This window comes from Zootoca vivipara, chromosome 12 (genome assembly GCF_965207765.1).
Source record: "Zootoca vivipara chromosome 12, rZooViv2.hap1.1, whole genome shotgun sequence".
Classification (NCBI taxonomy): Eukaryota; Metazoa; Chordata; class Lepidosauria; order Squamata; family Lacertidae; genus Zootoca; species Zootoca vivipara.
Genome location: NC_142595.1, coordinates 18677902 through 18749990, shown reverse-complemented (window position 1 = coordinate 18749990; position 72089 = coordinate 18677902). Strand labels below are relative to the sequence as shown.

Genomic DNA, 72089 nt, shown 5'->3' with positions numbered 1-72089 from the left:
TTAAGACTTTTATTTTGCCTGATATTTACAGTTTGATTCAGTATCAAGAATACATGTCTGATCAGTCTGACGAAGATTCTCCCAATGCCTGCTGCCTGCTCCTCCCCCAGCATAATAAGCGTGGGATTCCTGCCCTCCTCCCTTTGCGCTTGCGCGTTTGGAATGTCTCAAGTCAGGCATGAACTTAAAAGGGCGAGGCATCTCCCCGCTGGACCACTTCCCCGGATCCCTCCCCCCGATATCCTCTCTCACGTTGCAGTAAGGGCTCTAGGATGCTGCCTGAGCCATGGTGCCTCTCTTCTGCGATAGTCAGGGAATGTTCACTGCTAGAACAGTCCCTGACAATACCCTCCAACATTTCTCCATTTAAAATACAGATGTCCTCTTCAATGACAACAAGAACAACATCAATACCCTACCCATCTGACGGTTGCCTCGGCCACTCTGAGTGGCTTCCAACATATATAAAAACATTAAACAAGGGCTGCCTTCAGATGTCTTCTAAAGGTTATATAGTTACTTATCTCCTTGGCTCAGGGGAGTCACATAACTCCATACCCTCCAACATTTCTGAAATGAAAATAGGGACGTCTTAGGAAAAACGGGACATTCTGGAATCAAATCAGATCAAATCAGAAACCGGGGCAGCTTCTGCAAATCCGGGACTATCCGTGGAAAACAGAGACACTAAATTATTTCTAAATGTGCATCTATACATAATAATAAGGAAATCTATGTCCTCTTTTGTACTCTTTGTTTTTTTAATTATGCATTTCCTCTTTTTTGGTGATGAGTAAATTACTACCCTGAGCCACATGTTCCAGAGAAAGTCCTTCAGCCCGATAAACATTGCGGATGCAGTGCATGGGAAAGAGCATGGAAGCTCCACTCTTTGACCAGTTGAAGCGCCCACCCCCAAGAATCCTTGCAGAGCTGGCTCAGCCATTAGACAGACTGATGCGGCTGCTTCAGGCAGCAGGAAACTGCAAGGCAGCAGCCCGGCCAGCGTGGAAGCAGCACCCATCTCAGCTGAAATCATGTCTGACACCACGTGGGATCCTGCGGAATGTGCGAGATCTCACGTGATTTCTCCAAGATCTCGGCCAAAATTGGCACCAAAATTGGCAGTGTTCCTTCTCTACCAGCAGCGGAGGCGGCAAACAGTGGCGGCAGGCATGGCGGCAGCAGGCCTGTTTCACCTCAAGTGGTGAAAGGGAATGCATCGTGCCCAAATCCTTGGAACTGTCATTTACTATCTGAGAGGGTGGGATGCGGGTGGCGCTGTGGGTTAAACCACAGAGCCTAGGGCTTGCCGATCAGAAGGCCGGCGGTTCGAATCCCCACAATGGGGTGAGCTCCCGTTGCTCAGTCCTAGCTCCTGCCCACCTAGCAGTTTGAAAGCACGTCAAAGTGCAAGTAGATAATAAATAGGTTCCACTCCGACAGGAAGGTAAACGGTGTTTCCGTGCGCTGCTCTGGTTCGCCAGAAGTGGCTTAGTCATGCTGGCCATATGACCTGGAAGCTGTACGCCGGCTCCCTCGGCCAATAATGCGAGATGAGCGCCGCAACCCCAGGGTCGTCCACGACTGGACCTAATGGTCAGGGGCCCCTTTACCTTTACTATCTGAGGGAATATTACAGTCAAGTGAAATCAGAGGCAATACTGGAAATATAAGCAAAGTGATGAAAATGATAATGGAATGGAATGTAGGATATATATTATAGCAATACGTACTGCTGTATTGGCCTGAATATAAGCCACGCTTTTTTTCCAGATTCCGAATGTGAAAAGTTAAAATGTGGCTTATATTTGGAGCCGAGTGCCGGCACCAGCTTGGGGAGCAGGGTGCTGAGTTCCGACGCCGGCAGGGCCCCCCCCCCATTCAGGGCTGTAGTACCGGGAGGCAGGCCGCATCCGCAAATATGCCTTGAAGTTTAAAGGTGCCGCTTATTTGCGGGTGTTGCTTATAGTCGGGCCACTACGGTACATTAAAGGCAGTAGGTAAAGGATTTGAACAGAAACATTATGGAGGTAAGGATAGGAAATCAAAACATTAAGCGAATACAGCCGTACCTTGGTTTTCGAAGAGCTTAATTCTCAAACGTTTTGGCTCCCGAATGCCGCAAACCCGGAAGTGGGTGTTCCGGTTTGCGAACTATTTTTGGAAGCTGAGTGTCCGATGGGGCTTCCACGGCTTCCAATTGGCTGTGGGAGCTTCCTGCAGCCAATCAGAAGCCACACTTTGGTTTTTGAACATTTTGGAAGGCGAACGGATTCCATTCGACTTCCAAGGTACGACTGTATTGTATTGAAACTGAATTGAATTTGCTAAATTGTATGAAAATCAATTTTTAAAAAAATTGGGAGGGGAGGAACGGTCATTTACCCCTCACAGAACTACACTTCCCAGCATGCTTAATGAACTGTAACTCCGTTTCGATTTTTGTGCATGGGAGGGGTAGAAATGTGCTTTAACTGTTCTTTAAAGGTATGCTGTGCCTGTAGCACATGTCAAGTCCTGTTCTAGATTCCAGAACAAGCTAGTATCTTCTCTCTCTCTCTCTCTCTCTCTCTCTCTCTCTCTCTCTCTCTCTCTCTCTCTTATCCTCCAGCCATAAGGACTAGAAACATGACATAGAGGATTCCATGTTCTGTTTTATTTATTTAAATGAATACACCTCCTTTTTCTATCATAGTATCCCAAACGGCTGAAAAGAATCAGAAAGGCCAACTAGTCACACACACACACACACACACACACACACACACACACACACACACAACCTTGCTCAAAATACAGAGCCATTTATCCTGCCCTACAGATCTTTCCCATCCTTTGACTAGCAGATATTCCTAAGCAGGGACGATGTACCAGAACCAGAAATGGAAGGAGGAAGGAGTTCCAAACCAAAGAAACATGGATAAATAAGACAATGGACTATGCAGAACTGGCAAAATTAAGAGGATATAATGACAAATGTTTTATGGAAGAATGGATGCCTTTTGGGGGGGGGGACTATTTAAAGAAATATTCTCATACAATGAACTCGCGAGCAGGAGCTGAGCTATGAACCACTAAAATTATTAGATTATACCGGTAACGTTGTTCAGCAGAAGGGGGAGAAACAACTACTCCATGGGGAAAGGGGTGGGAAGTCGACAAAATAAGAGAGTTAGCCAAATAGGGTTTTGACTGTAAAAAACGCTGAAACTTATTAAAATATAATGGGGGGGGGAGGTGTACGATAACCAGGCAGTACACATTCTAGAAAATTGCTTAGCATTCACGGTGGGTCAAGGCAACCTGGGATTCTTGAGGATTCTTGAGGTGTCGCATTCTGCCCCAGGGACCATCTTCCAACCCTGCAGATACTTGAAACATACTTTTACATAGCCCAGATCTAAGAGCGCTATCTGTCTCTGACGGAGCACAAGGAGGGAGGGAGTTGGAACCATCTACGTGCTGTTTCTATTTTCAGCAGAATGGGGGGCAAAACGTGATTTGTCTGCTTCTGCTACCTCCCCCCGCCCTCTTTCTCTTGCCAGGGACTCCACTTTGCCTCTTAGCAAAGTGGGGGGTGGGGTGGGGTGGGGAACGACTCTCTGCTATTTCCCTTGTCAATCACTTGCCCTCCCCCAGAACCTGGGCAACAAAGCAATTTTCTGTCATTAGCAAAGAAAAGCCGTCACAAGTGGGGACTGAGAACATTGTCAGATGTGGGTTCACCTTTTCCTGTCAACTCTTTGAAAACACTGACAGATTCTTCCCCTCAAACAGTCTGCTTTGACATATCCAAAAGGTGCCAGCAATGGGGGCCCTGAGCAAGTCTGGCTAGGGAATCAGGTCTTCTTAGTCTGGAAGTCTTCCAAAATCCCAAATGGGTGAGGCTGCGCTCAGGGCAAAAGAAGGGGGGGAAACACCCAGTACATGCACAGAGGCACTCTTGAATTAGGCTCAATGTGTCCAGGCTCCACAATGGCATTCAGAGGTCCTATGGGCTAGGGGTCCACTTCATCATAGCATCGTGCAAAAGAACGTGCAAGGAGCAGATAATAGCACACTCATAATGTGGGGTTTGTTTTCAAGAGTTAGTAATCCTTGGCCCAATAAGGAGCATGAAGGGACAGAGGGAGAAATTGGGTTCACTTCACCTTTAAAGCCAAATTTATCAAACTTTCACCTTCCAAAAACAGTAAAAGGTAAAGGTAAAGGGACCCCTGACCATTAGGTCCAGTCGTGACCGACTCTGGGGTTGCGCACTCATCTCGCATTATTGGCCGAGGGAGCCGGCGTACAGCTTTCAGGTCATGTGGCCAGCATGGCAAAGCCGCTTCTGACAAACCAGAGCAGCACATGGAAACGCCGTTTACCTTCCCGCTATAGCGGTTCTTATTTATCTACTTGCATTTTGATGTGCTTTCGAACTGCTAGGTTGGCAGGAGCTGGGACCAAGCAACGGGAGCTCACCCCGTCACAGGGATTCGAACCGCCGACCTTCTGATCAGCAAGCCCTAGGCTCAGTGCCAAAAACAGTACAAGAACCAAAATGCAACACACCTCCAAAATTCGCACGTATCCGAATTTTGCGATACGGTTCTCTAACCAACCACTGTTTACAAATACCCACATATTAGTGGGAAATGTGTCTAAGAATGAAGATATTAGTGAAAGTAGAATCCCATAATTGTAGAGCTGGGTGGGACCACGAGGGTCATTTAGTCCAACTCCCTGCAATGCAGAAATCTTTGGCTCACTGTGGGGCTCGAATCCATGACCCTGAGATGAACAGTCTCGGACTCTTCTGACTGAGCTATGCCAGACCAAAATGTATTCTGTGAGGAAGAATTGCTTGCCTTCTTCAGCCCACAGGCCAGAAGTTCTCCTCCCCAGCTTTATACGAGGCAAGAATTGTGCGACGAGAAGGGCAGGGGGCAGCAGGTGCAAAGTCATAAAATTGTAGACTTGGAAGGGACCGTGAGAGTCATCTGCAATGTGGGAATATTTTGCCCAACGTGGGGGTTGAACCCACGACCATGAGATTAAGAGTCTCATGTTGTCATGGACGATGAGGAGTGGTGGGAGGCTTTAGCTGGAGAACCCCCTTTGGAAGCCTCAGAATAGGAAGGCTCAGAGCAAGAGTAGTCATAGTGGGACACTGAAGACAGTTCAGAGAATGGGGGTGGGAGCAGAATGGTTGGGTGCTGAACAAGCAACAGGCTTGAGTGAGAGAGAGGAAGGAGAGGCAGAAAGCACTGCGGACTCAGGACAGGCAGCTGAGGAGGAGGTGGGGGCTAAGGCTGCACCAGATCCTACTGTATTCAGCTCCCCCCCCCTTGTCTGCAATTGGGGCACTGCCCCACCAACTTCAGTCTGCCTCCAGCCACCCTGTCTCCCTGCCTTCTTACTTAGAATACACCCGGGGTGACAGTGGCTGCTAGCATCCTCCCTCCCTTCCCCTCTGGGAGGGCGGTATACTACTACTACTACTACTAGTAGTAATAGTACTACTACTACTAATTATAATAATAATGATGCATGGCCATCCTTCAAAATTCTTACTTTTGTAATGCAGTTTTCCAGCCAAGTGATGTGTACCAAAATGCATATACTAGGGCAGAAAAGTGTGGGTCAAGACACGTATCTTTGTGACAATATGCATTACATATGGGGAAATCGCTTTGCAAAAATGGGTATGTTGGGCAAAACTGTGTATTTTAGGAGAAATTCACACTAAAATGCCAGGAAATTTTCACAAAGACTTTTTTTAAAAAAAAATCACAAATTGATGTGGAAATGGGGAGAACTGAACTCCAGAGTGGAAAAAACAATAAATGGAGAGAAGGGGAATTGGGACAGATTTAGGACAGGTTCATGTTTTCTTAGGATACCCCCGTTAGAGACGACTCTCCATCTCACTGCCTCCAAGATGGCACGTTGCATCTTTCACTGGGGCACAACTGGGGATCTTGCCTCTAAGCTCCTTCCAATCTTGGAAAGGGCTGTTTCAAAGCCTGCCAGAGAATTGTGCTGCTGTTTCAGGTGCCTCCTGTTTAGACCCGCAAATTATAACCAGAAAATTGTGCTTGGGCTGAGACAGCAACAACGTTTGGTATCCAAAAGCGGGCCTCAAGCCTACAAGTTGGCTGATGTTACCCCCATATACCTCTCTGCTCAACCTGCAACAACACTCTCCATGGTTCTTCATGGTGGCTGTTTAAGCAGTAGCAAATTCCATAGGGGAGGTAGCCATATTAGACTACAGTGGAACCTCGGTTTATGAACACCTCGGTTTATGAATTTTCGGTTTACGAATGCCGCGGACCCATCTGGAACGGATTAATTCACTTTCCATTACTTTCAATGGGAAAGTTCGCTTCAGTTTATGAATGCTTCAGTTTATGAACAGACTTCCAGAACCAATTACACCCATGCTTCGGGTTAAGTACGCTTCAGGTTGAGTATTCCGCAGACCCATCTGGAATGGATTAATCCACTTTCCATTACTTTCAATGGGAAAGTTTGCTTCAGTTTATGAACACTTCAGTTTAAGTACTCCGTGGACCATCTGGAACGGATTAATTCACTTTACATTACTTTCAATGGGAAAGTTCACTTCAGTTTATGAACGCTTCAGTTTATGAACAGACTTCCGGAACCAATTGTCTTCATAAACCGAGGTACTACTGTACTGTAGCAAATGCAACAGGGAGCCTGGACTCTGGGGGCACATTTTGGCGGCAATTTGTTCTACTCCTTAATTTGGTGAAAATAGAATAATTTCTATCTCGTCATGGAAACTCCAGTGTCCGGCCAATGTTGATTCAGGTTTCTTGGGGGGAAGCTGCAAAAATTGAATTCAGCGAGTCAGTAAGAAACACAAAGCATTTCAACATATGCTGGGGGTGGGGGAAGAGTCAAGAGGAAGATCAGTGGAAGCCGGTGCAGAATAGCAGCTGAGCTGCAAATCAAGTCCTGAGTTCGAATCTCTCCCCTACACCAATTCTCACAGTGGCCTTAGGCCAGCCCCCCCCCTCTCTCTCCCTCCATCCTGCCATCTGCAAAATGGGGATGAGAGCAAGACCGACTTCTCTAAGTGGATTGTTGTAATTAGACAATGTGTGTGAAGCACTTTGAATGCTTGAAAGCACTGTGCAGATGTTAAGCTATATTACACCTGCGATTAAATTCAGAACCTGAATCTGCCAGTGCTTCTCTGCTGGTGCTGACTGGTGGTGGATCTGGAAGCTGTAGCATCGGGATGGAGAACCTGTTCCTGGACTACAACTCCTATCATTCCTGACCTGGCCAGGGCTGGTGGTGGTTGTAGTCCAGGAACAGTTTCTCCATCTGACAACATCTGGAGGGCTCCTCCCCTCTGAAGTAGTTGGGTGCAAAGTTCCTCCAACACAACACAGTCCATGCTAACATTGGTTCCTCTCCTTTCTTCCTTGACCCCCTCCAATTAACGGTCACCGTGGCCAAATAGTAGTTAAAAGAGGCCATGTGAGCCACTCTTCTATCATGTAACAGACACAAAGGCTGGAGTTAATTAGTGGAATAATTGATTAAATGTGGCACATTTCTTGTTGACACATCCACACCTTCTCAAAAGGGTTCCAGATGCAGGCTGCAATTACATCTCCACCCACCCACCCAAATCAGCTTAACACGTCAGGCCGAGGGGAGAATAACAAGGGGTCTGCAGAGGAGGGGGGGGCATCTGGCGGAAAATTGTGCTTCCCAATTACTGCCAGGCACTCTGGAAACAACACTGAAGAGAGGGACGAGAAAAGAAAGAAAGAAATACAAAGCCAGAAGAGGAATCATGTCACGTTTAAATTGTAACTCCAGGAATATAGGAAGCTGTCGTACCAAATGAGGCCATGAAACCAGCTAGCTCAATATTGGCTACACCAGGGGTGCAGAACTGGGGACCCTCCAGTCCAGACCAGCATGGTCTGCTAATGTGGAGTTACAGAGAACCAGGCGAGGTTACAGAGAGCCAGGCAGAGGGCCTTCTCGGTAGTGGCTCCCGCCCTGTGGAACACCACCACCCCCCGCACCCCATTTAGATGCCAAGGGGGAAAAAACAACTATCTGACTTTTAGAAGAACCTGAAAGCAGCCCTGTTTAGGAAAATTTTTAATGTTTGATCTTTCATCGTGTTTTTAATGTTCTGCTGGGAGCCGCCCAGAGTGGCTAGGGAAACCCAGCCACATGGGCAGGGTATAGATAATAATAACAATTTATTATTATTATTATTATTATTATTATTATTATTATTATTATTATTGCTAGATGTGAAATATATTGGCATTATTTCCAGCTCTCCTACCCCACTACTGAGATCCCCCACTCATAGCCACTTCACTCTGTGGGGGACCAGAACTTAGTGTACCACAAGCCTTTTACCTCCTGCCTTCGAGCGCACTGCAGGGACATTATCCTGTCACCAGGGATGAAGGAAGATTCGGTCGCCAACCCATTTAGCACATGCAAGGAGAGGACCCCGATTTCTCCTTCCGCCTCGGGCAGCCAGATTTCTTGAGTGGGTACCAGAACTCCTGGGTCTTTGCCCAACACTTTAACCTCTACACTGTGAGAGTTCCATGGAAGATCTGGGTCAAAGAGAGAGAGACCAAGAGACCACTTGGGCAGCCTCCTGCTTTGATACCTCTGCAAAGTGGGGAAGGTTAAATCAGCATGGGCGGCAGAAAGTTCCCTGTTTGCAAACACACCCTCCTCCTCCTTCTCCTCCTCCTCCTCCTCCTCCTCCTCTTGCCCCCTAGGTTTTCCTCTTTGGCGGATTTATTATTCATGGTTGCGCTGCTGCCGCTCGCAGAGCAAGACTTCAGCCGTGTGTGGGAGGCCAGACGCCAGGCTGTCTGTAAAGACTTCTCTTGTCTTGTTATTAACTTCTCCTTGGGCTTCCATTAAACCGGAGCTTCTGTGCTTGGCTCCAGGCCTTTGCCGTTGTTATTGTGGCTTTTCGTTCTCTCTCTTCTTCTTCTTCGTTCCTTCTTCCTTGCTGTCTTTCCTCCATCCTTTCTGTTTTCCCAGCTCCATTGCTAATGCATAATTACAGCTGTCTGGACTTCCATTATCTCCGAAGGTTTGTGCGAGTTTATTGCCTTGAACCTGCTCTTCCTTCTCCTTTGCATCCTGGATTCGTTCCCTCTCCTCCCTGGCAGGAGGAAAGTCCAAACTGAAAAAAATGTAGGGAAAATATGATCTAACGTCCTGCAGCTGCTGGAACATTAAGCATTGTAATCTTTGTACATGGCTCGGAGCGCTAGACAAGAAGGTGGTTAAGAGAGTTTTTTTGGAACAAAATTATTTATTTGCCTGCCTGCCTGCCTGCCTGGCTGGCTCCTCTTTACATCCAGATGACCTGTTTATTGAGCATTCGTCCTGATTTGCTTGCAGGGAGATTAGACAATGTTGGCTCTTTAATGGGCATTTGTTCTGATCGGATTGTAGAGAGATTAGATAATGTGGCATCTCCACAAGTGTTTCCCCATGCTTTGCAATGCATTTATCAATCACTTTCCATAGCACAAGAAGCCCTGATCTTTTGGGGGAATGGTTTGTTTCACAAGACCACTTATCATTGCACAACCTGAATTTGCTGGCATGTGCCTCAAACCCACCCCCAAACAGCAACAGAGTATAGTCATACCTCGGTTTACGAATGCCGCGGTTTGCGACCGATTGGTTTGCGACCGCCGTGGACCCGGAAGTGTTTACATCTGGGTTCCGCGGGGCATGGATGCGCAGAAGCGATCTGCGCAGCGCATGCATGTGCAGAAGCGCTCTATCGGCGCTTTGCTTATGTGCAGAGGAGCCGCTCCGTTTACAACGTACTCGGGGAGTGACCGGCTCCCCGGAACGAATTGCGGTCATAAACCGAGGTATGACTATACCCTTCGTCTTCCCTTCCTTTCCTTCACCCTTAGTGGTGCAGCAGCAAAGCTGCTAGCACAGTTGCAAAGCTAAGCAGGGTCTGGTATGATTTCAGATTGGATGGGAAACCACATGTTGAGATTGCTGTGTTGCAGGGGGTTGGACTGGACAACACTTGGAATCCCTTCCAACTCTATGATGTCATTTCCTTTCTTCTTCTACTTCTTTTACAGTTTTCTACTCACCTGCAGCACGGGGTGTGGACATTTTTCACCCCTAACCGTTTTGCACCCAGAGCAACTGCCCCTGTGGCCCCCCCACCCCCCACACTACACCACTGGTCATCACTCAGTATTAAGAGAAATGCGCACTTTACATGCTCAGAAGCTTTTCTATCTTTTTTTTTTACTATTTTGTGTGCTCCTATATAAATAATAATACCATATTGCCCAGATATAAGCCACACTTTCCCCCCAAATTCCGACGGTGTGTGGCTTAAATTCGCGACCTTAAAATTATTGGCTTTTACGATATCGCTGCTGAAACAGACATACGGTAAAATGGAACGGGTGTGAGTGCCTGCGGAATTTTAAGGGAGCGGCTTATATTCAGGTATTTCTTTCCTCTCCCCCCCCCCGCATGAATTTTAAAGGTGCGGCTTATTTTCGGGCCAATACGGTAACAACAATACATACTATCACCTGGGACCCTGATATTCAGCGCAAGTTCTGCATCTCAGTTCTTGTCTAAGGTTTCTTCTGCAATGCTACATGCCCATATTTCATAGATGAGCTCAGCCCTATGGCCACCACCCCATAAAACCAAGAGGGTATGTTCTCTGCCTCCTGGTCTAGCACGATCAAAAAGGGCCAGTGAAGCAGGATCAGAGGTGTCCGCCTTGCTGAGTGAAATACAATGTTTGCACTGAGCCGTAATGTTTCTTTTGGGAAGCCGTATGAACGCAAGGGGAGAAATCGCAGCCAAGGATGTTAATCTTCACCCCAGCATCTTGGAAATCTTTATTGGGTAGCTTGTCAAGGGCCGAGGGCGGACACCCAAGAAATGGGGGAGAAAACAGAGCTTTAGAAAAAGTGGGACCAGCAAGGAGAACTGATATGAGAGGGCGAAACAACTCTGGCAGAATTTGGTCACTCTTTGCGACCAAATACTGTTTGTATCAGGGTGGAAACGATTGGGGATTAGGTGGAGAGAGGAATGCCTGCTTCTACATTTGTGCGCGTGACAGCATGGCTTCCAAATGACGTTGACTGGAAACACAGTCGGGAGATGGCCTCATTCTGGAAGCGTCACATCCTTCCAGACTTCTTCTGCAAAATGTCCCGCTCACGATGACAGGGTCTCCTCCTCGTAAGCAAACAGAACTGCAGGGGCTGGAATGGGGTGGGCTGGGGTTTGGGCGGCTCAGTCCTCAGCCGGAGCTAGGCAGACTCTTGCCCTTCTCCAGCGTTACAATGACTTTAGCCCCTGGAGTACATGAAAAGGTAAGACGAGCGGAGCATTTCAGAGCATGTGAAGAGTGCCTGTTTCCCATTGCTCAGAAACTGCCGCCAACCTCTTTGGAAATCAAATTTGCAAATTTGATAAATAACTAACAACAATAACTCAAACAGGGTTGGTGTCAGCACTCGGAGGATCTGAGATTCTTGGCCAGCTGTGGACCACCCCACCATTGTCCACTGTTCATGCCTGCATCCAGATCGAGGCATCGGATGCTTCTCAGATCGCTGCTGCTGTCTCCATCACCACCATCTAAGTCTGCCAGGGTCTACTGGCATGAGGAGGTCTCCCATCCTCCCCAGAAGGCACTTTGCCTAGGGCTGTGGTGCTCAAAGGGTGTGGCAGGAGAGGGTGGCAAGTGTGCCAGGAAGATTCAAGGACAAGCAAGGGTGCCCACTCGAATAAAATATGGAGGGGGCAGGTAAGCCCCGGCCCCACAAGACTGATCACAAAACATGGCACACACACACCCATTTTAATGGCAGTGCCCATCAACTTCGGGGGAACCTGTCCTCCTATTAATAATAATAATAATAATAATAATAATAATAATAATTTATACCCTGCCAATCTGGCTAGGTTTCCCCAGCCACTCTGGGTGGCTCCCAATCAATATTAAAATATATATATATAGCATTACACATTTAAAAGCTTCCTTATCTAGGGCTGCCTTCAGGTGTCTTCTAAAGGTTCTATAGTTACTCATCTCCTTGACATCTGATGGGAGGGTGTTCCACAGGACGGGCGCCACTACTGAGAAGGCCCTCTGCCTGGTTCTCTGTAACCTCACTTCTCGCAGGGAAGGAACCGCCAGAAGGCCCTCGGAGCTGGACCTCAGTGTCTGGGCTGAACGATGGGGGTGGAGACGCTCCTTCAGGTATACAAGCCGTTTAGGGCTCATATATTTTATTGGGGGGGGGGACAGGCGAAGGGACCTCGGCCCCAAGGAGCTGGCTCCTATGAGGACAATCAAAGAAACATTTAAACATTTCAGTATAGTATGATAAAGGTAAAGGGACCCCTGACCATTAGGTCCAGTCGTGACCGACTCTGGGGTTGCGCGCTCATCTCGCATTATTGGCTGAGGGAGCCGGCGTATAGCTTCCAGGTCATGTGGCCAGCATGACAAAGCCGCTTTATGATATCAATATCAATAAATTGTATATCCAATATATATATTAAATATATAACCAGAAACAGTACTCACACCTCTCTTCAAGAGCACGTTCTCCGCAACGTATTGTTGTGAACAGGGATTTTCAACTTTGACAAATATGGAAGAGAAAGTCTTCTTCATGTAGATGAGGAGGTGTGAGTTTGTCTCCAATTAGACCTCATATAAATGAGATTACCCGCCCAAAGCAAACTCACACCTCTAATTGAGTTTGTAAGCATACATAAGGTACACATGTACGAGGCTCGTTTATAATTATATTTTGGGAGTGATTCATGCTCTTATGTAGCTGCATTGTTTTATACTTTCTGGATGAACATATTATAAAGTAGTTGTGTTCTGTGCTATAAATCAAGCCCTGCTAAGTGTTGTTTCTTTTTGTTTTTACTATCGATTAAAAAATCGGTGTGGCATGAGCAAGTTTTTATTCTGAATGTGTGTCCCAGAGAAAAAGTATGAGAGCCACTGGAATAGGGTCTCTTCTCTTGGGGATTCCCCCTGCTGGTCCTCCCTAGATGGTTGGATAGCCATCTGTCACGGATGCTTTAGCTGAGATTCCTGCATTGCAGGAGGTTGGACTAGATGAGCCTTAGGGTTCCCTTCCAACTCTACAATTCTGGGATTCTAGGATTCTCATTACAGCCCTCCTCCAGTGGTTTCTGAAATACCTCTCCCATCATCCCTGACTATCAGCCACAATAGCTTGAACTAATGACCATTGCAGGTCAATAACATGGTGTCGGCCTAAGGTTCCCCATCCTTGGACGACAGGGTGGACAGAGGAAGGCAATCATCTTGTATTCAGGTCCTGCACAAAGCTGAAGTCGTCTTATGAGGTCCTTTTCTCCGTGCCACTAGGCTATACTAGGCACAGATGTCACTGGGGGCGAGATGCAAGAGGGTCAATGGAAGTGAGGGAGATACAAAGAGGTTGTAGACAATACAAGGGTGTAAAACAAGTATTGATAGAAGATAAGGATAAATTAATTAAGAAGTAAGAGTTTATAAGGATAAGATATAAAAGATATAGTAACAAGGTAATATTGAAGTAATAATCAGAGTTTATATAAGATTTAGAATTTACTAAGTACGAAATACAAAGAACCGCAGCAGGAGGTGGAAAGAGGAAGTCAATTAGATTAGAAATAAGGGTTATAAGTAAGAATTTTTGTTTTTGTATTTTTTGTATTTTGTATTTTTTTGTATTTTGTATTTTTTGTATTTTGTATTTTTGGTGTGTTTTGTACTTTCGTATGTTCTTGTTGTTTGGAAAAAATCTTTAATAAATACATTTTTATAATAAAAAAAAAGATGCGAGAGGGTCTTCTCGGTGGTGGCCCCCAATACATGAAGCTTCCTGCCACAGAGAATATTCTGCCTCTTCCTTTGCTGGAAAAGCAAGGTTTTCAAGCAATGATGGAATACCAGGAATCTTTTTCTCTACACACCCACCCCTTCCGTCTGTATTATAAACTCTTCTTATTGCAGTTTGGCTCCATGCTAAGTCATTAATTCTTTTCTAGTTATACTGCTGCTCTTGTTCTCTGTTTTGATGTGGTTTTTATAATTTATGATGGATTGCTTTTGTTACTTGCTCCAGGCAGCTCCAGTTGGTAGAGGAAAAGAGGTTGCGATTCTTAGAATGAATAAATAAAATTTAAAAAACTTTATCGCTGAGGACAGGCCCTGGGACTGAGACCTAAATTTAAAGGAACTCTTAAAACGTCCCTTGTCTCAAGATATACAGGAGTTAAATGTGGCGACAACAAAGATTTCGACACCTGCTCAAAGTTCCTGCTACTGTTACTTTGCCATATGTGTTTGAAAGGTGAGGACTACTAGCCCACATTTTTCCTTGCATAGTTGTAAAGAATGATGGTATGCGTTTGCGTGAAAAACACTCCCTCTAATAGCAAGCTCAGCTGGTGAGGGCCGATTGGATTGCAGCCAAACAGGGTCACCAAGTTAGAAATAAGATGTAGATGATACTAGTATGCTAAGTAGAACCACAAGATTTGCAGGGGTTCAAAAGAAAAAGTTCAGAGGGAAAATGTAGGAGCCCCCCCCCTCAAACAATCCCAGCCCCCTGGAGCCAGGTATGCTCAATAGTCCCAAAATGTTGTGTCTGGTATGGGGTGTGTGGGTGTGAAAATGGTGAGGACCGTAATGGAGTGGAACATCTCAAAGGAGACATAGCTGGCTGGCTGGCTGGATTTGCAGGAGGGGTGCAAACTCAAGAACCCATGTGGTTTAACTGTTAGCATGTTGGGCTAGGACTTGCAAGTGCAGGGTTCGAATCTCCATTCAGCCATGAAGTTTACTGGGTTGCCTTGGGCGTGTCACTGTCTCTCAGCCTCACAGGGTTGTTGTTAGGATAAAATCTGGAGCAGAGAACCATGCTCATCACCTGGACTTCTAGTTCCCATGCAGTCTATGCATGATTGTAGAGCAACAATTGATGCTCACGTTACAGTTGACTTCTATGGAAAGAACTGCTGAGTTTCGTGAGCAAAGAGCAGGAAGCCCACATGGACACTGCCCCATGCAGAGCCGTCTTTCCCATTGGTCTTAGTGGTTCGTTGCGCCAGGGCGCTGGCCTCTCAGGGGCGCCCCAGCGAGTGGGAGAGCTGCGCTGCTTTGCCGGCAGCCTCCCCTTTCCCTGCACGCCCGCCAGCTGTGCCCCACCAACTATATGGCTGGCGGGTGTGCAGCTTTCTTCCCAAGCCTCCGCAGGAGGAGAGCGATCTCCACAGAGGCTTAGGACGGAAGCTGCATGCAGCTTTCCTCCTAAGCCTCTGCATCTGCTAAAGACGGCCCTGCTCCCAGTCGTTGTCCTCCTCCTGCTTCCTGGCAAAAGGCGGCGCACAACTTTCCTGGGCTGCCTTCTCAGGCGCCCCGATGCCAGAGAGCATGTCCACCAGCACGTTTTCCTGCTTGATCGCCGCCACCATGCCGGGGATCGGGGCGGTGGGGGAGGCATAAGACATTTTCCACTGCCCCCTCCCTTGTTTTGGAGTTGCCAGGGGGTGGTGCTGGAGGGATCTTTACACCACGGTGCCAGATATGCTTAAGACGGCCCTGGTTCCATGCAATGCTCACATCCTTCACAGCTTCTGTAGGCAGCGTACATCATCATCATCATCATCATCATCATCATCATCATATTGTTTGTTCCCTGCCCATCTGACTGGGTTGCCCCAGCCACTCTGGGTGGCTTCCAGCCTATACAGAAACATAATACTGTAAAACATCAAACATTTTTTTTAAAAAAAACTTCCCAATACAGGGCTGCCTTCAGGTGTCCTCTAAAGGTTATGTAGTTTTTCATCTTCCTTGACATCTGATGGGAGGGGGTTCCACGGGGCGGGTGCCACCACCGAGAAGGCCCTCTGCCTGGTTCCCTGTAACTTTGCTTCTTGCAGGGAGGGAACCACCAGAAGGCCCTCGGAGCTGGACCTCAGTGTCCGGGCTGAACAATGGGGGTGGAGACGCTCCTGCAGGTATACAGGGCCGTGGTTGTTTAGGGTTTTAAAGGTCAGCACCAACACTTTGAGCCAATGTAGGTCTTTCAGGACCGCTGTTATATGACATTGGCGGCTGCTCCCAGTCACCAGTCTACCTGCAGTATTCTGGATTAGTTGCAGTATCAACCAAGGCGAACGTGTACGTTTTCAGACTTCCTCTCCTTCTGCTTCCCATGCAGGAAGACTCCTAATTTTCAAATGCACACCAAAGCCCCACAGATTAATGGCTTGGCTACCGAAAAGGTCTCCCCGTCGACAGGTTGTAATAAGAACAGGTGGTGGCTGGTTCTTCTCCTGGCAAAAGAGACCAGAGCTTGGATTTCCATTGCCAGGCTGGGCAATTATCGCGTCAAACCTCGGAGCCTTCGCCCTGCCTTCCCTTGTTGAAAGTGGCCCCTGAAGAAACTCAACACCCGACAAGATTTAATTGCTCTGCCCAACGGCAGACTGGGGCTGAAGCTTGGCTGTTCTTTCCTTTTCGTGGAAAGCAGGTCTCATTTGCATTGCTACACACACCTCGAGCTGTCAGGCTTCTTCTCAAAGGCAGGGCTGATAACCTATCGCAAAGATCAGACCTACCACTGTGCATGTCTGTACCACAATCTGCTTCAGCTATGCTATAGGTAGGTTCAACTCCCAGTAGTACGGTAGCTCTTGTAACTAAAGTTAAGAGCAGCTGTCCTTTGTCCTTAACCTTAAAAGTAAAGGTAAAGGGGCACCAGACAGTTAAGTCCAATCGCAAACGACTCTGGGGTTGCGGCACTCATCCCGCTTTACAGGCCAAGGGAGCTGGCATTTGTCCGCAGACAGTTTTTCCGGGTCATGTGGCCAGCATGACTAAGCCGCTTCTGGCACAATGGAACACCGATACCAGAGCAGCGCATGGAAACGCCGTTTACCTTCCTGCTGGAACAGTACCTATTTATCTCCTTGCACTTTTGGGTGTGCTTTCGAACTGCTAGGTTGGCAGGAGCTGGGACTGAGCAACGGGAGCTCACCCCGTCGCGGGGATTCAAACCGCCAACGTTTTGATCGGCAAGCCCAAGGCTCAGTGGTTTAGACCACAGCGCCACTATGTATGTCCTTAAGGATCCTTAAATCCCCCCCTTTCCAAGATTTCACGGGATGCCCACCTGCTAAAAGGTCACGCTTGAAGTGTTGGTATTAACATATTCAGCCCCTGTACAGCTCAGCACCAGCTTATTTATTTTATAGAATCATAGGGTTGAGAGGGAGCCTGAGGATCATCTAGTCCAACCCCCTGTAATGCAGGACTATGCAGGGGATCGAACCTGAAACCTTGGCATGCTCTAACCAATTGAGCTATCCAGCTGTCCTGAGACTTTGCAATCTAGCTTTGCTATCACAGTCTTCAAATACCAGAGGTGCTGTCACACAGAAGAGGGCAGATATTTCTTCTCTTGCTGCCCTCAAGGGCTGAACTACACCTAGTAGGCTGGCATTTAACAGGAGGGTAGATTTTTGTTGAACGTAAGGAGTATCTCATTGCAGTATCTCATTTCCCCCAATCTTAAATTCAGCCCTCCACATTTCCAAATCAGTTTGTGATTATTATTTTTAGGTCCTCGTGTAGATTTGTTTTAGTACAAATTCCTCCTGATATACACATTTTTCTATGCAATTGTGCCTAATATACGCATTTTTTTTCCCTGCGAAGCTGCTTTCCTTAATATAATGCACACTTAACCACAGTCCATGTGTATTTTTACATATGACTCGGATGGAGAACAAATACAGCAAATATTCAGAGAAGGGCAAATTTCGGTTCGTGTATTGTTCCAGAAAGTGTGGAATTGGGACGTTTGCCTGTACAGTGGTGCCTCGCTTAACAAATGCCCTGCTTAACGAAATATCCGCTTAACAAAAGGATTTTTCGAGCGGAGGTTACCTCGCTAGACGAAAGTGTTTTACGAAAAATTCGTCTAGCGAATCGCGGTTTCCCATAGGAATGCATTGAAATTCAATTAATGCGTTCCTATGGGGAAAAAAATTCAATGCGTTCCTATGGGATTCGCTAGACGGATTTTTCGCTATAAGAAAAGACCCGTGGAACGAATTAATTTCGTCTAGCGAGGCACCACTGTAAATGCAAACTGAATCAGATCTCAGACTTTCCCCCCATCCTTATCTGGGAGTTGTTTGGTTCACCGTCCCTGGATGCTCTCAAGCAGAAGATGGGTGGCACTTCTTGTGGATGCCATAGCTCTAAACCTGTTGCTTTTAGCAGGAGATTGGACAACACCCCTTCCCAATTCTGCCATTTCCAGGGAACAATAATATGATAATGCGCAGCAGCATCCACATGGGATGTTAACATCGTAAGTCAGAAGCAAAGTGTTGGCAAACAGGCAAGGCTTCCCAAATAATTACAGTGGACTCTCCGGATGCGAATTAAATTCATTCCAGGGATCCATCCGCAACCTGAAAAGTCCGTAGGCAGAGGCGCCGCTTCTGCACACACACGCAGTATGCAGAGCGCTTATGCGCATGCGCGTGTGGCAAAACCCAGAAGCATACACTTCCAGGTTTGCCGTGTTTGTAACCCGAAAGTTACATATCCAGAGCAGTATGTAACTAGAGGGTCCACTGTATCTGAAAATAATAATAAAATAATAATAATAATAATAATAATAATAATAATAATAATAATAATAATTTATTTATACCCCGCCCATCTGGCTGGGTTTCCCCAGCCACTCTGGGCGGCTTCCAATAAAATAATTGATTAAAGATTAAAAGCCTTCCTAAACAGGGCTGCCTTGAGATGCCTTCTAAAGGTCTGGTAATTGTTGTTCTCTTTGACTTCTGGTGGGAGGGCATTCCACAGGGTGGGTGCCACTACCAAGAAGGCCCTCTGCCTGGTTCCCTGCAACTTGGCTTCTCGCAACGAGGGAACCGCCAGAAGGCCCTCAGCACTAGACCTCGGTGTCCGGGCAGAACAATGGGGGTGAGAGACTTCTGGGAAAAGATTTATAATGAATTGAAAAAAGTGTTGAAAAACACTTTTGTTAAGAAACCAGAGGCCTTCTTACTTGGGATAACAGGGGATGACATCCCCAAGAAAGATGTTGTTTTCTTTTTGTATGCCACAACAGCAGCAAGAATACTATTGGCAAAGAATTGGAAGAATAAAGAATTACCAACTGTGGATGAATGGCAGAAGAAGCTGATAGAATATATGGAACTGTCTGAGTTGACGGGGAGACTTCGGGATCGGAGTGAAGAAGCAGTGGAAGAAGATTGGAAGAAATTTAAAACCTATTTGAAAAATAAGCATGTAATAGATTGATTTAATGACAGTGAGGGAGATACAAGGAGGTTGTAGATAACAATAAGGTTTGAAAATATGTATTGTTAGAAGATAAGGATATTTAATTAGGAAGTAAGATATAGATTGATTCTATAAAAGATAAGGAAAATAGATGTAGTTATATGATAATATCTAAGGAATTTAAGATTTTATGTAAGAATTAGAATTTACTAAATATGAAATATCAAGAAACGCAGCAGAAGGTGGGAGAGGAACTCAATAGATTTGAAATAAGGTTTGCAAGTAAGAATTTTTGTTTTTTGTATTTTTTGTATCTTTGTATTTTTTCTATTTTGTGTTTTTGTATTTTCTTTTTGTGTTTTGTATTTTTGTATGTTTTTGTTGTCGAAAAAAACTTTAATAAATATTTTTTTTAAAAAAAAAAGAACAATGGGGGTGGAGACGCTCCTTTAGGTATACTGGACTGAGGCCATTTAGGGCTTTAAAGGTCAGCACTAACACTTTGAATTGTGCTCGGAAACATACTGGGAGCCAATATAGCTAAAAAGCTTATAGATCACTCTGAACCAATTCCAAATTGAGCCAAGGGATGTTCACCTATCACCAGAGGTCCTGATGGGTGGAATCAAAGTTTCCTTTGAAACAATCCTGAACCCAAGAACTTCCTTTAAAAGTTAGGGAACCATCGAGATAGGGCAGTCCGTAGAACATGAGACTCTCAATCTCAAGAGTTGTGGGTTCAAGCCCCGCGTTGGGCACAAGATTCCTGAATTGTTGGGGGGGGGGGTGGACTTCAGATGACCCTTCTGGTCCTTCCCAACTCTATGACTCTATGATATGTGAAGCAACGGTGAAAGAGAGACAGTCAGAGTGTACATCTCTGATTAGGGCCGCAACCAATCCCTACACAATTGAGATTCAGGGTAAAGAGTTCTAAGCAGTCTTGAACAAAGACACCTCTTCATTATATGATTTAGGCTTCCAAGAATTAGAGAGTCTTCAACATATGGATGAACCAGAAAGAAGCATTGCCGCCGCAGAGACTTAAGCGCAATCATAGGAGGCTGATGCTCATTAGGATTAAACAAACAGCAGTAAGTGATCTTTTGGAGTTCACTTAAACAACCAAGACAATTACTGTCTTTTCTTGTCCCACGGTTGATTTTGGCCCCGAGTCAACGATGTGAGTGATAACAGGTATGCTTTGTGCCGTTGTCTTCGCAAGATCTTCATGCTGTCTGTCTTGCACAATGCTGAATTCAGCACTCTACGTCTCAAGCAATCAGTTTCTGAAAATGCAGACAGCCGCCTCTTTTGGATGGGAATGATGAAAACTTCATTGGAGTCTGTGTGATTGACAGCACGGCTCTGCAGAGTGGCTGGAAAATGTATCTCCTGCTTTGGCTGCCTCTTATAGCAGGATGATGCTCCTTGTTGAAACAAATTGTCCTACCCTCCAACATTTCTCTGCTGAAAATAGGGACACCCCATTCCATAACGATAACTTTACTATTTATACCCCATACATCTTACTGGGTTGCCCCAGCCACTCTAGGCAGCTTCCAACATACAGTGGTTCCTTGGTTCTCAAATGCCTTGGTTCCCAAACACCGAAAACCCGGAAGTAAGTGTTCTGGTTTTCGAACATTTTTTTCGGAAGCTGAACATTTGATGCAGCTGTCGGCTATTGCTTCCAGGGTGCCTGCACCAATCAGAAGCCACGGCTTGGTTTTTCCTGAACATTTCGGAAGTCAAACAGACTTCCGGAACTGATTGTTTGAGAACCAAGGTACCACTGTATATAAAAACATAATAAAACTTTAATAAAAAACAAACAACTTCCTTATACAGGATTGCCTTCAGACAGCTCAGGGGTCGGAGAACTCCATACCCTCCAAGATTTCTCCAATGAAAATAGGGAAATCCTAAGGAAAAGTGGGAGATTCCGGGATCAAATCAGAAACTGGGACAACTTCACTAAATCAGGGACGTCCCTTGAAAATAGGGACACTTGGAAGGTCTGAATTTTGGGGACCACGTGAAGTGTTTGAAGGATCTGTGAACCACCCTGAGATCTTATGATGAAGGGTGGTATGTAAATCTAATAAATCAGCACCAGCATTATCAGCATCATCCTGGGAGGTCATCCAGCCTACCCCCTGCTCAATGGAGAATCTGCAGTGTGAGATGCACAACTACAACATCCCTAACAAGTGGCAGTTAACCTCTAGTTAGACACCTCCAGTGAAGGACAGGATACCACCCCCAGAGGCAGTTTGTTCCACCAGCAAACAGTTCTCATTGTTGGGACGTTTCTCCATCAGCTTCCTTGCTATTTCCATCTATTCCTTCTAACCCGGGCTTTCTCAAACTCGGCCCTCCAGATGTTTTGAGGCTACAATTCCCATCATCCCTGACCAGTGGTCCTGCTAGCTAGAGATCATGGGAGTTGTAGGCCAAAAACATCTGGAGGGCCGAGTTTGAGGAAGCCTGTTGCAACCCTTTACTCTACAGAGGAATATTTGCCCCCCCCCAGGTGTTGCTGAACTACAACTTCCATCATCCCTGATCCTTGGCCATGCTTACTTGGGCTGATGGGAGATGTAGTTCAGAAAGGACCAAAGGTTCTTCCCACCTGATCTATTTGCTTCCTTGCCATTCCCACCCATTGATTCTACTCCTTTCCTCTGGAGCAGGCATCCCCAAACTTCGGCCCTCCAGATGTTTTGGACTACAATTCCCATCTTCCCTGACCACTGGTCCTGTTAGCTAGGGATCATGGGAGTTGTAGGCCAAAACATCTGGAGGGCCGCAGTTTGGGGATGCCTGCTCTGGAGCAACAAATTCCTTCTTCCGGTGTTCAGCTATTGAAGTGGGGAAGTACTTTGGATTCCCAAAGAGCACGGAATTCCATTCCACCCACTTCTCCTCCAGGGGCAAGAGCCAGGTTCCTTCCATACTCTGTAATATTAAACCTGCCACACGGCCTGAGCTGTTTGTTGCTTTTTAAAGCAACGGGCTGGACCAAATGGGAGTGGGGGCGGGCGGGCTTTGCCATGGGAACCTAATTCAAGGGGGTGTCAAAAACATGATTAAAGTTAATAACAGGCATATATCCATTCTTTACAGCAAATAAAATTAATTTGTTATTATTAATTTATTACCTGTCCTTTACCCTAAGGTGCTGGGGTTTTAGCATTGAAACACAATTTTTTAAAAAATATATATTAAACAACTTACCATCATAAAAATTAAGTAGGTCATTTACTTGATTTAGGGAAGGCAGCCTTAGCCACACCCATACATGGAATCCTTTAAAAAAAAGAAGAAGAAGTTGCAGTCCTAATTCTGATATGGAATATTTTTAACAGGGCCAAAACTTAGGTACCTTGTAGCCAGGGCAAATAAAACAAAGTGTGCCGCAGAGACAACCCCATCTTTTATGACATACAAAATTAGCAGCAGTTGTTATATAAAACGATCAAAGAGTACATATCATTTGCAGTAACATCACAATTGCAGTTGAATCAGGAGCATGAAAAAAACCCATAGTCGTTCTAATGATTTATTACATCAGTAACTTTGCATGTTATTATTTTTGCTGCAACTGCAAATTTCATCCCCAGAACCACCCATCACCAAAAAGCTCACCTAACTTGTTCAAAGGGACTTAGTTCTGAGAAAAACATGGTTAGGATTGCCCTTTAGGCTTCTATATGGCAAGCCGCTATTTGAGACCAAGGAGCAGGATTGGTGAAACAAACTGGGACCTAGTTACAGGTAGGTAGCCGTGTTGGTCTGAGTCGAAGCAAAATAAAAACATTCCTTCAGTAGCACCTTAAAGACCAACTAAGTTTATATTTTGGTATGAGCTTTCGTGTGCATGCACACTTCTTCAGATACACAGAAGTGTGCATGCACACGAAAGCTCATACCAAAATATAAACTTACTTGGTCTTTAAGGTGCTACTGAAGAAACTGGGACCTGTGTTTTATATCCCCAACGCAGAGTTGCTGATAGCTCAGTGTGGTGCTGATAACACAAAGTTTGCAGGTTCAGTCCCCATATGGGGCAGCTACATATTCATTCCTGTATTACAGGAGGTTGGACTAGATGATCCTCAGGGTCCCTTTCCAACTCTACAATTCTACGCTTCTATGCTTCTATGATTCTATGAGTTCAACTGGTTTAATAGTCCCTCTCAGAGGAACTGTAGTTCTGCAGAGGGTGCCCCCCCAACTGCAGAGGGTGTTCCCCCCCCCAACTACCAGCCTAAAATGATTTAGTTTAGAGGAAACCAAAACTGGTATAAAATTTTAATCTGCCTAGGTCACCCAGAGACAAACAGAACCAGAGCACTTTTTATAATTATTATTATTATTATTATTATTATTATTATTATTATTATTATTGATATTATAATGAAACATGGATAATACACAAGACATAAACCGAATAATGTTCAGCCAGCTGAGGGTTTTAGAATTAGTGTCGTCATTGGAAATTAAAAATAGAATGGGATAAAAGAGTATTTCCCCCCCCCCAGAATCTTCTCAGTTTTGGAAGGGTCATTCTATACATGCTTTAAGGTACCCTTGTCCCCTAATTACTCTTGGTACAAATTATGATTTGACTATCTTCCTCATTTCATCATATATTCTTCAGTATTTTAAGCGGTGGACTGGGTAATTGAACAAGCCTATGACTATTTCCTCGGAAGTATGAGGCTGGGGGTTGGGAATGCCGTTCAGTCACATTTAAAGATGAATGCATCAGATTCGCACTTTCCAAATCAATACTAGAATCAAAATACAGTTATCCTTCAAAATTCATGCTTATATGAATTTTGCATTGCAGTTCTCCTGCTAAATAATGTTTATAAACATCTGTATATTAGGACACGGTGTGCATATCCTACAAAATACTTGAAAACAAATGTGCATATTAAGATTGGAAATATGAGAAATGGAGATAATTGAAACTGACAGGCTTGTGTTGAATTTTTCAGCTTTCAAATTCCGAAAAAGTTGTAACATGACTTGGGAAATCAAAAGATTTTTTTTGTTAAATTAATATAATTTAGTTTTGCTTGGTAAATGAAATGTGTGTAAAACTGCATAGAAACCATTAAAACTGATTGACAAGTACTGTACTTGCAGTTTGATTAGATTACATTATAAATTTAGCATTATCTGACATTTTCAGAAGGCAAAATTAAATCTCTTTGGTTTTCCGAAAGCAGTGCTTCTTCACCAAATGTAGACATACCAGGCTAAATGTTGTCCAGTCACAAAAATAACAGCAGATTGGAATTCATCACAGCCAAAAACATATTTTTAAGACTAAAGAAATTAGCAAAAATTAAGTTTCGCCCCCTAAAATGACAAGCCCTACAGTGACATAGCCTTCCATCCTTACTCCGAAGCATATCCCACTGTGTGTGTGTTGTTACTTACTTTCAAATAAATGTGCAAAGGATTTCAGTCCAACTATGGAACCATTAGTGTTGTGTCTCTACAGAGATATTAATTAAGAGGTATTAAGGCTAATCATGCCTACTTGGATTAATTGCCTATTGCAAGGGGGCCACATTTTCTTTGGGGCAAGCTTCCCAAAGCCAAATGCGAGCAGTGGGCAGGGCCAAAAGTGGGCGGGGCAACAGCTATACATCTTACCTTCTTTGTACAGGAGGCTAGTTTCTATGTCAGGCATCCCCAAGCTGCGGGTGTTTTGGCCTCCAATTCCCATGATCCCTAGCTAACAGGACCAGTGGTTGGGGAAGATGGGAATTGTAGTCCAAAACATCTGGAGGGCCGAAGTTTGGGGATGCCTGTTCTATGTTCACTCACACAGGCAATAACAGAGTTTAAGGACACAGTCCAAAAAATATATAAAAAAATAATAAAGCACTCCTGTGCAAAGGAGAGCCAGTGAAGGGTGTAGCCAAGGAAAAATGCCATGGGCCAAAAAGAAAGGTTTTTTTGGGGGGGGGTTGGAGTGGCACATTCACTCCCAGGCCCCAACACCCCCAACACCCTATTTATTGCCTTATTGTTCAACCATAATAAAAAAATTCCTTCAGTAGCACCTTAAAGACCAACTAAGTTTTTATTTTGGTATGAGCTTTCGTGTGCATGCACACTTCGTCAACCATAAGTCACAAATAGGGCTGGGAGATATATAGATATATCATCCAAAACCGGTTCGAAGTCCGTGTTGTGATATCAGTTTCATAATGTTTGACCTGGCAACATATATCCTGAATCATGAACTTAGGGCTGTGCAATATTTAAAAAGTGAAGGTGACATAGCACGCTGTTGAAAACCAGATACCACTTAGTCCAGGCTTTCTCAAACTCGGCCCTCCAGATGTTTTGAGGCTACAATTCCCATCATCCCTGACCACTGGTCCTGCTAGCTAGGAATCATGGGAGTTGTAGGCCAAAAACATCTGGAGGGCCCAAGTTTGAGGAAGCCTGGCTTACTCCTTGTCACAAACAGAAAACAGTGGGATTTTTTTTAAAGAAAACCTTTCAAGCAGTTCCATACTTGACTCAACATAATATATTAAAAGGATAGAGAAACCATACCCATCAATAGGGCGCCACATCTTTCAATTATATTATGCTTTCTACAGCTCTTTTAACTATTAAATCTTAAGGGAATCCCCCCCTAAGTGTGTTGACAAACTTTTCTATCTGGATGGCTCTTGGTTTCCCCAGAGGGACTTGGAAGGGCGAAGGGGACTTGTCCAAACCTGTCCACACGACGTTTTTCGCCATCTCAGCCCCGGCCCTCATCCTCCCCCGCCGGACCTAATTATTTACTGTGTCGTTTTTCTCTGAAATTTCAGATACTCCCCTGCTGGCTGCCTCCCTCCCTCTCTCCTTCCCTGCCAGCCAGCCACGCCCACTCCCAGGGTTGACAAACATTTCAGCCCTGGACTTCCCTTTCCTCTCTTCCCAAGATGGGTGAGGAAAATAGGACAAGCCCGAACCTGTCGCTGCTGCTGCTGCTGCATCCCTAACTTAGGCTCCCTGTGCTTGTGTGCGTGTGTGTGTCGCGGATGCGGGGGGGAGGAGGGAGAAGGCAGGAGGTAGGCGGGGCATCATCCCAACAACAGCTGCCTTTCAAGCCGGCGCTTAATGAGGGGTGTCCCTAGGGGGCTCCGTGACGTCACTGAGCCTCCCGAGCCAACCGGGAGAGGCGGTGGGCGGGGCTCGGCGGGGAGATGAAAGGCGGCGGAATGGAGGCGCGAGGGCGGAAAGGGAGCTGCCCCCGCCCCCTTAGGCAGCTCTCTGCCCTCGCCGTCTCTTTCGCGGGAAGCTCGCTGGGCGAAAGGGCGCTGCTGCGGGGGACTTTATTGTTTTTGGAAGAGGCGAGGAGTGGAGCTCGCTGCTTCGACGGGGGCGATCGGGGAGCCTCGGCGGCGGCGTTGTCAATATCAGTAGCAATAATAGTCATAATAATAATAATAATAGCAGTGGTGGTGGACGATCTGGGCAAGGAGGAAGGAGTCGCTGCCCCAGGCATGAGGTTGTCCGGGCCCCACGCCGCCGCTGCCACCCCCAGAAGCCACCGATCCTCTGTGGGAACCCGGTAGTCTCCTCCCACCCCACTCCAGCCCAGCTCTTGGGGCCCCCTCTGGATGCGGCTGAGCCTGGGAGCTGCCCGCTCCGTCCGGCTGCCGCGAGCCCCGCCGAGCTTTGGATGATGACGATGAACTCTCTGGCCGAGAGCTTGCTGGGCCCTCCGGACCCGTCCAAGGCGTCCTTCCTGGACTTCGGGCTCGGCCCCCCACCTCCCTCTCCGCCTCTCCATCACCAGCAACAGCAGCAACAGCAATCCGGCTTGGCGCCCCCTTACTCTCTACAAGCGCTGCAGCCGCCGCCGCCGCACGACGGTGGTGGGGGCGGCGCCTTCCCCCCTGGCGCAGCCTCGTACGGCAGACCCCTGGCTTACGCCCCCTACCCCGGGGCAGCAGGCAGCAGCCCCCACCACGCTTTCTACCACCACCACCACCACCACCACGGCGCCTCGTACTCGCCTTACCAGCAGACCTCCAGCGCCCTGGGACACGGGACGAGGCTGGAGGAGACGGGTAAGGCGAGGCCGGCTACCTTGGAGGGGGGGGAGGCGTCTTTAAAGGGTGGGAAGGGGAGAGAAGCCTCCCTCTGGGGCAGCGAAAGCACCCCCGGCGCGGAGTCGTTTTCTGACTTGATCCGGAGTAGCAGGCTAGGCCGTTCACACGGCGGCCGCTCCGGTTTGTCGGCGATCCGGATCAAGGGCTGGGTTGCGGCGCAGTGAAGAGAAAACTTCTTGAGGGGGCTTGCTTGCCTAGTGTAAGGAGGCTTGGCATAAGCGCCGGTCACGGCTAGGGGTTACAAGGCCCCCGTTTTCCGTGGGCAAGCATAAAAAGGCTGAAAAGGACACGTCGTATAGGGGCCACGAATGTGGATCCCTTGACATGACTTCGAGGCGAGGGAGAGCGATGAGTTGGGGGAGCTGCGCTTTTGACTGGGGAGGCAGAGCTTGGGAAAAAGACGATATGTCTCCGGTGGCTTCTAATGCCAAATTTGGCAGTGTTGGTCAATTCGTTCCCCCTTTCCACCAAACCCCCATTTAACACGCATTTAATAAATACACGCATATAAATAAAACGTTGCCCGGCATAGGAACCAACTGCTGGGGGTCGAGGTCCTTTCGGTCCCCCCCCCCAATAAAGTATTTGAAGGTCCGCCGCCCCCCCCCTTAATGGGCATTGCCATTCAAATACTGTGCGTGCACTGTCTTGTGATCGATTATGTGGGGCGGATTTACCTGCCCCCCATTTTTATTCAAGTTGGCACCCCCGTGCCCCGGTATCATCAGCGAGGATGGGGTGGGCTACCTACTGAGAACCTGAGGTGAACTTTAAATCGGATTTAGGATTCATCCCTGCACCGAGACCAATGTGCCAATGGCTTAACACCTGGTCTCTCTGCCCTGTAATCAGTTAACATTAGCAAGTGTGGGGATCTCAAACTAGCATCGATCGTACTCAGAGTAGATCTGCTGTAACTGAGATCCACTGATTTCAATGGGCATGGTTAGGTGCAACCCACTTGCCTACAGTGGCAGAGAAGCAGTTAGGAGCTTCATAAATTCAGTTGTGTTCTTAGGGGCAGACTAAAATGCAAATCAGAAGCCCGCTGGGTGCAGGGACTGCGCAAGGACTGTGGTGCGCAGCTCCTTGCACACCCTTTGCAGTTTGCAGGTCTCTTTCCCATCCACCAAGACTGCATACAGACACTTTCCTTGGAGCAAACCTCTCTTCCTGGCCACCAGCTGCAGAGAGGCTCATGGGAGGGGCTCCTAGAGCATTTGCCCCTGGGGGAACGCACCTGACAGGCACCAAAAACATCACCCAGGAGAAGGTTGACGTGACTAAATCTGTATGGACAACAAGCGTTCCTCTTGGGGCAACAAACTTTGCAGTTATCTGAGCATAACTGGGGTCTTGGAGTCACTGGAAATAAGTTCCTCTGCTCCTGACACCCTTCATAAATAGGATAGTATTTGGTTCCTTGGTTGTTGTTTTGGGGGTATTTAAATCATTACGGTTGTCTTCAAATGCATTTGAAGCTGCCTAATCGCAGGAGGTTTGACGAGATGACCCCCGGCCTTGAGTCCCTTCCAACTCTACAATTCTATTATTCTTATACACTTAAGAGTATTTGGGCAGGAACATCCATGCCTCAGGACTGTTGGAGGTGGGGAGGGAAATTTTGGAGAGATTGATCCCCCCACCCCCAGCGTCCTTCCAGGCCCAAGGTGCTGTTCCCACCTCTCCTTTAACCCATAGGTTGGTGTGGGTAAGCCCTGGTCTTTCTGCCTCAGTCTCCATGTCTGGGAAATGGTCAGAAGGGTCACAAGTGACGCAGAAAAGGTACATAGGCAAGAGAGGATAGGAGAGGTTCAGACGTGTGGTGTGCGGGCTTTTGGCAACCCCTTTAGTCCTCGCCCTCGGACCAAAATGCAGCTGGAGCTCTCCTAACTGCATTTGTTCACAATCACCCTTTGTTAACCCTCTTCTGTTCAGTCCTCTCCTGCTTCCTGCTCTGTTCAGATCGAAAGCGCCTGCAGGCAGGGCCTTGTTGCCTCTTGATTGTATTGCTCTGTAAAACTGCCATGTACTTGGATGGTGCTGTGTAAATAACTTGCCACAGGAGGATGAGGGAGGTTCAGCCGCCCAGCAAGCCTCATCATGGCAGCCCTTAGATTGATGTTCTGGGGCTGAGCCCTGGCTGTTTTCAGTTTGGTCCACCCTTTGCACATGGCCAGAGTGCCTTTTGAGCCAAGACACTTCCTCAGCTCCAAGACAGGATGCTACACACACACACACACACACACACACACACACACAATGTCAGAAATGGGGTACATGATTCTTCTTCCTCACAACAGCCCAAGAAGATAAGTTAAGCTGAGAGGTGGTGATTGGTCCAGCTTTTTGGCTAGGCTTTGAAAAAATCCAGCCACTGTGCCATGCTGACTCACATTTCTGCATCTCCTCCTAGGGACACCTTTACCCACTCCAGTCTAGGGTCCCACCATGCAGGGAGAGATATGTTCCATCGCCAGTACTTTAGGAAAACTTTTCTTTTGTATTTTGGTTTGGGGGGGTATATCTATTCCACTCACAACTCCTTCTTGCCACATTTGATGGGCAATTTTCTTTCTCCCCCCCTCCTTCTGACATACTATCAAGGGATATCATTGGAATGAGTCCCTATCCATTTTGGGTAGCATTTTAAATAATTTTGACAAAACCCATATGCTTTCTCAGACGACGACGAGGCAAACTCTGCAGAAATCTTTAATAGGAAACTGCTTGACTTGGTTTCTTCCAAAGAGTGCATGCAAATATATTAAGATTTCTCTGACATGTTTTGCATTGCAAAGGGGCTCCTTTGTTGCATGCCCAACCAACTTGCCTTTAAATTGAGCTCCCAAACCTAATAAAAAAGAATGTTAGATGGATTCATTCCTGAGACACTGAACGGCAAAGGATGATTTGTAGATGTTTTGTTTGTTTTAGGGCCTGCTGTGTTTTGAAAAATTATTATTGGATTTAAAAGAAGCAATTGATCTCTTTCTTTTCTTTTCCTTTTTCTAAAAAACAAAAAACAAAAAAAACATTTAAAAGTCATCCGGTGGTTCATAAATGGAAACCATATGAATGCTGTAACTGAAAACATTGTCTGTTTAGATTTTTTGTTCTTAATCTGAAATGGAAATGCTAACTTTTATAATTTTATTTTATTTTATTTAAAAAAATGTGTTTTAGACAGAGGACATTCCAAACCCAGTCCTCTTTCCCCACTTCCTATGTTAATGAATTGGGGTGGGGTGGTGCTTCAGAGTGTAGTGATAAAATGATGTCTTATGCATGAGAATATTCTTGAATCAGCTACAGGACTGATTTATTTTTACTTTGGAAAAGGATGCTTTAGAAACAGGATATGCTGAGCCATTTTCAGATAGATAGTCTGGGCTGAAATTAACCCATAAACCCCCCCCCCCATATGAGTTTCTGTTCAACTTTTTTGTGAAACTGGGTCCATAATGCTAAACTTGGGGAAAATCCAAGTTAGACTTAACTCATTTCCTGATGTGTGTGTGTGTGTGTGTGTGTGTGTGTGTGTGCACTTGTAAGAATGGGTGCAATCGAAAAATCCCATCTCCAGTTGCCCTTAGCAGAATGTTGTAATATATCACCATTTTCAATACAGCTCTGGGGCCTGAGTGGTAGAAAACAAGGGCTGCGTTATCCACTGCCCAAGCAAGGAATATGCATTGTTTATATTCAAGGAATATGTATACTGTTAAATTTACAGACAAAGCAATGGTTCCCATCTTAATAGCTGGAGATGGGGAGGAGTTCCCCGCCTTGACCGCCCAAGCAATAACAGTGCGTCTGAGCATGCACAGAGTGCTTCTCCATCATCCCCGAAGAACCTAAGGCTGCCCTCTTGAAACGAGGAATCCAGGCAGCTCTCAGCACCCACCCACCCACCCGCACAGCTTCTTCAAAAGAAGCCCTGAATTATAGCCAATAATTCGTTTCCTCGCAGCCTGTCTTGTTTATATCTTTGAATCCCCAGCCCTCACCCCCCCACACACTCTTTTTAATTGGCACCTGTCAAGATCAGCAAGGGAGATAGAAGATGTCTTTATGGTAATTTGAGGCAGAACTGCAGCACCACGGAAATACATTTGCAAGCGCTGCCCTCTTTGCTTGGCTGAAGAGCAATTTCGATTTATTAGGCCGTCGTAGATCGCACGCACCAACGGCTTAATTAATGAGCGTTGGAACGCGCCGCGGCGCTCGAAGTCGAGGTGGTGATGATTACTACTTGCCACGGTGGCAACCCGCTGCCAAAGCGCTTAATCATGTATTCCAAGATCCTAAAATTAAGAGGTATCTTCCTAGCCGGCGCGGCTAGCGGAGAAAGACCGTTTCTATAGATTCCATCCCACCCCTCGCTCAAACACTCAAAACACCTGGCCCCTGTTTTCTTTTTGTTGCAGCCCCCCTGTTACCCAGAACTCTGCCTCAAGACAGAAAGGATCGCATTATCCGTCGGCGCTTCCCAGCTCGTTGCTGGGCCCGTTTACTCGGAAGTAAGCGCCTCTTGAGTCCAGTGGGACTTGGCCCCAAAGCCCTATGTTGGGTAGGTCGCGCGCCTCCCCACTCCCCTCGCCCATTGAGATCAGTAAGACTTAGGCCGCCTGGTTGCGTCCTGATTGCGCGCGATCCTAAACGTGCTTCCCGGCGAGAAAGCCCTGCGGAAATCCCAGGAACAGATTTATTGACGAAACGCGGTCAGCTAAGAGGTGTCAAACGGTCCTGGCTTCTGATGGCCCCAATTGCTGTTGGTTGGAAGTAGGGGGTTGTGGCGGCTTTCGAATGATACAGAGCTCTTCGTTAGGCAAGAGGGAAATTAGTTCTGGAGTTGGAGGAGGAGAGGTTCCTTTGTCGTGAGTGGCGATTACTCCTAGGTAAATGGGATTAGGGTGGCCGCGTCAGTCTAGCGAAACAACGTGATCGGTTTATTAGAATTGTTTCTACACCGAGTGTAATCACGTTTGCAGAGCAAGACGGATTACAATGCGCGCGCATTTATACAATCCGCCTTGCCCTGCAAATCTGATTGAACAGCAGGTCGAACTTTCCTGTTCTTCTCAGGAGTAAACCCCATGGACTTTAACAGGGTTACGCATAGGTAAAGCGCGTTGCACAGCAGCGGGAATGTTGTCAAATCAATTCTGTTGGGATACTGAGAAATATTAATATCTCACATCGAATACAACTGATCTGTAGAAAGGACTTTATGATCTGAAATCAGAGACAATGTACATACTTTTGTATCCCAAGGAAATCTTTAATAAAAACATTTTTTTAAAAAATGGTATGGAAGCTTGTGCGTCGGAGCGCGCAATTTTCCACAAATCGCTTCCATTTAAACGGGTGCGCTCTTGTAGAAGAGGAACTTTGCAACCCTATGCGCGTCTACTCGGAAGTAAATCCATTGAGTTCAGCGGATTGCGCAGGAATAGGGCTGCAGACCAGTAGCGCAACGCTTGGGGGAATCCAAGTGACCTATACACAGGATCGCCTTGTTTTAAAGCTGCAATCCTGTGTGTATTTAGTTGGATTGAATGCAGCGGGATTTGCTTCCGAGTAGCATGTGGTATGATCCGGGGAAGGCGGGGAAGCCTCGCTTCAAAAAGCAATCCTAGAAGATAATTCTGTTGTCATCGTTATTTTAATGATTCGCCTTTCAGCCCAAAGCTTCCCAAGGCGGCCTACAAACAAATGCGTTAAAACGCCACTCACCAAGAGCTCGTAAAACCAATGAACGTTGACGCCAATTGTTGTTTTTCCAAGGAAGGCTGATTTTTTTTATTACAGGCTTGTGGTATGGGGAAAGAGGCGGCTGCAATATCCCTTTCAAAAACAAATACAATAATAAATGTGGTATTAATACTTTCAATTATATAATAAAATTAATTGAAAGTAGTGCCATAAATTGCGGTATGTCGGAAATGTAAAATACAACACCAGAAACCCACACACGACGTTAGCGCGGAACCCTGGCGAGTCCTGGTTTTCTGGCTTTGAAGAAGAAAATAGGCAACATAGCGGCGCTTTTGATGTTTTTATAGTTAAGCTTCAGCAGGTGAGGGCGTTTTAAATCAGCATTAAAATAGAATCCGTCAGTGCAATGAGTTTTGGGGCATGGAAAGGCAAGACAACCCGAAGTGAATCGTTTTTTAAAAATTATTATTATTAATTATTATAAAAGCATGATGCTACGCCTACTGCGGAAGAGCTTGGCAGAAAATAAACACACCGGTCCCTGGAATAAGTAAAAGGCGAGGCCAGGAGTTCGCTTGGCTTCATCCCATCATCCCTAGAAATGTTCGCGGAGAATAGGGGCACCGCACAGAATAATTTCGGCCTGTGCGTCCCAAGTAATTTATTTAAACCATTTAATAACCTCTCCGTTTTATTTTTCCTTCGGAAAGGAGCCGTGAGGAGCAGAAGGCTTAAAAACAAAACTCTCGTTGCGCGCGCACACAGGGGTTTTCTTCCGAGGAAGCGCGCGCGGGATCGCCCTGTAGATCATTTTAGTGGACCAGCGGCGATCCGAGCTAAAGAGCGCTTTTAAGAAAGGAGAAATCGCTCACTTGTCGTTTTTAAAACCAGCGATCTGGCTTTGTGAGCGCGCGTCTTGGAGTGAACCCGAAACCCACGCCGTTTCCACCCGCTGCGCATTCCCCCCCCCCAAGACCTGCAGTTTAGGCGGTGTTAAATATCAGGCTGCTTCGTTTCTGTTCGGTTTCTTGGGCTCGTCTTGTGGTTTCTCCCGGCTGGCAAAGCAAGCTCTTCCTTAAGGAGAAAAGTGTTCTTATGTGGTTAATTTCAAGGGTTCCATTTAATTCGCGCTCCTATTCCTGAGCGTCCTCTAACCTGGCTAATTAAAATCTCGATTTAAAACCTGACATGGTGAAATGAAGATAATTTCATGCAGTCAAATCGTTGCTGCAGGTTTGCGCTTTCGACGGATCGTTATTTCTATGAATCATCCGAGCGACCGCTCTGGATGTTTTAGTTTCTTGAATGGCGCTTTCGTTTCCAGACGTTCTCCTCGCCCCCCCCCTTTTTAAATTAGAAAATGAATGAACAAGGCCCTGAGATCTCTCTTCAAAACGCATCGGAAGCCCCCTTCAATTTCAAGACGGCTTGACAGAATCCAAGTGTATGGCAATCTCTTAGAATAAATGCTTAATAAATAATAATAATTCATCTCTACGCAGGACTGAGAGAATCTCTATGCTGAAATCACCCTGCCAGCCATTGTATTTAATACTGAGCTAGAGGAGCCAATGGTTCAACTCAGTCATCTCTGCTTAGAGTTGTTGTATATTAATAATAATATACAATAATATATTAACACGACGGGCACCTGTGGTTGCAGGTGTGTTATTCCCACCTAGCAAAAACAAAACAAAGCCCCAACACCTTACATGTTCTCTCAGGCAATAAGTCATCGCCCTGGTTCTGCTAAACTTCAGATATCTGGTTTTATTACAGTATTGGTTTTATTTTGTAAACCGCCTTGGTTTTTGTGCAGTGAAAGGCGGACTCTAAAGCCTTTAAAATCAAGACTTCGGCATCTGTGTTTCAATACTGGCAGACGAGATTTCTTGCTTTAGACGAAGAACCAAGATTTTAAGAAGCGGCTAGTCGGGTGTGACACCCCCCCCCATTTTTAGCAACCCCAGTGTTAGAGACAGCGGGGAAACGGTCAACTTCGCCAGGGTGGGGAGGCACCTGCGTTGTAGGCTCCAGCGGGAAGTTCTCCTGCGCAAGAGCGCGAGGTTGATTTGCAGGAGAACCACCGGCGGATTTGTGCCCCGAAACGTCACCTTGACGGTCTCTTAAAATATCAGTTGTGTGCGTGCAAGGTCGGTCGCTTTTGATTCCTCTACTCAAAGGAGTCCGTAACTGGCTTTTACCATTCGCGATCAGAGAAACTTCTGATCATAAACGTTGTGGGAATGGGAAACGTCAGGATTTAAGGTAATTTTTCCATTATATAGCATAATAATATAATAATAATAATAATAACAATAATAATAATAATTAATAATAATAATAAATTTATATATTAAAAAGTATATTATATTCACGCACACATTCAGATTCCCCCCTCCCCCGTTTAACTTTCTGAGGGCCTCGATCCTCCTTTACACACGGAGCCAATCCACGTCCCCCACCCAGCAGATCCTTCAGCATAACAGAACACAGCCATCCAAGCAAAATCTGGCAATTGATAAACTAAACTAAAATAATCGGTTGGATCCAGACCGAACTGGTCCCCTTAAAATAGTCTCGATAATTTAAATCGCTCAAGTCACGGCTAAATTCCAACTGATTTCGATGGCAACTCCTCAAACCCCAGCCATTGTATACTCTGAAGCAAGCCCCATTTGACTCCATGGGACTTACTCCCAGGTAAAGGCGTGCTTAAATATAGGATTGCAGCCTTGGTCTGAATCCAGATTTTCGCGTGCTCTAATTGATGCAGAAATATTAAGGCTTTTCTTAGATTGAATGGATGGGCGGTGTTCCATTTTCTTTTTCTTCGTGTTTATATTTATTAAACTTTTTTAAAAAAAGTAGACACAGGGTCAGGCGCCTTGATTTTTCTTTTCAACTTAAATTATTCCTTAAGGGCTCGGTACTTTTATCTTTCTGACTAGCTGACATCTCGTACTTCGTGGATTGCGTGTAGGCGGTCATTATTTAGGTCTCTCCTCGTCTATCAAAGACAAGCGGCATCTCCAACCGGTTTATAAAACCACAAGAATTGTGTATTATTATTTTTTAGGAGGGGAAAGAGAGCTTACTTTTCACTTTGGCGGCGTTTGCTCAGGAGAACTCCTCCGCTGGTTTGCACTGCTCGATTTCCAGCAGATTAGAAGCGCGCTCCTACGCGTGTTTACGCGCAAATAACTCCCATTAAGTTCAACGGGAGTGAGAGCGCAGTTTGCGCTCCCTGCGCGCTCTTACTCGCGAGTAAATCACATAGAAAACAAATGGGGCTTCTTTCTCAGTAGACAAGCCCTGTGATTTCAGAGTAGATCGGTTTGTCATTTCCTTTTGGAGGCAGTTTCCGGTAGAAATGGAGCGGACAGGAGCAGTCTACTCAGAAGCAAGCCCCATTGAGTTCAAGGGGATTTGCTCCCACGTAAGCACGTAGTGGGTTGCAGAATAAGCTGGCAAAAAAAGAAAGAGAGAAGCAAATTATATTTAATAAAGGCTGAACCCAATATTCGCCAGTTAAACTGCAGCCTGCAGTTAAATTAGTGAAATTCGGAGTCCCCACCTCCGCAAATTGTGTTGAGGTTATTACAGTATTACTATTATTATTAATCCATTTGAATCCAGGTATTTTGGTTTAACCAAGCAAGGCAGATCGCGTTTATTTGATAACATTAACTGGTTGTGTTGGTATCAACAGAAAAGAAAAAAAACTGAACAGAGAATCTTCTTGGTGAAACTGTGTGCGTGTGTTTTAACTGAGATCAACAAAGCACAGTCCTAAAAAAAAATTCTTATAAATTTCCTTAGGGGAAGAAGAGGGGTGGGGAGAACCACGTGGGCGGGCCCAGGTAACCAAACACCCTGCACTCTCCATACTATTATTGGCCCTGGAACAAATAACTTTCTTCACCTGCAAAGCTCCCGCTCCCGAAGTGACTGCGGGTTGTTTACTTTGAGATCTGTTGCGACTGTTGCGATTGACAGCCAGAACCGCCGCTTGTTTACCGGGAACGAAGGTCTCCCAGGCTTGACAATCCCGAGAAATCACTGCATCCTTTACTCAGGATTAAATCTGACCGCCTACGATGGGGTTTACTCCTGCGTAAGGGGCCAGGTGGGGCTGTGGTCTAAACTACAGAGCAGGTTGGCAGTTAGAATCCCCTCGACTGAGTGAGCTCCCGTTGCTCGGTCCCTGCTCCTGCCATCCTAGCAGTTCGAAAGCACCTCAAAGTGCAAGTAGATAAATAGGTACCGCTCTGGCGGGAAGGTAAACGGCGTTTCCGTGTGCTGCTCTGGTTTGCCAGAAGCGGCTTTGTCATGCTGGCCACATGACCTGGAAGCTGCACACCGGCTCCCTCGGGCAATAAAGCGAGATGAGCGCCACAACCCCAGAGTCATCTGCGACTGGACCTAAGGGTCAGGGGTCCCTTTACCTTTAAGTGTGGATAGGGTTGTAAGCATTTCATCGTGATTCTATCCAGTTCAAGAAGTCTAGAGGAACTTGCTCTCGAGGAAAACCTTACTTGGAGGTTTTCAAGCAGAGCTTGGATGGCCGTCTGTTGTGGATGCTTTAGTTGAGATTACTGCATTGCAGGGGGTTGGACTAGATGGCCCTTGGGACCCTTCCAACTCTATGATTCTATGAAACCCCCTTCTAATCTAGCTTTCTGGTCTCAGAGCTGGCCAACCATGTGCTTATGGGATGCCCACACAAACAGGACAACCTGCACCCTTGCCCTCTCTAGTCCCCAGCATACTGCCTCTGATAGCAGACATAAAACATAGCCATAATGTCTAGTAGCCATGGAAAGACTTAACTTCCATTAATTTGTCTAATCCTCTCCTTTTTAAAGCCATCTAAGCTGGTGAACATCGCTACACCATCTTACAGGAGTGGATTTCACGCTTTAACCATGTGCTGTTATATTTATTCCCCTTTGCTGGCTGGGTGGCCTTGGGTTCTAATCTTACAAGAGGAGGAAAAACTTATTATCCGCTTCCCCCATTCCATGCACAAAATGTTACACACTTCCATCATGTGCCCCTTTACTCTTGGGTCCCCCCCCAAAAAAAACTAAAAAAGAAAGCAAAAAAACCTAGAATCATAGAATTGTATTAATAACAACAAGAATTTTATTGTTTATACCCTGCCCAATTCCAGCTGTAGAATTGAAAGGAACCCTTTGGTCATCTAATGCTTAGCTTTGCACTTGTTCTAGCAGTTATGTTGCTGCTCCTCACAGTGGAGTTTTCTCTATCCCCTGGAGGTTTTTCTGAACTCTTCCCAGCTCTGCGATACCCTTCCTGAGATGAGGCAGCCAGAACCGTCCATGGCCTACCAAATGGTGGGGTCTCACCTTAGATTTGTACAAGGGCATGGTGATATTATTGGCAGTTTAATTTTCAGACCCTTTCTAAATCATTCCTACCTTGGAATTCTGCTAGGATTGCGGCATTTCCACTTTAAGCTTATTTCTTTGGAAGTCAATGGGCCTTACTCCCAAGTAATGGCAGTTGTGCAGTGTGGATCTGCCTTTAGTCAGAAATTAGCCCAGGCGAGCATGCATAGGATCTTGCAGTTTTATAATGCAAGTCTGTACATGACTACTCAGGAACAAGCCCCATTGAGTTCGGTGGAAGTTGCTGCTGAGTAAGTGTGCATAAATTTGCAACCTTAGACTTGAAAGGCAGGTCTGCTTCTTCTTACTTTCTGTAAGTTGCCTGAGGTCCCCCCCCCCAGTTGCCATTGTTGTTGTTTTTCCCAAGTCAGTGCAGTGCTTGAATTATATATAAGTTTTAATACCAAAATTTTAAAAAGAAGATCTAAGTGCTGCACAGCATTAAAAATGAACACTGTTGTTGTTGTTGTTCTTTTTTAAAAAAGCAATAAGCACCAATACAACATAAAAAAACAGTAGTATGAAAGCATATAAAATCAGAATTTGGGGGATTTCGAAAAATAAAAATGGGATTCGATTTTATGGCCCAGGAGAAATGGAAACCTGTCTTTTTAGAAGGCGTCTGACTCAACTGGTAGTTGCTGCTTCAGGTTTCTGTAAATCCTTTTAGAGAGGAATGTGGATCAGGTGAATTCAATCCAAGTTTGATTACTGCAAAAGCGACAGAGACCGCCCCTTTCACAAAGTCAGGTAAGGATGCATAGGATCAGATCCCACACTGTTTCCAGGGGAGGGGGGGGGGTAGCTTCTCCTTCCTCATTTTACAAGATTCTCACACCTGTCTTGGATCAAATATCCTGTCCAGTCCGCCTGTTGGTCTGCCAAGATATGAAAATATAACACAACCACAGGGACTTATTTATTTGGCCAGTTCAACAGGTGAAGCTTCTCTGAGAGCTGCAGTGATGGTCCGAAGCGTCCGAACTATTTGCATTTCTGCCACACCGTGTTGCTCTGACATAGAGATCTTGCATTGTAAAAAATAAAGGAAAGTAAGACACCCCGGAAGAATGTGGAGTCTAAGGTGACCAAGATGAGCTCATAAAGATAGAAATCCCAAAGGATTAAAATGTCCAAGCTCTTGTTATGAATTTATGTTCTAGGAAACCAAGATTATGAGAAAGGATGAGCTCTAGCTATGTTCCTCTAGCGGAGTGGTTCTGTTAATTGGCAAGGATATGCTGTGAAATGTGATCCAGTGGAAGATTTCTTAAACGTTATTACTGGGTATTATTAAGTAGTGTTGGTATGATCCTCATCTGTATAGTTTGTCATACAGAAATTCAGATGGTAATCATGCTGCAAATAAAATCATAATGCATATACATAATATTGCTTAGTGTTAATAGTAATTACAGACCTAGTCATCCTACCAGGGGCCCTACAGGGACAGGCAATATAAGCAGAGCAAACGGGAGGTGGCAGGGAATAGTTGCTAGGCATCCTGCACCCACTTACCTGAGAGTAAGCTCCATTGAACTTGAGGGGACTTACTTCCAAGTAGATGTATGTAAGATTGTAACCCTAAGCACATTTATTTGGATACGCTATTGGGATGATGGTGGTGAAAGCAAGATAGGAACCAGAAAAAAAATATGAATTTGGGTGTGGATTTGAGTTTTATTTTAGGAAACTAAATTCCCTGCCTGGTGGATTTTAATATCCTTTCTGCTGTCTCTATCTCGGTATCATTCATGCTAATGAAAGGGATCATGTCTTCTTAAGATCAACTGACGTGGATCTCTTACCAAGATAGGAATTAGGAAACATTTCTTGGCAAACATTTGCCTATGTTTTGCATAACATAAGAAGCCAACAGTATTATTTATATGCTTTTACCACCAACATTTATGTGTCTTGGTGGCTTTTAACCATTAAAAAAAGGTACTGTAAAGGTAAAGGGACCCCTGACCATTAGGTCCAGTCATGACCGACTCTGGGGTTGTGGTGCTCATCTCGCGTTTTTGGCCGAGGGAGCCAGCATACAGCTTCCAGGTCATGTGGCCAGCATGACAAAGCCGCTTCTGGCGAACCAGAGCAGCACACGGAAACGCCGTTTACCTTCCCGCTGTAGCGCTCCCTATTTATCTACTTGCACTTTGACGTGCTTTCAAACTGCTAGGTTGGCAGGAGCTGGGACCGAGCAATGGGAGCTCATCCCGTTGCAGGGATTCGAACCGCTGACCTTCTGATCGGCAAGCCCTAGGCTCTGTGGTTTAACCCACAGCGTCACCCACGTCCCTGCTTTTAACCATAACAGGTGCCAAATCATATGGTCTAACCAGCAGCCACTGCAGTTTTCCGGCCCAATTTTATGTACATTTACTTAGGCATGAGTATGCAGATTTCAGTAGGACTTAACTCCTGTCCGTGTTTTGGATTTAGGATCACAGACTTAGGCTGTCCTAACCAGGAAGGAAGCCCCACGGAACTCAATGAGACTTGTTTCTGAGCAGAGGTCTGTCACTGTAGTGCTTTGCAATCTTAACGTGGGAGGGAAGACAGCAGGGCTTAACTTTTAACGTGGTGTCACACAAAGATGTTTTGAGAGAATGAAGTGGGGAACGTTGTGATGAGAAGTTAAACTTCCAACATTTGATTTTTAAAGCTTTAAAGGTGGCTGGGGTGGAGGGGCGGGGAGAAGCTCTCCTGCCTAAATAGACAGAATAAAATTGAAAAGAGATGGGGGGAGTTTGTGTGTGTGTGTGTGTGGAGGTGGGGAGACACTATTATGATTTTAAATTAAACAAACAAACAAATAAAACTGGGGAATTATGTGCCCCAAATGGGATCCTATGGGATCCACACTGAAGTAGGCAGTTGGAGAGACAATAGCGATGGGTCCCAAGATCCCTTGCAATATTGCAGGAAGATGCTCTTCAGTGAACGATGGTAAACACGAATTCTCCAGAATTTTGTCCCATCCCACTTCTCTCCTAGACTACCCCCCTTGTTTCTGACAATGCACCCTAGGCTTGTGATTGAGGCAGTATTGAGCCTCTGGTGCAACACAAACATCTTTGTGCCATGATAGCAGTTCTTGGGCAACAGGGCATCTTAACCCACCCTGTGCAATGCAGTTGCAAAAATTTTAAAAGTGGAGAGTCAACCTTTTTTTTTTTTTGCCAAAAGAAGCAGCTACTTTCTTACAGAGTGTTACTTCGTGATTTTGTTTTGTTTGCTAGTTGAAAAACGCAATAAAAACATGTGGCTTTATTGTTGTTTCAAAAACCATCTGCACACACCATACATTTAAAGCACGGCCACCAAAGAATTTGGGGAACTGTAGAATTTGTTAAGGGTGCTGGGAACTGTAGCTTGGTGGGGCCTGAACTACAAGTCTCAGAATTCTTTGGGACAGGGCAATGTGCTTTAAATGTATGGTGATGTGTGTGTTTGTGCGCATACCCCTAAACATTCTGTGAATCTAAGTTTGGCCTCATTGAGGGGCAGTATTTCAACATGAGTAGGAAAATGAGAGTACTGTACCCCCTAAACTTTTTGTTTTTTTAAAAGAAAAAAAGTACTGTTTGTCCGTATATGTGTAAAACCACTTTGGCATCTAAGCGGCATATAGGTAAAGAAATAATAATTATCTGTGTATATGCACATCTTGATAGTTAAAGGGAGCGGCCGTTTTTTGTGATTCCCCTGCCCTCAATCTTTCTCTGACTTGCCAAAACTTCTGTCTTCTGCAAGTGTTTGTCTTCTCTATTGTGGGTTCGACAGTAGCACATGGATGTGGTTTATTGAGGCGCCTAGGGAGTGTTCTTCGTTAAGCCTAACAGCTTGTCTTTTGCTTTGCACATCAATTGAGCTTCTTAATTAAAATTCACCCCGGTGAGAATTAAAAGCCGCACACTGCCCAGGGACCTCTCCTCCTTGCCTCTTTCCCCTGACACAGTTTCAAGCCAGGATGAGGGAAAACAAGGCCTCTGATTGGACAGCGACTCTTTCCTGAAATTGTTTGCATTTTTTGGACCCTGCTTTCTTCTCCTCAATTACTCTCTCCTCCTTGGGGGGGGGGAGGAGCAGGTTTTTAAAAACAAGGAATATAATGAGGAATTTTTTTGCATAATACAATCCAGTCTGGAATTTTTATGCAGAGTATGTTGGATTGGAAAGAACTGAGAATGTGTGCTAGATTTTCTGTTCCCATTTAGGAAAAAAAGAAGACCAAATTTGTTAAAACAGAATGGGCTTTGCACCTCCAAAGTACGGAGGAGGAAAAATGATGCTGATCGACCACGTATTACAATCCTTAGGTTTTGTACTTGGTAAATGATTTTTTTTCAAATTGCCTGTTCTCCATGAGACTGCTATAAAAAAGGAGAGAGATATGGAAAATGTGAATTTCTGAAGTTTGGCATAAATGGAGGCTTTCTGTCTAAGTGTAATTGCTGTGCAGGGTGGGTGATTTTCATGGGGCTGTGACTAGGGAGGGAATGGTTAAATTACCCTTCCTTCCCTAGTCCTTTAATGCACCATCTATGCATTAAAAAAAACCCAATAAAAATTGCTTTATGCACTTAATATTTTCATTATTGTTAACGCAGATGACATTGAACACGTTGAATTTAATGTAACATGGCACTGAACCCTTTAGTGTTATAATGATTTTATTTTCTTCAGAGATGGTACACACACACACACACACACACACACACACACACACACACACACACGGTGCCAGATTTACATAGAAGCTTAACAAGCTATAGCTTAGGGCCCCACTTTTTTGGGGGGCCCAAAAAAATTTAAAGGAAAAAACAAAACAGGATGTACATTTCCAAAATATAAGATAAGAAACAAATAAAATAAAATCTACATACAGCAATGGTGTTTTGTGTTGTGTAGGCTCCTATGATGTAAGTCATGGCCCCCGCCTGCTAGCCTACTCCCTATAATATCACTGGTTTGCTCATTTCTATATATAGGGTGCCTACATTCTGCATGTACAAATGGCTTGAGATACCTATGAGGTCCATAAATTACCATATAGCATATATTCAACACAAAAAAACAGTGACTATTTGTTGTTGACAAAGGACAGCTGGACATATAAAGGGCCCCATTACCTTCAGTAGCTTAGGGCCTCATCAAACCGAAATCCTGAGATATATATCTATTGCAGCACAGACTTGAATTTCACAGGGTTGCATCAAATGGACACATTTTGACCATGGAGCTTTGTATATGCATGCAAATGTCCTCCAAACTCCCCCACGCTCATCGCCTCTGCTGCTGTTCGCTGGCTGCTTGGCAGCTGTTTCAACATATCATTCCTTCTTGTTGTTGCCTAAACTGGGGCTCCTTTTTCCTGGTCATGTGATTGAGACTTAGCCACCGTGAGGATGTCACAACACCATCATGTAGCCAATCAGATCTGGCCAGTGCTATCATGTGGCCAACCAGATGTGGCCATGTGCTGACATCACAAAGCCAATTCATGGCATCGTTTCCTGCCCTCGCTCTGAGCGGAACCCTTTTACCACACCAAAATTGCCAGGCAAGGGAGAAGTGCCTACAGGCTGCCAAAGCTTCCCTGGAAAATTGCCTTTTGTGGGGACTCTGCTCGGTTTCAGCCATAGAGCTGAAAGTGCTAGTGTGGGCTGGATCCTGTTCCTACTCTAGGGTTGCAGCCCCCAAAATGCTCCCTTCTGGAGGTTCTTATGGCTATCAATGGCCACTAGTGGTAGCTTCTGCCCAACCACCATTGGGCAGGCAGACTGGGGTGCTTCTTGCTGGCAGGGCTCCCCCACAGTCAGTGGAAAACTCCCATCATCAGAGCCAGGCTGGGCTGGGCAGAGAGATACTTCTACCACATCCAACCCACCTCTAGTATTTCAGGCACTGCTGGATTTTACGTAGAAGCTAAACAAGCTATAGCTTAGGGCCCCAGTCTTTTGGGACCCCCCCCCCAAAAAAAAATAAAGGAAAAAACCCTGGATGTACATTTCCAAAATATAAGATAAAAAACAAATAAAGTAAAACCTACATACAGCGTTTTGTGTTGTGTAGGCTCCTATGATGATAAGTCATGGGCCCTGCCTGCTAGCCTGCTTCCTAAAATATCACTGGTTTGCTCCTTTCTATATATAGGGTGCCTTCATAAAATATGTATTTTATGATAAAATACATACTTCGTTATGTGCAAATGGCTTTAGATACCTATTAGGTCCATGAATTACCACATAGCATATATTCAACACAAAAAACAGTGACAATTTGTTGTTGACAAAAGACAGCAGGACAAATAAAGGGCCCCATTACCTTCAGTAGTTAGGTCCAGCCGTGGACGACTCTGGGGTTGCGTGCTCATCTCGCTTTACTGTCCGAAGGAGCCAGCGGACAGCTTCCTGGTCATGTGGCCAGCATGACTAAGCCGCTTCTGGCGAACCAGAGCAGCGCATGGAAACGCCATTTACCTTCCCGCCAGAGCAGTACCTATTTATCTACTTGCACTTGACATGCTTTTGAACTGCTAGGTTGGCAGGAGCTGGGACTGAACAATGGGAGTTCACTCTGTTGTGCGGATTCGAACCGCTGACCTTCTGATTGGCAAGCCCTAGGCTCTGTGGTTTAGACCACAGCGCCACCTGCTTAGGACCTCACCAAACTGAAATCCGTCCTTGATTTCAGGTTGGGGTTAGATTGCTCTGTGAGTTCATTCCTTCAACCCTTTCTACCACGATTTCTCTTCCTATCTATTTAAGAGGTTTAATCTCATGCTCAGTTCAGAAACACCTTTATGCCGCACCGCAAGGAGATTTCTTTTGCCATAAAATGCCCTTCTGCCACCTCCTCTATTCTCCCAGCTGCTCATTAGACTTTCGTTTTGGCAGGGCTTAAATCCTTGCACACTGTTTAAATGCTCCGAGTCCCTTATGCAGATTTGGGCACCTTTTTAAGCAGCAGATCGGAAGTCCATATATCCCCACATCAACACTGCAGAGCGGGTTAATGGTTGAGGGTCTCTCAAGGGTGTCTTGGGAGATGTAGTTCTGTGGTGCAGAAAACTCACTCAACGTTGATACCATATTTCTCCGATGAAAATAGGGAAGCCCTAAGGAAAAGCAGGACATTCCGGGATCCAATCAGAAACCAGGACGGCTTCTGTAAATCTGGGACTGTCCCCGGAAAATAGGGACACTTGGAGTAAGGTTGCCTTATGCCAAGAATTTCCCGGACGTAGTGGGGATTTGGCCATTGATAACAGTCTCTGGACAGGAATCGCTGGAATGTCCGGGGAAATCCAGACGTATGGCAACCAATGTCGGAAAAGTAGTATTTGGCTCAAAATAGCTCAAAAACCTTTTTATTAAAAAAACTTTTGTTTCCGGATTTTTACTTTTTGAAATATGCCAACCCTAAATTGGAGGTTCTGTGATAACATGCAAGCCCTTGCTTATTTCCTCTGCAGTATTGTTGTTCACTGCAATGGGAATCCAGTAGCATACAGACAACTGGCCTGCTTTCCCCTGAATCCCAAAGATCACTGGGAAGAAGCACTGTGGCACTGTGAAAATTATACAGTTTTTAAATTCTCCATAGCTGCTAGAAGTGATGACATAAAAAAGGTAAAGGGACCCCTGACCATTTGGTCCAGTCGTGACCAACTCTGGGGTTGCGGTGCTCATCTCGCTCTATAGGCCGAGGGAGCCGGCATTTGTCCGCAGACAGCTTCCAGGTCATGTGGCCAGCATGACTAAGCCACTTCTGGTGAACCAGAGCAGCGCACGGAAACACCGTTTACCTTCCCACTTGGAGCGGTACCTATTTATCTACTTGCACTTTGACGCGCTTTAGAACTGCTAGGTTGGCAGGAGCTGGGACCGAGCAACGGGAGCCCACCCTGTTGCAGGGATTCGAACTGCCGACCTTCTGATCAGCAAGCCCTAGGGCTCTGTGGTTTAACCCACCTGTGGCCCTAGAAGTGATGACATAGCAGGGCTTTAAATGTATAGTGAGAAGGCAACCATGCTCTGTATGCCTGATGGACTTTGTATGGTTGTGTTACCGGTATCTCAGCCCTGTTCAGATATCCTTGCCCATTGATTGATGCACTATCAAGTGATGACTTGCATGTTTGACAGAGCCTTCAAAAGACAGGTGACAGCTACATTTTCCAAGGGAGGTAGTCAGTAAAGGATGTACAGGAATGCCCGGTCCCTGATACACAGTTGATCCACATGGTCATTTTGGGGTCTTTAAAAAATGTCTGTAGCTATTTTCCTGCCCCCTTAGCCAGTGCCGGATTTACATATAAGCTAAAAAACTATAGCTTAGGGCCCCACTCTCTTGGGGGTCCCCAAAAATTAAAGGAAAAGAAACCCTGGATGTACATTTCCAAAATATAAGATAAAAAACAAATAAAATAAAACCTACATACAGCAACAGTGTTTTGTGTTGTGTAGGCTCCTATGATGTAAGTCAGGCATCCCCAAACTGCGGCCCTCCAGATGTTTTGGCCTACAACTCCCATCATCCCTAGCTAACAGGACCAGTGGTCAGGGATGATGGGAATTGTAGTCCAAAACATCTGGAGGGCCGAAGTTTGGGGGTGCCTGATGTAAGTCATGGGACCTGCTCGCCTGCTCCCTAAAATATCCCTAGTTTGCTCGTTTCTATATATAGGGTGCCTACATTCTGCATGTGCAAATGGCTTGAGATACCTATGAGGTCCATAAATTACCCATATATTCAACACAAAAAACAGTGACAATTTGTTGACAAAGGACAGCTGGACATATAAAGGGCCCCATTACCTTCAGTAGCTTAGGGCCTCGTCAAATCTCAATCCGGCCCTGCCCTTAGCTCATACTAAACACATACCCTCCAACATTTCTCCGATGAAAATATTGACATCTCATTCCATAATGATAATCTTGCTGTATATACTGGGTTGCCCCAGCACTCTGGGCAGCTTCCAACATATATAAAAACATAATAAAACATTCGCAAAAAAACCCTTCCCTATACAGGATTGCCTTCAGACACCTTGGGAGTTGGATAACTCCATACCCTCCAGCGGAAAATACAGACATCCTACCATATCCTCCAACATTTCTCCAATTAATTTTCCTACAGAAAAGTGGGAGATTCTGGGATCAAATCAGAGACCAGGATGTCTTCTCTAAATCAGAAGCGTTCCTGGAAAATAGGGACACTTGGAGGGTTTGTAAACGTTTCCATGGTGTAAATCCTGCCTTAGTGGAGGAGTGGGAGCCAAGTGCTAGGCTAGGGTGTGGCTAAATTTGGCAGATGGGGAGGGCCGTCTGTCTGTCAATCATGTGACATCACAACCGTCAATCATGTGACATCATAATGCTCTGCTGGTATCTGGGATCTAGGCTGGTGGTTGAGGCTCAACTCTTAGCCAGGACTTAATCTACAGATTTTCCAAATAATATCTCAGCCCCTAGGAGTTAGTACTAGAGGGTTCCTGAGTGTACACAGAGAGCCACATGCAGTCACCACAACCTGCCCACTCACCATAAAAACTGAGGTTTTTGTGTCACCTCTCCAATTAGGAATTAGGAACTGAACTGTGACTAATTGGAACAGTGGGCATTTTCAGATTTGTTTTTGCACCTGTGGGTTGACATGTGAACACAGTGCTTTTGTGCATGTGCAGAGTGCTTTCTTCACCTAGCTTCAGTGGTGTATTATTGAGAGGTAGATACAGAGATTCCAACGGACCTTATAAACTTTATGTATGCTACAACAGCAACTAGAACGGTATTTGCCCAGAGGTGGAAAGAAGACATTATTCCAACCAAGGAAGAGTGGCCGATCAAATTAATGGACTATGCCGAAATGGCAAAATTAACAGGTGTAATAAGAAACCAAGAGGGGGAAAGAGTTATTAAAGAGTGGGTGAAATTTGTGGAATATTTGAAAAGTTCTGGCATCAACAGGGTTAACCTAAAACCAGCAGTTTAATAAAAAAAAAGATTATTAAGAGAAAGAAAAGAATAACTTAAAGAGGGAGTTATGTGGAAAATGCAGTATAAAAAAACTAAAACTAAAGCAAAAACCACAAAAGGAGGGGAGGGGAGGCAAATTCGTAACGGTTCTGGATCATTTGTGAGTTACGTGTTTGGTATTTGTATGTTTGTAAACTTTTGAAAAACCAAAAAACCAAAAACAAACAAACAATGCTATTAATGGTGGGGGGCAGAGACTCTCTTTAGAAATTAGTGGGTCTACTTTGTTCACTTCAAAACTGGTGGGAGGCTCTCCTGCTGACTTGGGAGGGGGGCGGGTTCCTGGGTGTCTGCCCCCAAATCCTGCTTGACGGCATAATCAAGGTCTTTGAGGGCATCAGTGGCTCTGAGGTTTAATCTACCTCATTCCTATGCTACCCTCTTGCAAATCGATTCCAGCTGCTGTGCTGATGCACTCCCCACATTTCAAGCACACAAACAAACACAAACAAATAAATAAAATAAAAAATGTACAAAACGACTGATTTGAAAATTCAGTTTGTGTGAATAGTAGTGTCTTCAGCATCAGATGCTAATGAGCAAAACAACAACAGATGGAGTAGCTACCAGAAAGTACCCATTTCTAAATACAGTACGCCCTTCGTCACTGTATACACATCATGCAATCTTATGATTATACAATCCTCACTGGGAAGGGGGAAAAACAACAACACTTACCTGGTGCCATTTCAAGCAAGGGTTGAAGAAGATCATACAAACACAATTTCTTTCTTTCTTTTTTTTTAAATATTCTTTATTGAAAGTACAAAATTACAAGTGGACAGAGTAAGATAAGACACGGAAAAGAAGAAACAAGAAATAGTACCCATGTAGAAAAAAAAGCAGAAGAAAAAGGATGTTGTGTACATTAAGAAAAGGGGGTGGGGGATTGTTATTGTAGTTTAAAAAAGGTAAAGGTACCCCTGACCGTTAGGTCCAGTCGTGAACGACTCTGGGGTTGCGTGCTCATCTCTCTCTATAGGCTGAGGGAGCCGGCGTTTGTCCGCAGACAGCTTCCAGGTCATGTGGCTAGCATGACTTAGCAGCTTCTGGCGAAACCAGAGCAGCACACGGAAACACCATTTACCTTCCCGCTGTAGGGGTACCTATTTATCTACTTGCACTTTGAGGTGCTTTCAAACTGCTAGGTGGGCAGGAGCAGGGACTGAGCAACGGGAGCTCACCCCCGTCACAGGGATTCGAACTGCTGACCTTCCAATCGGCCAATATGGTATTTATGAACTGGAAAAACAGAAATGCAGCTCCCTTTAATGATTGGATGGAGAATAAGGATAAGCTCGCCACAAATGAACAAGTTGTGCACAAATGTAGATTTGCCATGGACAAATGTAACGATATTTGGAATTCGTTTTTATAAAGATGTAAGCACAGATTTAACAGGGGCCCACCCCATCCCAGTGGTTGCATGCATTTATCCAAATCCTGCATAAATCTTTGTCTGGTTATATGTTAAGAATCTCTGGAATTGGGTCCAGTTACTTACTTACTTTTCCCTTTCACCTTTCTGTTTGCTTTCGAAGACCTTGAGAAATCGACCATCATTGAGAACGGCGAAATCCGCATCAATGGCAAAGGCAAGAAGATCCGCAAGCCTCGCACCATCTACTCGAGTCTCCAGCTCCAGGCCCTCAACCAGCGCTTCCAGCAAACCCAGTACCTGGCGTTACCCGAGCGAGCAGAGCTAGCAGCGCAGTTGGGCTTGACCCAAACCCAGGTGAGATGTTGCAAACATCCTTTGGTTCATTTATCTGTAATGTAACTTTCCCCATCCCCTGGTTCCTAGGAGTTTAGGGTGTGACCTACATGTAGAGAAAGAGGACCTTAATACTTGTGTAAAAAACCAGAAAAAAGGTAAAGATAAAGGGCCCCTGGATGGTCAAGTCCAGTTAAAGGCGATTATGGGGTTGTGGCGCTCATCTTGCTTTCAGGCCGAGGGAGCCAGCATTTGTCCACAGACAGCTTTCCAGACCATGTGGGCAGCATGACTAAACCGCTTCTGGCACAACGGAAGACCGCGATGGAAACCAGAGTGCATGGAAACGCCGTTTACCTTCCTGCTGCAGCGGTACCTATTTATCTACTTGCACTTTGATGTGCTTTCAAACTGCTAGGTTAGCAGGGGCTGGGACTGAGCAACGGGAGCTCACCCTGTGGCGGGGATTCAAACTGCCGACCTTCTGATCGGCAAGCCCAAGAGGCTCTATGGTTTGGACCACAGCGCCACCTGGATACTTGTGTATCCATAACTATTAAGGGTGCTCTCTTTTGCATCTGGCCAGGGTCTCCCTTTATTATATCCTCAAAGCAACCCAGAGAGATAGGGTAGGCAGATGTGACATTTAAAGTACACGACTTTTCCCCAAAGAATCGTGGGAAGTGTCATTTTTTAAAGGCACTGGTGGGCAATAGGTGCCAACTCTATAGGGCTGAGGCACCTTCACCCCCACCATGTCTGCTGGGACGGGTCTGAGCCCCCCCCATCTTGAGGGGGCAGGGGAGGCTGAGCTCTTCCTCACCTGCCCACCCACCTGCCCCTCCATCCCCCTCTTTCCTACCTTTGGTCGCTGTCCTCCACCACCTTGAGAGATGCTGCGTCGCCTGGCTGGAGGTTGCACACCACCCAGAGACACTGCACGGTCTGTGATGATACGACACATGTGATGTCACACACATGATGGGGCCCCCAATGTTGGGCACAGGTTGGCGCTTCTACGAGTAGGAAATGTGTAGCTCTTTGAGGGGTAAACTACAGTTCCCAGGATTGTTTGAGGGGAATCCATGTCTCTTAAATGAATGGTGTGGATGTGATCAGAAGGATAAGTGAGTTGGAAGGGATGTCAGGAAACCGGGAATTATGTTCACATGTGGTGGGGGGTGCAAATATGTACTATTTTTTTTTCTGTTTAAGGAGGTAACAGAAATCACTGGGTTAAAGATGACGAAAAGTCCGGAGGTAGCAGCATTATTATCAATTTACGATGGGGTAGAAGATTCGCAGGCTGCACGGATTATGATAGCTAGGAAGAATGCAGAATGCAAAATGGAAGAATGGTAGAAAGAGGTGTGAGATATAGCTATTAATGATAAATTAACATGTGCCATTAAGGTAAGGCGGGGAATAGGCAGGAGGAATGATTTGGGGGGAGATATGGAGGGTGTTTGTAGAATTTGTACTGTTAAAACGGAAAGGGGTCAAGCCATCGCAAGAGGTGTTGAAATTTTGGGAGGTTGGGTAGTTACAATGGAATGGTCTCGGTGGTGGGGTGCACATTTTTATTCTTATTTATGTATTATCATTACCTTGTCAAATAATAATAATAATAATAATAATAATAATAATAATAATAATAATTTTTAAAAAGAAGGATAAGTGATAGCCTCAAGGCCACCCAGAGAGCTTTGTGGCGGCATGTGATATTAGAGTATGTTCACATTAGCGACTTAAAATGCAGCAAAGTGTTTGTGTGTGAAGGCGATCTTACCTCTTAGCCAGTCTCCCTCTTCCAAATTTCCTTCCTTTTCCAAAGAAAAGGAAGAAAATAAAGAGGAGAGGAAAGGAAAGGAGAGGAATGCAAGGCCCTCTATCACAATTATATCTTAACCCTTATTCCAATCACAGAAGAGTGAAATCTCCCAGCTCTCGCTTGGGAGCTTCCCCATCACCTTCCTGTATCTTCATTAATCCAAGATGGGGAACCTCAAAAAGTAAAGCATAAATATAAATGGAACCAGGGCATTTTTTTCCAGCCAGAACTCACCAGAACTCAGTTCCAGCACCCCTCAGGTGCATGCCATTGCCATTATAAGAGAACAAGGGAGGCGTTCATGGCGAGTTCAGGCACCTCTTTTTCTATAAATGCAGCACTGGATAGAATTAGCAGAAAGAAAACAAGAATTAGCAATCATAGAAAGGGAAGATACCCCCCCCCCAACTCCTGCTCTTAACTACTACATCCAGGGCCAGATTTAGGTTTGACGAGGCCCTAAGCTACTGAAGGTAATGGGGCCCTTTTTATGTCCAGCTGTCCTTTGTCAACAACAAATTTGTCGCTGTTTTTTGTTTTGAATATATGCTATATGGCAATTTATGGACCTAATACACGACACAAAACAAACACCGTTGCGATATGAAGGTTTTATTTTATTTGTTTTTCATCTTATATTTTGGAAATGGGTATCTAAAGCCGTTTGCACATAACAAAGTATGTATTTTATCAAAGGAATTGTTGAACTGAAACACAATTACGAAGAAATATATTAATAGTGAAATACAATTAAGAAGCCCAAATACAATTAAGAAGCTGCGCATGTCATTCCTTTCGTGGCCACAACTGCGCAGCCTACAGACAAGAAAGAGGTGACAGCAGGCTTGAGAGGTTTGCGGAAGCACAAGAAATGCGTTTGGGGGAGGGTGCATTGCGTAGTGTGGGACCCAATAGCAGCCGAGCGCGCACTGAGCACGCTCAGTGGCTGTGGAATGCTGACGGACGGTTTCAGGGAGGTGGTGGAAAGCGAGGGAGCGAGGGAATGAATGGAAGGGAGAGGCTGGAATCATGAGCAGCAACACCCCCCACCGGTGGTGACATTTTATTGTGCAGGTGTGACAGTGGCAGGTGCCGAGCAGAGTGAGGTGTTCTCTGCCCAGAAGGTGTTGCGCTTTTCCTTAGGCAAGACACTAATGGAGAAAGCTCAGGAACAAACAGGAGGATTGTGGGAATGCGGTAGAGTGGCACTGGAAATGAAGTATGAGGTTTCCCCCTGTGGCTGGAAATGCTTCACCTGTTGAATTTCTGGCTGCGCCCCCAGTATTTAAGAAGCACGGGATCCCTGCCAGGATGACAACAACCATGTATATTCAACTGGGAAAGCTTATGAAACTGGAGGAGAACTCCCCTTTCGGTGCGCCAAATCCAAAGGCACGGTCCGGTGATGACTGTTTCCACGTGACTAGCGCTGGAGTCTCACCCCCTGCGTTTTGCCCACAGTTTGGGTTTTTTTTAGGGGAATTGGCACCGTTGAAAGTTTGCTCCACTCACCCAGAAGCCCTTCCGCACAGGTGGTTGAGGAGCTTAAGGAGATCGCTCGAGACAGACAGATGTCAGGGGTGAGCCCAGAGCCAGAGGCATAAAAAAGATTTATTTTTTATTTAGGCAGAGAAGACGAGAGTCAAGTAAGAACCTGCCAAATCTGCACGCTGAGAACTTGTGGGGTGGGTGAGGGCAGGGAATTGTGTTGTAGGGCCGTGAAGTGTTATAAAACGGAGTTCTTCCTCTGTTCGATATCAGAATGAGCAGGTAAACCAAACGTGAATAGAAAAAAATATTTTGAACCTAATAGTTCCCCCAATTGGCTACTTGGTAGATAAAGGTGCTACCGGTATATGTGCATTTCACAGAATCGTAAGAGCCGGAAGGGAACATAGGGGTCATTTAGTCCAACCCCTGCGATGCAGGAATCTTTTTGCCCAACGTGGGGCTCGAACCCATGATCCTGAGGTTAAGAGAACTTGTATTATGTCATAAAATTGATACACCCCTCGCTTGGAGAAACCTCAAAGCAGTTTACGAAAAGATAAAGCAATGAAATCAAGGGGCTTTAAAACATACAAAAGTTAACATGCTAAAACAGATTAAAATTAGAATAGATTAGCCCGTGGAATTTTTGGCTTTCGGGCAGGGGAGGAGTTGGTATTCTGCAACAAATTCTGGTTCCGCAGTGGAATGAAAGAGTAATAGCAAAAGTCAGGACTCTTGCCTCAGTGTAAGGCACTTGTGGAAACAAGGATCTCAGATAGTTCTGCTCCGCTGGATGTGCAAAAAGTTCCTCTGTGCTTTGGACATCACAAGCACCCTCCGCTTGCACACTTAGACGCTGTGTAGTGCGAAGTTCAGCCAAAATAAGTAAATAGGATATTGTCTGTATCGGCTAGTATATGAGTAGGCTTCAAAAACTCAGTTTGTTCTGTTCAGTGTTTTGTGTGTGTGTGTGTGTGTTATGTGTGCTGGTCATAAAGTGTGGTTCCTATTATTATTATTATTATTATTATTATTATTATTATTATTATTCATTACCTGTTTTACCCACTTAAAAAACATTTTAAATGATCAGCTGAGTTTTGTTTTACATTCTTGTAAAACAAGAAAGGGTTGTAAAACCCTTGGAAAGGTTTTCTCCCCCTCTCAAAAATGTTGGGGGTGAAAACTTATCATACAAATAGTCTTCCAAGGCGCACCAAATATGAGCCTATACTCTTCTCTGAAACTTCATCAGAACCAAAGAGGTTTAGTTTTAGGCCAGGCATCCCCAAACTGCGGCCCTCCAGATGTTTTAGCCTACAACTCCCATGATCCCTAGCTAACAGGACCAGTGGTCAGGGATGATGGGAATTGTAGTCCAAAACATCTGGAGGGCCGAAGTTTGGGGATGCCTGTTTTAGGCCTTGAACAAGTCTGTGGGGTTCAGCAGCTGTGAGGCATTTATGCTACAGTTTTCACACACACCATGCATTTAAAGTATGTGACTTTCTGTAAACTACGGTTTCCAATATTTTTCACAGCAATGGGGCGAATTTAGTCCCCACCCCCTTTAAGAGAGAGAGAGAGAACTTAGTATGAATATAATGTTGTTTTTAAAAATTGAGCCTTGTCGCCTAAATCCACTTGCTCAGGGGAAGTCCATGGTGGACAATATATACATAGGTATTTCTTTTAAAAATACATAGGTATTTCTTTTAAAAGAGAGCTCGAGGTGGTTTCAGGGAGTCTTTGCTTCTTGTGGGGCCCACATTTATTTTCTCCCAACCTCCCTTCTGGACAAACAGGTTTGGCAGGTTTTGGAGACAAAACAACAACCTGCAGGACCTGTTTTTCCAGGGATGAAAGTGGGATGAGTTCTTCACACTGTGAGCAAGGATCCCTCTTCCGAGCCACCCTTTCTCAGGAGAAAACAATCTGTCCCAGGCTCTCTCTCTCTGTGTGTATGTTCAATAATGAAGGCTGGTGGTGCAGCTGGAGCAATCAAAGCTTCCTTATGCCAGCATTGTCTACCCTTGTTGGCAGAAGCTCTCCAGAGTCTCAAGCAAAATGGGGTTTTCACAACTCCTGCTACCTGAGATTCTTTGATCTGGAGATCCCTGAGATCTAGGTTGCATCCATACCATATCTTATGCCACAGGAGAGATGTGTGGCTCAGGCACGCTGCAGGCTCCGCGGTGTGATGCCCAGTGCGCCCCCCACCTCACCTAGCTACGCCTCTGGATTAGGTAGATTCATGGAGGAGAGGGCTGTCAAAGGCTACTAGCCATAAAAGCTGTGCTCTGCCTACAGCAATGCTTCTGGTTTCTGGAAATCACACGAGGGGAGAGTGTTCCTGTGGTGGCGTAGGAAGGGGCGTGCGCTGGGTGCGGGAGTTATTTTTTTCAGAAACACATATTTTTGCCATTTTGTCACCCCTCTCAGTGATGACATCCAGGGCAAACCGCACCCACCATACCCCCCTTCTTACACCACTGGTCACAGAGCTACAGTTCCCAGAACTCTTGGCAAACTACCGTCCCCAGGATTCTTTGGGGGAAGGCATAACGGCTAAAGTGGTATAAAGGTAAAGGGACCCCTGACCATTAGGTCCAGTCGTGACCGACTCTGGGGTTGCGCGCTCATCTCGCATTATTGGCCGAGGGAGCCGGCGTATAGCTTCCAGGTCATGTGGCCAGCATGACTAAGCCGCTTCTGGAGAACCAGAGCAGCACACGGAAACGCCTTTTACCTTCCCGCCAGAGCGGTTCCTATTTATCTACTTGCACTTTGACGTGCTTTCGAACTGCTAGGTTGGCAGGAGCTGGGACCGAGCAACGGGAGCTCACCCCGTCGTGGGGATTCGAACCTCCGACCTTCTGATCGGCAAGCCCTAGACTCTGTGGTTTAACCCACAGTGGTATAAGAGTGCTTTAAATATAAGACACGAGTGTGACATGGATTTCAGACCTCCTGCGTGCAACATACATGCTCAACCATTGAGCTATGACCCATTAGCTTCAACCTGGCCTTTAGCCCCGGCACCTATTTTAAAGGCTCACCAAATGGAAGGGGTGCAGTAAGTCTACATATTTTCTACCTCCTTGTGTCCCCGGCTGGGCCAAAGGGAGGAGCACATTGCTGGCAGGGTATTAGCACTGCATTTTAAATTGTTGTAAGCTGCCCTTGGAGCTTGGCATTGAGGGCAGGTAACAAATTAAAAATATATATTAATAATAGTGGAATCACAGTCCCATCCTTCTGGCTACTTTTCACTTACTCACGAGGAACCGGCTGTTAGGAAGATTAGCCTTCAGTGAATCTTCTTTTGCATGCAAAAATACTTCCCCCAAAGTTACAGGTGCTTGACACTAGATTCCCACCCCCTTGTTTCTCTCCTTCTCTATTTTAAACTACTGTATATTCCTGCGTATAAGACTACTTTTTAACCCAGGGAAATCTTCTCAAAAGTCGGGGGTCGTCTTATACGCTTGGTCGTATTTCTTCTACAGCGAGTATATCCCAAACTCTATATTTTAACTGGAAAAGTTGGGGGTCGTCTTATACGCCCAGTCGTCTTATACGCCGGAATATACAGTATTACCCAGTAATATATGATACTCCATCTGTTCCCCCTGCTACACTACACTCCTAAGTTTTCAACATGATGCGATGGGGATAATGTAGCACATAAGAAGGGAAGACTCTGGAGGGAGAAATCACATACTTTTCTACTGCTTCTCCCTCCAGTAGTTTTCCACCTCCTTGAAATGCCCTGAAGACCAATGTTTACACTTTGCCCTCTCTGATCTTTCCACAAATGCCATTGTGCAACCAGATTTTTTGGGGGGGGGGAGAAGAAGGAAGAAAAGGTGGGGGAGGAGAACTTCTTGAAAAAGTTAGCTGGGGTCAGGCAGCAACAGAGTGTATTAAAAAGGCAAGTTGGGGCAAGTAGCTGCTGGAGGTTGCCAAAATATGCAGCATGCTTCACAAGCCCTGATCTTTAATCCTTGCAATAGCCCTAGGAGATAGGGCACTATTATTTATTCCCATTTTACAGACTAGGAAATTAAGGCAGATGGAAAGAGGATTATGGCATTGGAAGACACCAAGAGGTGAGACAACCCCAGCCACTTGCCTTGAGGCAGAATTATCCATTCACCTGCTCATCAGAGGTTGACTTAAAGTGGTTGGAAGTTTCTGGGCTCAGAGGCCATGCCACATGATCCAATAGGTACCAGGCTGCAATGAATTCTAGGGTATCTTTCTCTAGACGCAATTACTTTATTGGCACAGTCCCTGCCAAGTTACTGTACTGCTGCTCTGACCATGCATACCCTCCAACTCTCCAATGAAAATTGTTGTTGTTTAGTCGTTCAGTCGTGTCCGACTCTTCGTGACCCCATGGACCAGAGCACGCCAGGCACTCCTGTCTTCCACTGCCTCCCGCAGTTTGGTCAGACTCATGTTGGTGGTTTTGAGAACACTGTCCAACCATCTCTTCCTCTGTCGTCCCCTTCTCCTTGTGCCCTCAATCTTTCCCAGCATCAGGGTCCTTTCCAGGGAGTCTTCTCTTCTCATGAGGTGGCCAAAGTATTGGAGCCTCAGCTTCAGGATCTGTCCTTCCAGTGAGCACTCAGGGCTGATTTCCTTCAGAATGGATAGGTTTGATCTTCTTGCAGTCCATGGGACTCTCAAGAGTCTCCTCCAGCACCATAATTTCATAATAATAATAATAATAATAATAATAATAATAATAATAATAAATCTTATTATTTATACCCTGCCCATCCGGTTGGGTTGCCCCAGCCACTCTGGGCAGCTTCCAACATATATAAAAACCTAATAAAATGTTAAACATTTAAATAAGTTCCCTATACAGGACTGCTTTCAGATGTCTTATAAAAGTTGTGCAGTTACTTATCTCCATGACTCCATGACATCTGACATTTCTCCGATGAAAATAGGGACATCCCAATGAAAAGTGGGACATTTTGAGATCAAAATGGCTCCTGTAAATCCGGGACTTTCCCTGGAAAACCAGGACACTTGGAAGACCTGAGATCTTCTTCAGCATGAGCAAAACCCATGCACAGATATCACCATCCAGAATGATGGTTGGTGAAACCGTAAGTCCACCCCTAATCCTTTCTCTGACAGCGGCAGTCCCTTATTATGGCCCCAGTTGGGGCAGTCCTAAAGAAGAGGAGAGTCTCAAGGCAGCACAGGAGAAAACAAATAGTTTTGGTGCCACAGTGGGAATAGAGTTGGCAAGAAATTCTGCGCCAACATGTCCAACTTGGGGCTAAGCGACATGTTACACACAATTGTGTGCTTCCTGTGCCCTCTGATGGAATAATAATAATAATAATAATAATAATAATAATAATTTATTATTTATACCCCGCCCATCTGGCTGGGTTTCCCCAGCCACTCTGGGCGGCTTCCAACAGAAAAATGAAATAAAATAATCTATTAAACATTAAAAGCCTCCCTAAACAGGGCTGCCTTCAGGTGTCTCCTAAAAATCTGGTAGCTGTTTTCCTCTTTGACATCTGATGGCAGGGCGTTCCACAGGGCGGGCGCCACCACCGAGAAGGCCCTCTGCCTGGTTCCCTGCAATGGGTTTCTTTACTGAGACGGGCAAGCTTGGAATCTGAAACTGAGATAAGAGCAGGTCCAAAAACTGCTTTTCTCCCAACAGAGAAGAAGATATGGGGACCCCAGTGCCAGATTTACATATAAGCTAAACAAGCTATACAGTAGCTTAGGGCCCCACTCTCTTCGGGGGCCCCAAAAAACCTGGATGTACATTTCCAAAATATAAGATGAAAAACAAATAAAATAAAACCTACATATAGCAACAGTGTTTTGATTCGTGTTGTGTATGGACCTATTAGGTCCATAAATTACCATATAGCATGTATTCAACACAAAAAACAGCCACAATTTGTTGTTGACAAAGGACAGCTGGACATATAAAGGGCCCCATTACCGTCAGTAGCTTAGGGCCTCGTCAAACCTCAATCCAGCCCTGGGGGACCCTGTATCTTTTCCTCCATGGGAGAAAAAAGCAGCTGAGGGTGTATTCTGAGTGGTCAGCTGACAGAAAATAAAACAGCTAATTCATCTGTTTTCAGGTACAGCCTTTGAGACTGCTTTTTGTTTTAGAATAGAATCACTCTTTTGGAGGGCTAAGGGCATGTTTGAGAGAAAGTCCCAGCCCACAAGTAGAAGTCTTTGCCCTGATGTGATAGGCTAGTTGAATCCTACCAGCAATACCACCACGATTTTGCCCTTGGTGGAAATAGTACCAGGACAGTGCCGTTCAAGAACATTCTACACAAGTGGTTGGACATACACACACTTAGGGGCAAAGGATCAGATGTCTTAAGCAGAGTCAGGCCACAGGTAGGGCCAGTAAAGGGCTTCCTTCCTGCATGAATGTTACTCCAAGTCTGAGTATTTGGCCGAGTCCATATATGGCAACTTCAACACAGACTGGAAAGGAAAAGGAATGTCAAGACAATTCAATACCTGGCAGAAGTTCAGCATCCAAATTTTGACTCTTTAGGATTTCCCCAATGATTTCACATTTGAGTTTCAATGTGAGTGTTGCTGGAGCTCTTTAAGACAATCGGGGCAAGTGTTCAATTTCAATATTGAAATTCAATATTCAACCGCACTACAGTTCTTGAACCTAACACTATTCATAAATGCAAATTCGCACGGAGTGGGGGAAGACCTTTAAGATGAGAAAAATATATACTGTATATTCCGGCGTATAAGACGACTGGGGGGGTATAAGACGACCCCCAACTTTTCCAGTTAAAATATAGAGTTCGGGATATACTCGCCGTATAAGAAATACGACCTGACGTATAAGACGACCCCCCGACTTTTGAGAAGATTTTCCTGGGTTAAAAAGTAGCCTTATACAGGAATATACAGTATATATATTTAGCAAGGGCGTTCAAGAAGGAAGAACTTGCTTGATGACTTTTCCCCTTTCTTTCTCCTAGCCTTGTTTCGCTTCCCTCAACTGGTTATTGACTGAAATAAATTTAGGCTTTAGTATACCTGAAGGAGCGTCTCCTCCCCCATCGTTCTGCCCGGACACTGAGGTCCAGTGCCGAGGGCCTTCTGGCGGTTCCCTCGCTACGAGAAGCTAAGTTACAGGGAACCAGGCAGAGGGCCTTCTCGGTAGTGGCGCCCACCCTGTGGAATGCCCTCCCACCAGAGGTCAAAGAGAACAACAATTACCAGACCTTTAGAAGGCATCTTAAGGCAGCCCTGTTTAGGGAAGCTTTTAATGTTTGATGGATTTCTGTATTTTAATGTTTTGTTGGAAGCCGCCCAGAGTGGCTGGGGGAACCCGGCCAGATGGGCGGGGTATAAATAAATAAATTATTATTATTATTATTATTATTATTATTATTATTATTATTATTATTTATTTATTTATTTATTATCTCTGCATGCTCTGTTTACACCTTTCCCTCTCTGTTATCGCAGGTGAAGATCTGGTTCCAGAACAAGCGTTCCAAGTTCAAAAAGATTATGAAGCAGGGCTCCAGCATCCAAGATGATCACCTCCACAGTTCCTCGTCTTTGTCCCCTTGCTCCCCCAACATCCCCCCACTCTGGGACATCCCTATGGCATGCAAAGGCCCTCCCCTGCCTCCCAGCAGCTACATCAACAGTTTTGGACCTTGGTACCACCAACCGCAGCACCAAGACGCCATGGGGAGGCCTCCGGTGATGTGACAAAGGGGGCGTTGGGAGTGTCAGCCCATCCTCGACGTGTCTTTTCCTCCACAGTGCTGATCAGGGTCCTCGGAACAGGCGAATGGAGGGCGTGGAGTTTGGAGGGAGAAAGTTGGCTTCTTTGAAGGAATCACCAGCACTTTTCTCTTGGTGAGAACATACCTGGCGGGAGATGGACTTCGAACGGACATGTCCCCAGGGACCAAATCTAACAACGACGATGGCAGGTTGTGTGAGGCAAAGTTAGGGAAAGAACCCCCCCCCCAGCTCCGAAACATGAATGGAAGGTCAGGATCCCATTTTAATCGGCGTCTCTTCGTCAGGGATTTTACAAGAGAGGTGCTTGTGTGTTTTTCGTTCCAAAGATAGGCTCAAGCGTGACATGGACCATCAGATCTATTTGTGTTAGTAAGATGTGAGGTTTTGCCATACTTCCCCCCTCTCATCCGGCAAGGCTTCTGTGCCTTAAGCAGTATTGATGGAAGACAGCAAATAAACAGGTGCAGTGACGGGGAGGGCTTTATCTGTTGTATTTCCGCCTTGTCCTGCAGAGGCTCAAGGCACAGAGGCATTGCCATCTTTATGTCTTCTTCTTCTTCTTCTTCTTCTTCTTCTTCTTCTTCTTCTTCTTCTTCTTCTTCTTCGGCAATCCTAGTTAGTGTAGCAAGGTTTTGAGCTGCACAGAGATCTACTCCAGGCAAGGACCTGAGAGAAGGAATGATTAACTGGTGAAACAGGCAAGAAAGCAGAGTTTGGAGAGTTCTTTTTATTTAAGGGACTATAGGTCTAAAAAGGAAGTGATTTCAGTTCGGGTTCTTCCCTTTACAAAACAAACTAGTTCAGTTCACAGTTCAATTCAAGTCCGTCCAAATCCTCAACAACAACAACAACAACAACAACAACAACACACCAAAATAAACCTATTCAGAATGTTACAAGCTGCTGTGCTGGAGTACCTGTAGAATATACTTAAGACTAAGAAAATGTCAACGCACATGCACACACCGAGAGTGGAATGAGAATGGTTTCATTTATTTCCCCCCAAATATTATGTTCTATAAACTTAAAGGCCCAAGGAGTCTAAAATATAAAAAAATAAAAATAAAAAGAGAATGAACTAGAAATCATTCAAAGCTCTACTCCAAAACAAACTTGATTTTAGTTTACCTGTCAGTTATAGGAATGGCTTTCAGGTTCAGAGATTTAGGAACCAATTCAGTGAACATTATGAAATCAAAACAGTTCACTCCAAAAGCCCTGTAGGAAAGAGAGCCTAAATATTGGCATAATTTCATAATGGGGAGGGGGGGCCAAGTATACCAACAACAACCAAACCGTTTATTGTGAGGACCATGCCTGTACACAAATATCAACACAACAATAATTAAAAATGTTAAAATTCATTACATACTATCCCAACAAAACCTTCATCCCACAAAACAGGAAGAGAAGGAAAACAAGCAACGAGTTAAACAGCCGATGAAGGGGTCTTTACTTTATCATCTATAAATCTTTCCCTGGCTTTCATGGCCTTCATCACAAAGACCGCTACCACATGGGTAATTCGTGGGTTAGCATCAACTAACAAAATTTTTACTCTATCTTCAGGATTGATTATAGAGTTGGGTATAGTTTGTGTCTCTAAAGCCCGAGTAAATGGGGCAATAGAGAAGGTAATGTATAAGATCCTCTTTAATTTTCATGAAGCAAGGGCATAAACTGTGTTCTGCTGGGATTTTTGTAAATCTACCGGTCAGGTATGCAGTTGGCAATGTTTGAAACCGGGCCATGGTTTGAAACAAGCCAAGGATACAAGTTAGGCTGGATATTCTCATGGGGTTAAAACTGGCAAGAACTTTTACCCATCAAAATTGGTTCAATTCACCTTCTACCTGCAAAAGGAATTGGTGATAGTTCTAGGTAGCCAATCCCCATATACCGTAGCTGCAATTTGCTAAAAGCAGGGGGGAAATATATATATTTTTTAAAATATCCAACTGCTTTCTTCAAAGCCAAATTTGCTTCCATGTCTGTCTGTACTAAAATATTTTTTCATTAAAAATTGTGCTAAAGCCAGGATTATGTTTACAGTCAATGAAACGTTTGTGGAATGTAATCTCCATATCCTCTTCCCACTCCCATATTTTTTTAAAAAAAGAAAAAAGGATCTTTCATATTTGTTTCAGCTACAACATGAAGTCTCTCTCTCCCCCCCCCCCCACCTCCAGCAAATAACTGGAGGCTATTTAACTAAACCATTAAAAGGAAAAAGGAAAAACTAATTTAACTTCTTTCTCTCTCCCCCCCCCCCACTTTGCCAAGCATAATGACATTTTTATTTATTGAAATACAGCTTTTGGTATATTGTATTGTTTTCAATTTATAAACAGAATGTAAAACTATAAATAATTTTTTTTTGTACAAACGAATGCTGTTAAGCTCCTCCTTTATAGTTCTTGTAAAGCAGGCATGGCCAAACTTGGCCCTCCAGCTGTTTTGGGACTACAATTCCCATCATCCCTGACCACTGGTCCTGTTAGCTAGGGATCATGGGAGTTGTAGTCCCAAAACAACTGGAGGGCCGGGTTTGGCAAACACCTGTTGTGAAGTTTGAATCTAGAAAATAAATGGAGATGACTGTTATGAGTCTTCACCACAACCATTCCTGCAGACTCAGTTCTTGTATGGAACTGGACCTCCAGGGACACAATGCCATGCTCTGCCTCGGCAGCACCCGGCAACTGCATCATGAGGAACCCCATAGGGCAGGCAAAGTCAGTGTAGTGCAGGCACCCCCAAACTGCGGCCCTCCAGATGTTTTGGCCTACAACTCCCACAATCCCTAGATAACAGGACCAGTGGTCAGGGAAGATGGGAATTGTAGTCCAAAACATCTGGAGGGCCGAAGTTTGGGGATGCCTGGTGTGGTGCCTTCTGTATGTTGACGGACTGCAATTCCCATCAGCCAACTGCAGAAGAGACTATTTGAAACTATTGTATCATTTGAACCATTAACAGGGATACATTATAACAGCGGCCTGAGTTCTTGCCTTACTACTACAGTGGAACCTCGGTTTATGAATTTTCGGTTTACGAATGCCGCGGACCCATCTGGAACGGATTAATTCACTTTCCATTACTTTCAATGGGAAAGTTTGCTTCAGTTTATGAACAGACTTCCGGAACCAATTGTGTACTTAAGCCGAGGTACCACTGTACTTAACCTGAAGCGTACTTAACCTGAAGTGCACTTTCCCATTGAAAGTAATGGAAAGTGGATTAATCCGTTCCAGACAGGTCCGCGGAGTACTCAACCTGAAGCGTACTTAACCCGAAGTATGAGTGTAATTGGTTCTGGAAGTCCGTACTTAACCTGAAGCGTACTTAACCTGAAGCGAACTTTCCCATTGAAAGTAATGGAAAGTACTCCAGACGGGTCCGCGGAGTACTTAAACTGAAAGTACTCAAACCAAAGCGTACTTAAACCGAGGTATGACTGTATTTGTTTGTGACCTTCAGTCAAGAACTCCAACTTCTTTACTTACAAATGAAAACTGCCAGTGTATGAGTTTACAAATCTGTCACCGGGCATAGCATGACCGTACGATAGCAGGCCATGCAAGATCATAATAATCCGAAGCAGGTTACAACTCTGCCACATCCAGAAAACGCGATGGAATATACATGCAAAGCAGAAGATGCAGGAAATGAGCTCTGAGCCACAAATGTCTGCAGCTCAAGTCACACACATGCAGCACATATTGCCAAGGGAATTAAGCATCTAGAAAACGTTTATCCATTTTACAGATGGGAACCACTAGGGCAATTGGTGACTCAACTGCAGAGAACTCAAAACACATTAAAAAAAAGACAAAATAATTTAAGAAAATGAGCCAAGCCACAGACTTCTACTGGTAAAGTCATGCATATGCAAAACATGGCAAATGAATTAAGCTCCTCCTCCACTGCTGGGGTGTCTCTTCCTTGTCTGCTTGCCACATAGGATGTGGTGACCATTTGAAATGTTGTTGTCCACACAATGTAGGCCCCACCAGGGTTCTGCATGCCACATACACAATATGGTGTGTGTGTGTGTGTGAGAGAGAGAGAGAGAGAGAGAGAGAGAGAGAGAGAAGAAGAAGAAGAAGAAGAAGAAGAAGAAGAAGAAGAAGAAGAAGAAGAAGAAGAAGAAGAGGAGGAGGAGGAGGAGGAGGAGGAGGAGGAGGAGGAGGAGGAGGAGGAGGAGGAGGAGGAGGAGGAGGAGGAATAGTAGTAGTTTGGATTTTATATCCCGCTTTATCACTACCCGAAGGAGTCTCAAAGTGGTTAACATTCTCCTTTCCCTTCCTCCCCCACAACAAACACTCTGTGAGGTAGGTGGGGCTGAGAGACTCAAATAACTAGCCCAAGGTCACCCAGCAGCTGCATGTGGAGGAGCGGAGACGCGAACCCGGCTCCCCAGATTACGAGTCCACCACTCTTAACCACTACACCACACTGGCGTAGAGAGAAATGCATCCAAAATAAAAATTCTCTGGGGTAGAGATCTCCACCTTCAACTAGGGCTGCATCTGCATTGAACATCTAAAACTCCGTGATACCACATTAAACAGTTTTGGTTTCCACCCCCCCCCACAAAGAATTCTTGTTAAAGGGTGCTGAGAGTTGTTCAGCAACCCCTATTCTCCTCACAGAACAACAATTCCCAGTTGCCTGGAAAGAGGGATTGATTGTCAAAGCACTCTGGGATCAGTAGTTTCTTTCGGGAAACAAAGGTCTCGTGGCAAAACTCTCAGCACCCTTTAACAAACTACATTTCCCAGGATTCTTTTGGGGGGGGAAGCACGACTGTTTGAAGTGGTATGACACTACTGTCAAGTGGCCTGTCATCTTCTGGATTGTCCCTACAGAACCTGCTCCTCTTCTTGGCCCCACCACAATCCCCGGGGAAGGACACCCCTGGGGTAAAGAGCTGTCCTAACCATCGAGTGTTTCAAATCATATGCAGAGCATGTTTTTCCTCATTATGGAGGGTGTTGTTCACACACTCATGGTGCCAAAGGTGTGTGTGTGTAAAGAATGAGTCACTTGTGTAGCCTCTTTCCACACTCCTGGAATCTCTAGTCATACAGCAGGTATGACTTTTGGCTGGTAGCCATGACAGAAATCCATCCATCTCTCATTCTCTCTCTCTCTCTCTCTCTCTCTCTCTCTCTCTCTCTCTCTCTCTCTCTCTCACACACACACACACACACACACACACACACACACACACACACGGGCTGGCAATTGCTTCACACAGAAAGAAGCACAGAACATTTACAGCGCTCTTCCCCAAGGATCCCAAGAACTGTAGTTTGCTAAGGATGCTGGACATTGTAGCTCAGGCTTCCTCAAACTGCGGCCCTCCAGATGTTTTTGGCCTACAACTCCCAGGATCCCCCTAGCTAGCAGGACCAGTGGTCAGGGATGATGGGAGTTGTAGGCCAAAAACATCTGGCTGGCCGAGTTTGCCTATGCCTGCTCTTTGAGGAGCAAACTACAGTTCCACAGATTCTTGGAGGGTTTGTGCGCTTTTAATGTCTGGTGTGTGTACCCCTCCAAAGAAAGAGAGCCACTTGGGGGGGGGGTTCGGGGTTCGAGTCAGACTGACAGGTGGGCTTAACTTCATCAACAAGTTGATGAAGTTGCCCTTGTCGATGCCTCTGGATTGGCTCTTTTCATAATTCACAGGTCAGAGCAGACACCTCCAAATTATCTCTGCCGTGTAATTAACCCCCAATGAACTTCGCCAGGGTCACTGGACTCACCCCAGCCCCCCCCCAAATAGGCCTTCTGGAATAAGAAGGACCTTTATATTCCTCACACACGGTCTCAGTTTCGTTTCTTTCACCTCCACTGCGGCCTCTGCAATTACCCAAATGGGGGCATATGACAAACGAAAATGAGGTTGCAGCTATTTGGGGTTTAAAGTGGTGGCGGGTGGGGGGGGGTTAGTGGAGGGGCAGAGGGAGAGAAGACAGGCAGGCTTTTGAATTTAGCTTTTCATGGGAGGTGGGCTGCCTCTTTCCTCCCTCACCCCTCCTGATATGCAGCCATTGAAAAGTTAATTACTTCAAGATTTGACTCGGAAAGCTGAGGAAGACAATAACAGCCGCTAAAGTGGGCACCAAATAAAGATTCCATCTGCCTTCCCTCTCCAAGCTTCAAAGCCAAGTCATATCTAGACAGTGGAAAGCAATGCAGCCATTGTAATCCACATTTTGTGGAAACAGATGAACTGTTATGGGGTAGGGGCACACAGAGAGAGGAGAGGAGAGACGTCATTCAACCCCCCTGGCAAACTACAGAGTGACACATTACTATTACTATTATTGTTGTTGTTATTTTCTTACACTTATATCCCACCTTTCCCTTGGGGATTCGAACTCTGGCCTGCCAGACTGCAGCCCAACATTTTAAAGCATATAATTTCCCTCAAAGAACGCTGGGAACATCAGATCCCAGCCTTGGCCTTGCTTTTGACAGAGAGCAATACAAATCCTAGAGCAGGGGGTCAGCAAACTTTTTCACCAGGGGGCTGATCCAGACATGCGTATAAGCGACTTCCGGTGCCATTGCTGCCCGATTTCCAGTGCCCAGACATGGGCAGAGCGGCACCGGAAGTCGCTTCTACGCATGTCCAGACATGCGCAGAAGGAGCCTCCCTGGCCGGCAGGAGCTGTTTTGATTATCCAGGGGAATTACGGGATATTTCGCCATTCGGGATAACAGCGGGAAACAGCTTTAAAAATGGGGGTTTCCCACGAAAAACGGGAGACTTGCCAGCTATGAAAAACATGCTGATTTCTGGACCGTCCACGGGCCGGATTTAGAAGGTAATTGGGCTGCCACCTGGCCCCCGGGCCTTAGTTTGGAGACCCCTGTCCTAGAGTATCTCAGGTGTCCCGGAAAAAAACAACATCCTGTTTTCTATTGCATGAGAACAGCAGCCATTTGGGCTGCCGTAATCTCAAGCGATTTTTTGGCGCGATTCCCCCCCCCCCCAAGAGCTTTTTTTGGTAGGAGAAGTTGCAGGATTTCAGCAGGAAGTTATGGTACAAAGAAGTGCAGCTGCCCCAAAACTGTTGCCAGCACAAATGGCATTGTTATGAGGCCCGGGAAGGCCCGGGAACTGGTCGGGCAAGCTTCTTTGAAGACAAAGACCGGCTTGAGTGCCCTGAGGAGCACTTCAAAGGGATGAGCTGGGTTGCAATAGCTGCAACTCAGGGCGAAACAACAGAAAAGGGCAGCTGGGCTAGACAGTCGCTGCACGTATGAGCTGAAAGCTGGAGAAGGAAGAGCTTAGGACAGAGACATGCCTTGCCCTGGGCTGGATCCAAAGCTGCGATTAATGGAGAAGCAATATATGTTGGGGGCGTCAATGCTGCGAGCCCCTCCAGCCTATGCTCAGGTTGTAAATGTAAAGGTAAAGGGACCCCTGACCATTAGGTCCAGTCACGGACGACTCTGGGGTTGCAGCGCTCACCTCACTCTATATGCCGAGGGAGCTGGCATTTGTCTGCAGACAGCTTCCGGGTCATGTGGCCAGCATGACTAAGCCGCTTCTGGCGAACCAGAATGCCGTTTACCTTCCCGCCAGAGCGGTACCTATTTATCTACTTGCACTTGGACGTGCTTTTGAACTGCTAGGTTGGCAGGAGCAGGGACCGAACAACGGGAGCTCACCCCGTCGCGGGGATTTGAACCGCCGACCTTCTGATCGGCAAGCCTTAGGCTCTGTGGTTTAGACCACAGCACCACCCGTGTCCCAAGTGCTCAGGTTGTATATATGTGTAAATAAAGTCACACAGGCCCAAATGACCTTCATTCCCAGGAAACTGAACCCTGGCTAAGCGCTTAGAGCAGTGCCAGATTTACGTATAAGCTAAACAAGTTATAGCTTAGGGCCCCACTCTTTTGGGGGGCCCAAAAAAAATTAAAGGGAAAAAAAACAAAACAGGAGGTACATTTCCAAAATATATGATAAAAAAACAAATAAAATAAAACCTACATACAGCAACAGTGTTTTGTGTTGTGTAGGCTCCTATTTGTTATGTGTGAATGCCTTTAGATACCTATTAGGTCCATAAATTACCATATAGCATATATTCAACCCCCAAAACAGTGGCAATTTGTTGTTGAAAAGGACAGCTGGGCATATAAAGGCCCCCATTACCTACAGTAGCTTAGGGCCTCATCAAACCTAAATCCGGCCCCGGCTTGGAGGTCAGGCTGGCATGTAACAGTATTGAAAGTGGGATCATATATAACTGGCTCAATACAAGCAGGAGCATAAATACAGTCAAAACTCAGTTCCCCAACAGCTCCATTCTGGAACATTCCGGCTCCTGAATGCCAGAAACCCGGAGGTAAACACTCCATTTTTTGAACGTTTTTCGGAAGCCGAATGCCCGACGCAGCTTCTGCTTGAATGCAAGAAGCTCCTGCAACCAATGGGAAACTGCGCCTCAGTTTTTGAATGTTTCGGAAGCCAAACGGGCTTCCGGAATGGATTATGTTCGACAACCGAGGTTTGACTATACAGTGGTACCTTGGGTTAAGAACTTAATTCAAACAAACAACAACAAAAACCGTTTATTGTGAGGACCATGCCTGTACACAAATATCAGCACAACAATAATTAAAAATGTTAAAATTCATTGCGTATTATCCCAACAAAACCTTCATCCCACAAAACAGGAAGAGAAGGAACACAAGCAACGAGTTAAACAGACGATGAAGGGGTCTTTACTTTATCATCCATAAATCTTTCCCTGGCTTAATTCGTTCTGGGGGTCCGTTCTCAACCTGAAACTGTTCTTAACCTGAGATACCCCTTTAGCTAATGGGGCCTCCTGCTGCCACTGCGTCACCGCCGCACAATTTCTGTTCTCATCCTGAAGCATAGTTCTTAACCTGAGGTACTATTTCTGGGTTAGCGGAGTCTGTAACCTAAAGCGTCTGTATCCTGAAGCATCTGTAACCTGAGGTACCACTGTAATCGTAAGTGTACAGTCAAAAGGACGTCTTGATGTGCGGGGCGAACTTAAATTTGGCTGGAATATGCCCACCATAGCAAATGTCCATGAAACTGAAGTACACTTGGAGGGCAAGTTTTCTATAAAGCCAGACCCTGCAATTGTCCCTAATTTCCAGGGACAGCCCCAGATTTACAGAAGCCGTCCCTGTTTCTGATGTGATTCCTGAACGTCCCGCTTTTCCTTTTGATGTCCCCATTTTCATTGGGGTATGTAAAGACATTTTTATTTTATTTTTATAATCTCCTTTCTGCCATAAATAGTAAATAAATAATCTGGTAGAGCTAAGGTTAACACACACACACACACACACACACACACACACACACACACACAGTTGTCAAGTTTCATTTGAGCCATCACGGAGGAAAGGTGTGTTTAAAGGTTTATTCCTTTCTCTCAGCTGTCAAAGCAATTTCAAGATAACATTTCTTTTTTTGCTGTGTTGTTTTTTCCCCCTTAGCAAGCGAAAGACATGCTGCAGGTAGATAAGATCTAACATAAATGTCTCCCTGGAGTGGAAATTAATTGGGACGAGTGTGTGGGGGGCATTAAAACCGAAGAGGCTATAAAATTAAATATATAAAGTTTCACTTTATGTTTCTATTTATTGAAGCGTCACGACAAGGTTGGGTGTGCTTGTCATTTGTGTAGCAATGCCCTCCGATCAGTGTAATAATGACACGTGACACAGAATTTAAAGGTTAATTGGGTGGTTCAGGCCACAACTTTATTAAATATGCATGTTGAGCGGAATTGGCTTAGGCGTTGGAACCTATCAGACTAAATCCGACTCCAACCCGTGTGTTGAAGTCCGTGAGAAGTTAACCACCAGTAAGGAACCCGGCGATGCAGATCAACCGGAACTCCTTCTGTGGCCACCGTACGGGGCGTGCCTTACGGCCCTGGCGACTCCAGGCTCTGGACCAAGCCTCGCCCCCGGAATCCTTTAACGGAATTACTTCTCCAAATTTGGGCATGTGATGACGCAATCTGCCCCTCCTCCGTCTTATTGTTATGCAAATTTCCAACGCCTAACTGCCACTCGAGCCCCCCCAGGCTCGCCGCCAATCCGCTCACATGTTACCATCAAGGTGGGATTTTTTTGCATTTCCATTAAAAAAAATGTTTTCAAACTTTGGTGGGAGCTTTCTACAGCTGCAGTAAATTTTTGAAACAGTAAATTTTTAAATATATATATATATATATAAATCTTATCTTACTTTTGAGTAGACATAAATGAATTTGTGACACCCCCCCCCCCATCCTCCCTGAACGCTACCAAACCTGCATCCTAATTTCCCTCCCAAGTAATGTTAGAAACACAATGGCATATCTGCATCAGTACAATGAGACGCCTTCATCTGTCCCAGCTGCAACAAAACATGTCTCTCCTACATCGGTCTCTACAGCCACAGCAGGCGCTGTAACTCTCCAACTGTTTGACGTTGCCCCCGAAAGTAGACT

At 45.4% G+C, this 72089-nt stretch overlaps 1 protein-coding gene across 1 annotated transcript; it reads left to right on the top strand.

Annotated features, from left to right (window-relative positions):
- Window positions 1-26690: 26690 nt before the first annotated feature.
- Window positions 26691-62644, top strand: DLX4 (distal-less homeobox 4). Its single transcript, XM_035136628.3, has 3 exons — window positions 26691-27516; window positions 50284-50477; window positions 61291-62644. Exons 1-3 carry the CDS (start codon window positions 27126-27128, stop codon window positions 61540-61542), a joined length of 837 nt encoding a protein of 278 aa, XP_034992519.1. The 5' UTR covers window positions 26691-27125; the 3' UTR covers window positions 61543-62644.
- The last annotated feature ends 9445 nt before the right edge of the window (window positions 62645-72089 follow it).

Excerpts from the sequence above, each read along its gene's own strand:
- DLX4 (XM_035136628.3), top strand. The coding sequence starts at position 27,126 with ATGATGACGATGAACTCTCTGGCCGAGAGCTTGCTGGGCCCTCCGGAC. Across the intron at positions 27,517-50,283 it reads GACGAGGCTGGAGGAGACGG|ACCTTGAGAAATCGACCATC; the intron begins GTAAGGCGAGGC and ends TTGCTTTCGAAG. Across the intron at positions 50,478-61,290 it reads TGGGCTTGACCCAAACCCAG|GTGAAGATCTGGTTCCAGAA; the intron begins GTGAGATGTTGC and ends CTGTTATCGCAG.